Source organism: Bidens hawaiensis, unplaced genomic scaffold (genome assembly GCF_021521415.1).
Source record: "Bidens hawaiensis isolate Kalapana, Puna unplaced genomic scaffold, B.hawaiensis_p1.1 tig00031503_1, whole genome shotgun sequence".
NCBI lineage: Eukaryota > Viridiplantae > Streptophyta > Magnoliopsida > Asterales > Asteraceae > Bidens > Bidens hawaiensis.
Window position 1 is genome coordinate 1 of NW_027495321.1, and position 55389 is coordinate 55389.

Here is a 55389-nt window from a genome sequence, read left to right on the forward strand (position 1 = left end):
GTAAAATCTTGTTAATCCAGTGTTTTGTAATTCGGTTAAAACTGACAATTATACGGTTATCAGATTGAAGGGTTCAAGATGAATCTAATCTATTATGATCTCTACCAAGCGACACGTTTAGAGAAGTTTGTTACAGGCATGACTCACTCCATTTTGTACATTTTTTTAACATAAAGTTAGTTATTTAAATGTAATCATATATGAACTGATATGCAATATGCAATTTGCAGCTTATGGTCAATTCTTGAAAGCCAATGGAGAACAACCTGTTACCTGGAGACGAGCATCATCGATGGATGAAGTTCTTCAAGTGGCCGATGTGGTAAGAATTTGTTATATGTGTTTCCGTTATCCTTTTGGTTTTGTTATAATATATTGTTTATTTATTTATTTATTTTATTATTATGGTAACTTAGATAAGTCTGCATCCAATATTGGACAAAACAACTTATCATCTCATCAACAAAGAAAGGCTTTCTAAGATGAAGAAGGTATAAGTTTATGTTTTCAAATGTTTAAATCCATTGAAGTGCAATAAGGGTAAACAAGAGTTGAACTTAATCGTATAGGAAGCGATCCTTATAAACTGCAGCAGAGGACCAGTGGTTGATGAAGAAGCTCTTTTGGAGCATTTGAAACACAATCCTATGTTCCGAGTTGGTCTTGATGTTTTTGAGGATGAGCCATACATGAAACCAGGCTTAGCCGACATGAAAAATGCCATTGTTGTCCCTCATATTGCTTCTGCATCAAAGGTACAGTGTTTTCAATAAAAGTTATACTGTTTTTAGCTGCTAATGAATGCCAAAGACGATTATATTATGTCTAGAGTTAACTTTTCTAAATCCTAGTTTTCGGTTTATGCAGTGGACTCGTGAGGGAATGGCCACACTTGCTGCATTAAACGTAGTGGTATGCAACTTCTTAATACGCTGCATAATTACGTATAAATCATTTTGGTGATCCTTCTAGTAATGATATTTATTTAGTTTATTAACGTTTCCTCCGATCATAATGCATGTTGTACCTACTTAATTCTCACCAAAAACTAATAGTTTTTTTACTCTGTTCAAAACCTGTTCCAATTGATAGTGCATACTCAAATGAATAATACATGTTTCTTTTTTGTCTTTATTTTGAAAATTAGGGAAAAATAAAAGGGTATCCAACTTGGTCAAACCCGAATGCAGTTGACCCGTTTTTGGATGAGAACTCGTCGCCCCCAGCAGCATGCCCGAGCATTGTCAATGCTAAAGCAATAGGTAAGTCGCTTGAAATGCTACTCTTCGTTGTCTTAAAATGATGTTCAAAAATCAAAACACAAAACGTGCGGGGACAAATAAAGAAACCGCCACACTAAGCATCATTTGAGTTGTTTTTTTACTCGGTTTGCATGGCTGATAACCTGCAACTACTAATTGTTACCGTTAAATACAGGACTGCCCGTTTCAAAGCTCTAAAGATGGTCTATTCTTCTCTTGGATAACGTTAATAACCTTCGATTGTCTACGCGTATATTGTTTATCATATTGTTTATCGTCACGTGACTACTTTGTGTGTACAATGTACAAGCGAAACTGTATTTGATTTATGGTTAAAGTGAAAACTATAAACAGGAAGATGATATCAATCTGCTGTTTTGTCTACCGAAAAAAAACATATTTCTATTTCTTGACGTGTGGAGTTTGTAGCATATTGGTATTTGATAAATCATAATAATCATGTCACAACTTATACTGAAACATGTAAATTTAGTTTAATCATAGTTATGTGGTTTAAAACTTTCAAAAACACTCATTTAGATGTGTAAATAATAATAATAATAATAATAATAAGAAACAAAATCAGATACATTTTATTCTTAACATGAAAACGGTGAGAACCACTTTGCTGTTATTATAAGGTTTATTTTTATAGATATTTGCTGTTATTTTTTGTTCGTGTTTGCTAATTTTCAATTATGAGACATTATAAGTATTTGTTGATTTATATTTTGTTGTTATTATTAGATTCTTTCTTTTGTTGCTATAAGTATTTGATGGTATTTGCTGTTATTATTTTGTTCTTAATTTTGGTTCTTTTGTTGTAATTTTTAGATTTTTTTCCTTTGTTATTATAAATCACTGTTTATGTAGATTGGTATTGTAGTTGGTCTTGTTTCTTACATTCTCATTTTTTCATAAATTGGTAGTATTTCTTACGTTAGCATGTTAAGATTAAAATATACATGCATCTTTTTCATAATAATAATAATAATTTCCCAGTATATGTTATATTCCGGAGTTCCATTTTTTATGTTCTAATATAATAAAAAAGAGTATGATGCAATTTTTAAGCAGTTGTATGACTGTACCATTAATAGGTTATAATGATATTTAGTGTTTAGAAAAAGGGAAAATTTCTAAAATAGTCCTATTTAGAGAGAGAGTCCTCAAAATAGTCATTTTTTTAAAAAAAAAATTTAGAATTTGGACTTTCCAAACGCATTGAGAAAAGATAATAATGTTGGGGTAGCATACAAAATTTTTAAAGAAAGTCAGGGAGAATATCAGATTTAGGAAAATAATAAATGAAAAGTTCAAATTATTTTGAAATCTTGAAATAAAAGTTCAGATTTTTACTGAACTTTTTTTCTCAAAAAAGCGTCTTGAGAAACTGTTTTTTTATGTTTCCTACCTTTTCCGTCCATATTTTCAAATTATAGGAAAAAAAGATTGTTCAAATCTCGTCTTGAGAGACGAGATTCTACCACCACCACCACCCACCGTTCGCCTTCTACCACCACTACTACTGCCACCATCCACCACCCACCCATTTCCTGCCACCATCCGGTGGCTCCATCACCACCGTCGCCGTCGCCACCACCGTCTCCGGCGACCTTCTCGCCATCAAATCCACCGACCTCTCAACCTCTCAAGTCTTATACATGGGTTTTGATATTAATTATTATAACACACATCCATGGAAGCTGTGGAGCTCGCCGTCAAATACCCCATGGAAGCTGTCAAATACCCCATGGAAGCTGTGGAGCTCGTCGTAGGTGTGGGAGGCCGTACGGAGGATGTTTTTGTTGGAGATGAGAGGTAGCTTTTGCTGTTGTTGTTCCATGATCAAGGGAGTTAGTTGTGGAGTTCTGGAGTTTGCGTGGCCAACTGGGTATTATCCAACTCATCTTCTTCCGGTGGCTCCACCACCACCGTCGCCGTCACCACCACCGTCTCCGGCGACCTTCTTGCTGTCAAATCCACCGACCTCTCAACCTCTCAAGTCTTATACATGGGTTTTGATATTAATTATTATAACAATAAACCCATATATAAGACTTGAGAGGTTGAGAGGTCGGTGGATTTGACGGTGAGAAGGTCGCCGGAGACGGTGGCGGTGGAGCCACCGGATGGTGGCAGGAAATGGGTGGGTGGTGGTGGTGGTGGATAGTGGCGGTGGTGGTGGTGGATAGTGGCGGTGGTGGTGGTGGTGGTAGAATCTCGTCCCTCTAGATAAGATTTGAAAATCTTTTTTTCCTATAATTTGAAAACATGGACGAAAAATATAGGAAACATAACAAAACACAGTCTCAAGACGGTTTTTTAAGAAAAAAAGTTTAGTAAAAATCTGAATTTTTACTCCAAGATTTCAAAATAATTTGGACTTTTCCTTCATTGTTTTCTCAAATCTGATCTCCTTCCTAACTTTCTTTATAAATTTGTACTGCTACCCCAACATTATTATCTTTTCCCAATGCGTCTAGAAAGTTTAAATTCTAAAAACTTTGAGGAAAAATAGCTATTTTAAGGACTCTCTCTCTAAAATGAACTATTTTGGGAATTTTCTCTTAGAAAAACCTAAGATCAAAAGATATCTTATGTTACATTATTTTAAGGAAAATTGGATTTGAATAATCCAAACTATTAACTATCGATCAATAATAATCTAAACTATTATTTCGACCAGTTGCAATCTCAACTTTCAATTTTGTTACCACTAGGAATCCCGGTAAAAAAAAATAGTTAACCTCATTAATTTTTTATGACGTGACATCTTACATGGCATTCACTTATAATTTTTCATCTTATTTGGAGGAGAAATTTACTGAATTGCCCTTATTATTAAAAATAAATAACTAACTAAAATGAGAAAAAGACCAGCCATCCACTGGCTTCTTCGGTTCTTCCCGTCTCTGCATCTCCTATCCCAGTCTCAATCTGTCTTCCTTAGAACACACCCACCACTACCGCCTGGCAACCGACCACCGAAAACGTAGCCCTCCCAACTTATTCTTCTTTTGACAACGCCTAGGAACTCCACCATTTCGGGCGTTCGTCGGTTCAATTCACCCTTTCGCCCGCCAAAATATCCAATAACCTGAAACCATCAGTCCTTCACCGGCGCCGACAACCGCGAACGCCCCAAATTCTCATATCCACGAATTTGTCAAACTTAAATCCAATTCAATTACGAGATCTCGGCAATACCTACAACCATTGGTTCCACCGTTTCCCCAATATCCTTCCCTTCCCGATCAGTGTTTTGAAACCTGGCCCGACCGGTCGGACTGGGACCAGGTCCCTATATCGGGTCAGGGTATTTTTGGGTCATTTTCTAAAAATCCGAGCGGGTTTTGCGGGTGATGGTTGGCCCAGACCCGGTGACCTAACGGGTGAACCGGTAAAACCCATTTTTTCATTAAATCCAAAATGAAATGTGCATGCCGGGATTCGAACATGGGTCATTTCCAAAATAGAATGTTTAATAATTACCCCATGAGTCAACCAACCAAGCTTCAATGATATCTTTATTAATCAAACATAAATCATATATATTTAAAAAACAATATATAAAACATAAACAAAAATTAAAGTTTGAAGTTTGTTATTATTGTGATTTTTAGTTATTATTTTTTTTTATGTATATGAATTATATATGTATATATATATATAAAATTAGATTCATTTCAGAAGTGTTTCTTATTGTGAGAAGTGATTCTAACCAATCACATAATTTCTTTTTAATGTCTTATTATTTAAATACAATGGTACACTAGTAAAATATAAATTGTTTTGTTTTGTAACTCATACTTATTAATGGTTTAGTTAATGATAAATTACTAACTAATGGTGTAAGACCCCGAATTCCGGGAATCCTACAGTTGGTAAGCATATCAAAGACTTATAAAAATTTAACCAAGAAAGACTTCGTTTTATTTAAACCGATTCAGAGTAAATAACAACGGAATAATGAGTGTCTAGATTCCCAAAAACTTAACAAAATTTTTTTAAACACAAGGCAATCCATTTCATGTAAAAAATAAAATAAAATATAAAAAAAAAAACTAGTTCAGAGTATACAATCAGCCGAAATCATAAGTGTCAAAAACAAAATCCTAAAAACCGGAAAATATGCCCAAAACTGAATTTAAATGCATTAAATAGTAATTAAAAATAACAGTTTTCATTATTAATTTCCCGACTAGCTATGCCTTCAACCGACCGAATAATCTCGAGCACGTCCATAGCGGTAAGCATCATCCCCTTAACCTGAAACTCACACTAACATACACACAAAATCAGCTTGAGCTGAGTGAGTTCAAGTTTTAATAAACGACATTTATATAAATAATTCCAAGAGTTTAGATATAATACGGGATATGAACTATTAGGCCATAATAAACGATAAGTATTCATACTTACATATCTATATAATTATATCCCTATGCATAACATCCAAGTAATAACATAAGGGTCGAGCACACGTACAACCCAAACACGTGACATTCCATCCACTGTATGCAAACACAAAGTAGGCATATGCAACATCCTTAGTCGATAACGACTAATTAACATCGCCAATCATTGACCATAAAGTAACACATGTATAAACATACGTATATATATTATTCCAAGATATACCATACTACAAGTCAACCTATGGGCCATAAGGTATCACATGTGTATACATACTTAAATATCATTACAAAATATACCATAGTACAAGTAAACTTATGCAAAATCATTTAAACGGTTTGTCAAGTAAAATCAGTTCGGTGTGTATGCTAGCCAAAAACTTGAAAAGAGTGAAATAGGACATCATGAATTCACCTGACACGAGGCACAAGGTCACCACGACCTAGAAGGCCCCTAAGTAATCCCACAACTCACACGCCTACCGGATTATACACAATAATCACTAACGATACTGAAAGGACTCATTTATCATACGAGGCGTTCTAATATGATTCGAGTTACCTAAATCCCCGACCTCACCAAGTTCAATTATAACATCCCCCGAGGCTTTATATTTACCAACACGATACTCTCGGAAATAAAGAATTCCCAAATTACTCCCGGAAGTACTAGGTGAAATTAATATGCGCATTTAAGAGTTGTTTAGGCACTTAACATCCAACACAGCCCCGTGTGGACCCAAATTGATAAATTCATAGCCTAATAGCCCACACGACACTACACGAGTTGGATGGGTCGGTAATTCGCAAGCACGATGCACAAACTACCAATAAACGCGAATTTGCGCTGTACCGATCCATTTGAGTAACCGACAACCAATTCAGCCCCAATACTTAAAAAAATCAGTTTTTCACAGCCAAAAAATCATACCGAGTCTACAGCATTCGAATTGGTTGTCAATTCCCTCAAACAACGCGTTAAACACAACAATTCACAAACTAGACAACCGAATCCTTGTTTTCAAACTATCACTAATTGACCAATCGAACGAAAACCTTAGCTCACTATATTGAATTATGTTACACTAGACATACCTAGGAAGATGACGGAGCACGAACTTCGATTATAACAGCCCCGAAAGATGCGAGAAAGGGCAGCCACCGGTTAAGCCTAAAACGAACGTATCGATCAATAACGAGTATAACATGCAGATTTTAGCATGCAAAGATATATTTTATTACATAGGAAAACCGTATAAATGACTTATGAAATTTTTACCAAAGTTTAATAAATGTCTTAGGTTTATAAATATATTTTTATTATATTTTTTCTAGCGGACACAAAAATTATAAAAATTCCTCCAACACAAAAAGGTACGTGCAACTATTTCAGTGCACAACAAAATGGTTTTATTTTTATAAAAATCATTACCGAATCAAATTAAACGATTCCAATTGGGTTTGATTCCTAACTCAAAACCAGAAGTGGAACCAACTAATTTGGACTTGTTGAAAAAGAGTTATGATGTCGGGAAGACAGACCAGAATCCGTCATCCCGCATCAGCTTTGACACTCGATCTTATAAATTCATAAAAACCATTCAAATCCCGTCCAAAAATTACATATTATACATTTCTGGAAACTAGACTCAAAGTAGAACATCATGGAAACAATAACCCATCAAAACAATAAATTTTTATCGAGTTAAAGACCAAACAATAAACAAGTACGAATATGTCAGAAACTGTTATAATCAAAACTCAACCCTAACGTGTTCAACAAAGGGTTTAATGGTGAAAGCAAAGTTCTTTGACATGTTACTAACATTTAATTGGATGGAGATGGCTTGGTAATGGCTGGAAAATAAAAAAAATTCGTCATGGGGGCTGCCCTTTAGGTGCCGATCGGACCAGCAACAAGAGGAAGAAAGATTAGGGTTTTTGATATAATAAATTTACACTCTGGCCCCCAAACTTGTAATATGATGTCTTGAGCCGAAAGTTTAATAACATGACTTACAAGAATGACAAATAGGTCCTTTAAGAATGCCAAATCGGGTCTCGGTTAAAAATATAAACTCTACAAGACATAAACCTTTTTAACGAAAATTTGCGGGAGTTAAAAATGGTAGTTACAAATTATTATTATTATTAGTATTACTACTACTACTACTACTACTACTACTACTACTACTACTACTCCTCCTCCTCCTACTACTCCTCCTACTACTCCTACTACTGCTACTACTGCTGCTGCTGCTGCTGCTGCTGCTGCTACTACATAGAAATCAACATAGGTGTACATGTGTATTTGATCAAACAAAAGGCTGAATTTATATTATAATAGTAATAATAATAATAATAATAATAATAATAATAATAATAATAATAATAATAGGAAGGCAACGGCTAGATTAATATTTTTACATAATTCATACCTTACGTTTTTAGGTGTAATAATCCGTAGCACATACACTTTATTTTGTAAAAAATAAAAAGGAATGGAAAAAAAAGAGAAAACCTTTTTATTATTATGCATTCGATCTAAAATCATTTTATTCTAAAATATGGTTAATTATTATTATTATTATTATTTTTCTATTTGATCTCAATGTAAAGTTTTTTTTTCCTCTATATTAATCAACTAATGTAGTGTTGGTGTTATGTAATGTAGATATAGCTACGTAATATAGTGTAAGCATATTTTCAAATGTTGTGTATCTGTGTGGTCATAACTAATGTAGTGTAGGTACACTTTCAAATGTGGTGTTGGCATAACTAATGTTGTGTAGACATATCTAATGTAATGTAACTTTCAAATATTGTGTAGACTTAACAAATATAGTGTAAGCACACTTTCAAATATTGTGTAGTCATAACAAATATAATGTACACGATTATTAAATTACACGCCCCTACACAACCATCAAATCCTTACACAACCAACATGCTTGAAAAAAGATTAAATGAAAAATTACTACACAACCAACATATATCTATATATTACTTTTTAACAGCCTACACAATGTTTTTTTTTCTTTTAATTAATTAATGTAGTGTAGGATTATCTTAGTAACGCAACTACGTAATGTTGTGTAGAGATACTTGCAAATGTTGTGTGGTCATAACTAATGTAGGGGGCATACATATCTAATTTAGTGTAGGAACATTTTTAAATGTTGTGTAGTCATAACTAATATAGTATAGGCAAAACTACTGTAGTGTAGACACACTTTCAAATATTGTGTAGTTATAAATAATATAGTTTATAAATATCTAATGTGGTGTAGATAAAACTAATGTAGTGCATGCACACTTTCAAATATTGTGTAGTCATAACTAAAACTAATGTCGTGTAGGAATCAGTTTACTTATACAATATAGTGTATGCAAAACAAATGAAATGTAGCATTAACTAAATATATTGTATATAACTATATGAAAAAGTATTAAATCCATAATATACATAATTTTAATTAAAAAAAATAAAATCATATTAACTATCTAACGAGCATTGATTACTCATTTAAAGTAACAGCTGAACACATTAAAGTCTAGTTTAATGAGGCCTACACCACAATGGACATATCTACCATTTTTAATTAAATATATGTCATAAATATATATTTTTAATTACGAATTTGTCATTTTCATTGTAGGCCATTGATCAAAAGCAATCAATGGTTTAGATTCATTTCTCGCACTTCTCGTTATAATATCACCTCTCGTAAGATCCATCCCCTATATATATATATACAGGGTTGGGTTATTGTACAATAATATCTTATCGTACATTACGTACGCGACCTTCCAGAGCGTTGGATTAAAAAATGCACGGTGGCAGGTTCGTAAATAACCCAAACTAGTTCATGATCAGAGTCGTCGATTACAAATCCATTCTGATCATAATTCTGAACTTATCGCTCTATCTCATCCAATTATAAACCCTAATCAGAGCTTAAAGTATGAAATCTCTAAAGTCAAAAACCAAAATAAAAATGAAACGTCGTTGAACATCAAGAATCTTCATAATTGATCAAAAAATGATGATGTAATCAATCAAATTGATGTGTAGAAGGATTTAGATTCATCAATCGATTATGAAATTGCAGAATACTGTACTCAATTGAACTCCGATTACGGTTCAAAATATCACGTTTAAACGTTCTGAACAAAACTGAAGACACTAAAACGTTCTGAAAAAAAACGAACACCTTTAAACGTTCAAGTTTAAAAGTTCAGAATAAAAAAGTTTAGAAGTTTTGTTTAAAAGTTCTTAACAAAAAAGTTTAGAAGTTATGTTTAGAAGTTCAGAACCATAACCAGAGCTCATATATGAAATTAAACGTTCTAGACAAACCTTTAAACGTTCAAAAGCTCAGTTATGAAAGTAAACTATCTGTAACATGAAATTGAACGCTAAAATCACTTCATATAATCTCGTAATCATCAAGAATCATCAATCGACCATCGATTGCATCATATGAACAAATCTGGAACGTATTTAGACTTATATCAGTTGAAATCAATTTTCAAATTTTCAGTTCAATTGAAGTGAAGATTGCAATGGAATCAGTAACGATGTTTGAATGATCGTAACTGTTAATTGGGATGGAAACGAATTGAAAGAATTTACAATGTTGCCATCGCGTGTTTTTTGAAATCAAGAGGGTAAGGGTGTCGCGTACGACTATGTAATGTACAATAAGAGATTATTGTATTGGATCTTTTATCTGTATATATATATATATATATATATATGTATATATATAGTTTTTTATGACGTCATCCGGGTCAAACGCCGGTCCGCCCTCCCGGGTCGGTCCGACTTTTGACCCGGTAAGGCTTCCAAGTCGACGTCCGGGCCGGGTATGAAAACATTGTTTCCGATGTCGATAAACTCCTAACCGATCTCGCACAAAGCTCCTTCATTGTTTCCTTATTCGCCAAACCAAAGCTCGTCAATTTGTTGCCAGAATCGGTTACCCGCGCCGGATTCGATAGTTGTGTCTAATTAGCTAGCAACGATTTAGGAAGTTATCTAAAAACCTTAAAATTGATATGACCAGTTCATTCAATTTTGGCAAAATTGAATTCAAAGACTTGTTATTTGGTTGGGTCTAGACGAAAAAGACGATTGTGACTTGAGGTCATGATTTTTGGGCGGGCTCTGTGGTGAGGAGATAGAGGGTTTAATTGGGGTCACCGAAAGTGGTGGTGGTGGTTAGCAGCAGGAGATGGTCGGTAGTAATGGTGGTGGTTGTTTTAGTTGCGCGAGGAGATGAAGTGAGGGGAGGATAATGGTTGGCCTCCTTTTCTTTAAATATCATTTTAAACCTAATTTTATTTTTTAACGTTTTTATTAACAAGCGTATTATAGTAACTTTCTCTAAAAATAATAACCGGAAGAAAATAATAACCTGAAAAATTCTAATTTAGTGCCATGTCATACGCCACGTCAAAAAAAAAATTTAACGAAGTTAACTCTTTTTTACAGGGATTGTCAATGGTAACAAAATTAAAAGTTAGGATTGTCACTGGTCAAAGTGATAGTTGGGATTAGTATTGCCATATGGTTAATAGTTTGGATTATTGATGGTTGGGTAAAAGTTAGCTAGTTTTATATATTAATTAGTTATATTTAGTTAAATAATCGAATGAACATTGGTACTTCAAGCATTGTTTACGTGTTTTCAAGATACTGGAAGCTATGGAGCTTAACGAGGATATTTACGGGCTTGGAACGAAGATCTAGAAGTGAGAGATTGGACGTACACGCATCACGAGGCATTCAAGAAAAGAAAAAATGAAAATTTGAAGTTTTACATCTTCGCGATATGCGAAGATGCAACAAAGGGCAACTTCACGATACGCAAGTTGCAGGATGTCGGCCGCGACTATTTTGTCCTTCGCTATACGCGAAGAAGCATGCTGGGACATCTTCGCGATACGCGAAGATGCTTAAGTTGGCCAAAAATTTAGGTTTCCCTATTTAAACCCCTTAACCTCCCCATTCGGCTAATAACGACTTCCAGAAGCAAAAGAGGCTGCTTAGGACGATCTTCCACCATTCCAAGGCTTCCGGTTCATCTCGGGTTTGCATGTTCATCAAGATAAGTGATATAATCAATATGCCGATGCTTGGCTAGGTTTCTTGTTCATTCTAGGCTAGTTTTTTGTGTACTTTAACTTCTGACCATATTCGTATGCTTAATGTTTATGAGCTTGATTGAGTTATTGCCTTAGTCTTGCTTAATTTTTGACTGATTATTTAAACAATTTGTGTTTGGGATTATTAATTAATGCATTATTTGTTTGGTTGGTTTCATCAACATTTAGTGTTTAAGTTCTTGTGTCATTGATTAGTTATCATCAAATATTATCTCTTAATTGGTTTTAACAAACATAAGTTGGTGATTAGGTAAACCGAGTTTCATTGTGTCATCAATTCGGTTAGGGTATCGTTTGACATCACAATCCAACTACTTGGTTTAGTAATAACTGCGTAATCAATATAATCGAATCTGGGATTAAGTTGAATGTCACATTAACCGAACCTAGAATGAATGCTTTTATTAATATTATTTACAAATCGTTTTTAAGTAATAATTAGTTTTAAATCTTTTTCTAAAAACCGCTTGACATCGTCTGTCCGCCTTAGTTAATTAATTAATTTAGTTATATTAAATTAGCACTTTCCTTGAGTCCTTGTGGAGACGACCTTACCTACCTGTACTAGTTATATGTATTTAAGTCCTTAATTAATTGTTTTTGAGTAGACCACGACAGCCTACGTCAATTATTCAAATCCAATTTTTCTTATTTTAATAATATAAAATTTAACAAAAACATGTATAACTATTTTTTATATTACTAGCTTTTTCCATAAGAAATACTCCTAAATACTCATCCTTTTTAAATAATCTCTTATTTGTCACATGTATCTATTTATAATCTTGGGAAAACTTAAAATACACCAGAAGACAAAAATGAGAAGTGTGAGAGGGATTTGCGACCACTAAAAAAACCTCTAAAATAGTTTTAGAAAAAACTAGGTTAAACACGGGTTGGGTAAACTATATTAACAAAAGATAAAAACAATGTGAAATACTTGTAAAATTTGGTATTAGATGAATGAATATGAATATGTATTGCAACGTTGAATACAATAAAATTTTCATAAAATAAAAAAAACAAAGAAAATTATATGGTAATTTTTCATTAATCTCTAAATATTTCTTCATATCCAAAATTTGTAGTTACCCTCTTCATTGAATATTAGAATATTGACTCCATATCTAATTTTAATCTAAAAAGTGCGACATAAATCTCTAAAAACTTTCTTTGTATGTATAATGCTTAAAGTTTATTTAATTAATTTTTCTTACTAATAACACACGATTGTTACTAAAAACATAAATCATTTAGTATTAATATTAATTTGATATAGAGATTTATATTTTTAAAAAGAATAGTGTTTAAAAATAAGATTAATACAACTCATACAAATACTTAAATAAACAATACACAAAGTTTAAATAAATATATTATATTATAAAGCAATATAATTAGTATTTGTGTTTAACATTCAAATATATATATATATATATATATATAAGCAAAACACAGATATTAAGAGTTTAAAACAATGCTAGTTCATAAAAACTGAATAAGTATTTTAAAACATAAAAAACATTATCTTATATATAAAAAGCAGCTTCATTTTTTCAAAGCAACAAAACATCCCAAACAATATGAAACCATTATAGGTTTGGGATAGCAGCAACCGTTAGATATTTTGATCATATTTATATGTATTTTTCCTTAAAGGTATTTATCTAGATTTGATGCATATGAGCATGTAACACCGCATGACCAACAATGAAAATTACTGTTGTTAACATTTGTTTTTTTATGTGAAATAAACCAATTTTAATAAAAAAATAGGATAGTAAGATTATATAAAAATTAGTTTCTAAACTTTTGAGCATGTTATTATTATTATTACTATTATTTTTGGAATATAATAGAAGTTATAATTATAGTCGGAAAGTGAAAGATTTTAAAAATCACGAATGGTTTTCAAAATTAAAGTTTTAAGTGTAGATTATAGTTTAAATTAAAAATTAGATTAAGTATAAAATTTAAAACATTTACTTTTTAATCTGAAATTATTAAGGCTATTATTCTGTATAAGTCATTAAATTGTAAGAAACAATAGAGTGCCATATTAAAATTTTAAAATAAATATTGTAAAAGAATATCATTAAGAAATATTTCTTTTTGTTAAAATTAAATATTATGAGGAAAAACATGTTAGAATTTTGGTGCTTTGATGTGATAAATGGATAAGTTAAAGAAGGTTTTAAATGATTTATTTTAATAAAATAATTAAGAATTAAAGATGAAAAGATAGGGGTGACACTTGGCAAAATATTAGACCAATTAATGGATATGTAGTCGAACCATCATTTTTGTTTATTATAATAGTAGATAATGAAAAAAATCATAACTCAAAATATAAATAAAAAACGAAAAAACTTATAAAGCCAAATGCTTCCCCTGTCATTCCCATTAAAAAAAACGCCGAAATAACACAATATCGAGAAAAAAGACACAATGCCGAAAATGAACAAACAAGACAATGATAAATAATAAAAGACACAATATATCGCAAATTATAACACAATGTCAAAAAAATATAAAACAATGCTGAGTAATATAACACAATATCAAGAAAAAAAGACACAATCAGTGACGAAATTAAACAAAAAACACAATGATAAATAAAAAATCATAATGACTTTTTTTTCCTCAACATTGTGTCCTTTTTTTTTCTTTTTTTGTTGTGAAAGAGGAAGACGGTGGAAACATTTTTCGTTTTTTTTATTAAATTTTAAGTTATGAATTTTTTTATATTAATTTTTCATTATTTTTTTTAGGGTATTTTTTTTTTTGATTCAAATTCTTCTTATTTTTGTCCCTGTTTTATAGAATAATCTGACCTTATAATCTTATATTCATTTTTATTTCTAAATATATAAGTCAGAGATGTGAAAAGTTTGATTAAGAATTACAAATATTTTAAAACCCGAAGAACCAATTTTAAAGGTTAAAATATTTCTTTAAAGTAGCGTGTGCCTCTAAATCTACTCTTAAAATCATCTCAATTTATTGAATCGAATGAGAATAAACATCCGTGCCACTAGGTTAAGAGCCATTGACAGTTAAATCACATGATAGTGTGAAAAAATTGTATTTTAAGGAGGTTTAAACAGGATGAGTGTCTTGGTTCAGGTATCACTAAAGAGTTTTCTCCTTTATAATGGCCAATGAGTTTCTTTCATATTGTAGAATGAAGATAATTTAAAAACAAATTATCTTGTAACTGTTAAAAAAAAGAGATTTAAAAACAAACTAAAAGTGTTATCTGGTTCATAATGTTTTACGAATTTGGTTGTTTAATACAAATTACAAATTTTGTTATTGCTATTTGTCAAAACATAACACATTTAATTCTTGTAACTGATCAATTATATATTAAATATGACAATAATAGCATAATTTCTTTTGAATTTTTGAATTGTAAGAACTTGTCTAACTAATATTAAATGTAATTACCTTTTAGTTTAATAATTGCTTAGCTGTTTGAAGTTCTACTATAAAAGACAATGCTAAAGGGTGTTGCTAAACGTAATCCATCAACTTCTTTTTTACTAAATGTACCCCCTCCCCATAACTTATATATTAATATGATGCAACTCTTTTAATTTTTCTTCTCCGTTATTCTATCTTTGATTATCATTAGTATTTTTCAAAAACGTTTTTATTCAATTTTTTTAAAAGTTCTGACTACTATTTTTTTCTTTTTATATCTATTATTAAATATTTTTTAATCAACCAAATACGCTATTTATTCATTTAAAAAAATGTCTTTCCTAGTGTTTTAATTTATTTGAAGAGTGTTTTTTAAAGTTGATTTTTAGAGATAATTACATTTAAAAAAATCGTATTGTTTTTTAATAAATAAAAAGGATTAAATAGCATATGCCTTAATTAACAAGTTTGGTTATTTTTTTTAGGTGACATAAACTTTATGCATCCGAATCTAAAAAGTAATCATTTTTAAGAAGACTTAATATCATTAATTTTTTTTAAATAAATTTTATAAAAAATGAAACTACTAGCTAGAGAAATAAAATTTTAAAATGATTCTAAAATTTTTTAAAGAAAGCATTTTAAGTTATTTGTAAATTAAAAACATTTGTTATTTAGTTTAGTAAAAATTTTATTTTTTTTAAATGAAGTGTTTTTAAACATTTTTTTTGTTTCGGAAAAAGAAAAAAATATAAAAAAACTTCAAAAGGAGGAATATGACAAATTTTGGTTTTGTTTTATAGGGGCGGGGTATATGACAAGTAGAAAATGATATACGTTTAGCCTAACCCAATATAAAAATGTAACCCAATGTAAAAATGAATGAGATATCAATTATTGAATTTGAAGTTTACTCATTGCGATTATTTACTCATCATTCATACCAGAAGTTTACTCGTTGTAATTATTGGGATTACTTTACCTATTTATCTTTAATATTTTCAAATAAATAAATACACATACACTATGACATAGTAGTAGTGTAGGACATCTTTCAATAAAACAAGGGTCCTGTTAGGGACACCCCCATACCTCTTTAATACGTTGCGTATGGGGTTATACGTGGCGTATAGTGTACGATCTGACATCCTAGCCTGTACTCCAGTTATAGGGTTGTCGTATCGTACCATATACGCCGTGTATAGGTCTATACGTGACGTATTGGGTTTTGTATATTATTGGAGCCCGGCTCACTCCCCTCCCTCTCCATCCTTTCTCTGTTTTTTTTTATGTTTTTACCTCACCCTCACCCTCTTCATTCAACCAACACCAACAACCATATATTTCCGGAGTCGGACGAGGAGATGCCGGACGAAGCTAACGGTCAGTCGAAGTTAAACCAGATTTCGTTTTATCTTTATTTAGTACATGTTAGGACAGAGATTTGGTGAATGGTTTTACTTTTGAAATTTGTCTAGGCACCGACCGTTATACTACACCATGCCTACTATATAGACACCACCTATATGAGCCTGAACTGTTTTACGGTAACCCTAGTTCGCCGGGCCTCCCAAACTTAACATAGATTTCTCGTACTGTTACCGTTATTGTTAGATGTTTTATTATATTATTACTATTAAAATATTAATATTATTATTAAGATATTGTTGTTATGAAAATATTATTGTTAATAAAATAAAATACTATTATTGTATTTATTAAAATAGTATTATTATTATTATTAAAATAATAATATTAAAAATATTAATTATTATATTATTATTAGTACTAAAATATTATTATTATTAGGTACCTGATGTACACCAGAGATTCAGATGCCGGTGTTAGGCGCCGACGCAAGACGTTCGGAGGTACGTTCGTAGAGCGTATAATATAATATAATATAATAATATTGTGTTATTATTATATTATATTACGTTATATTATATTATGCTATATTGTATTATGTTATATTGTATTATATCAAGCGGGTGCTGGTTATGTTAGTGAGTTTTTCTAGAAAAGTCCACCAGTGTTGTCTTATAATGATTTTTCTTTCTTTCTTTTCTTTTCTTTTCTTTTGTTATTATTAATGTTATTTATGATTATTATTAATATTGATATTATTTACTTATCAATAACATATTATTATTCGAAATTCGACAAAGGGCGTTTAGTAGCAGGACTTATTTGGGAAAATTGACAGTGCGAAACGAACTTTTAATTTATTAGCTGGTTTCGTTATGGGCATTTTGAATCAGTTACAGTGGCTTACTTGGGAAAACTGGCATTTCCAAACGAACTTTCAATTTCTTGGCTGATTTCGTTATCGACATCTCAAATCTGGCTCTTCGATTTCTTCAAACTCCAACTGTCTTGACCGTCGGTCACTACCGGCAACTGTAGTTGTGTTCACTCAAACACATATCAGTTGTCACTAAGCTTAAGCTTAGGCTTGTTATTAGTTTTATTTTTAGTTGGGGGTATTCTAAGTTGATCATCTTGCGTATATTAAAGAATTATCGGGCTATATATATACGTATATATATATAGTAGATGTGCGGTATAAGAATTCATTGCGCCGACATAACCAGCACGAGATCGAGATACTAGTTTGATGAGTTTGAATCTCTCGGATCCGCGGTATCCGCTAACGGCAGCGAGAACGTGAGCCTATACTTTGGAGAGATAGGTGGAAATTTGGTCATTGCTCCAACATAACGAGCACAAGAGTGAGATATTAGTTCGGACTTAGCTGAACCGGTTGACACGTATACAGATGTGGATTTAGGGTCGGTGTTGACGCTGATATTAACACGTTTGTTTACAGCTTTTGTTATCACCGGCATAATACACAATGAAAGCACAAACTCAAACAACAATCCATACAATAACAATTCTCTTCATTATTTTTCTGTTCTACAGCGAGAACGTGAGCCCATACTTTGGATAGATAGGTGGAAATTCGGTCATTGCTCCAGCTTAACGGGTACCAGACTGAGATATTAGCCCGGACTTACCTGAACCGGTTGACACGTATGCTGACGTGGATTTAGGCTCGGTTGACGCTGATATTAACACGTTTGCTTAAACCTTTCGTTAATACCAGCATAATACACAGTGAAAGCACAAACTTAAACAACAATCCATACAATAACAATTCTCTTCATTATTTTTCTGTTCTTCTTGTTTGAGTGGTCGTTGAAGAGAATTGCTATTGTATGGATTGTTGTTTGAGTTTTTGCTTTCACTGTGTATTATGCTGGTATTAACGAAAGGTTTAAGCAAATGTGTTAATATCAGCGTCAACCGAGCCTAAATCCACGTCAGCATACGTGTCAACCGGTTCAGGTAAGTCCGGGCTAATATCTCAGTCTGGTACTCGTTAAGCTGGAGCAATGACCGAATTTCCACCTATCTATCCAAAGTATGGGCTCACGTTCTCGCTGTCGTTAGCGGATTCTGCGGATCCAAGAGATTCAAACTCATCAAACTAGTATCTCGATCTCGTGCTGGTTATGTAGGCGCAATGAATTCTAATACCGCACATATACTATATATATATATACGTATATATAAGCCGATAATTCTTTAATATACGCAAAATGATCAACTTAGAATACCCACAACTAAAAATAAAACTAATAACAAGCCTAAGCCTAAGCTTAGTGACGATTGATATGTGTTTGAGTGAACACAACTACGGTTGCCGGTGGTGGCCGAATGTCAAGACAGTTGGAGTCTGAAGATATCGAAGAGGCGGATTTGAGATGCCGATAGCGAAAGCAGCCAAGAAAGGGTTCGTTTGGCACTGTCAGTTTTTTCCAAGGTAATCACTGTAACTGATTCAAGATGTCCATAACAACAACAACCAATAAATTGAAAGGTCGTTTCGCAATGTCAATTTTCCCATATAAGCCCTGCTACTGAACGCCCTTTGCCGAATTGTGAATTATAATATGTTATTCATAAATAAAATAATATTAATAATAATAATCATAAATAACAAAAAAGAAAAGAAAAGAAAAAAAAACAAAAAACAAACTGGTAGGGGATTTCCCAATGCCTACGCCGAACCGCAATTCAGAAAGAAGCGCCGTACCGGTGGCACTCGAATGGAAAACACTGTACGGACAACGTTTGAAGGAGTACGAACAGATACGCGAGGATTGGCAAAGGGAACCATCTAACGCAGATCTAGACAGCTTATAGAAAAAAATGTATCAATGGATGTATATAGACACAAACACACACATATACATACATAAATAATAATGAATAAATAAATAATACTAATATTAATAACTAATAATAATAAATAAAAATAATAATGATAATAATAATAATAATTAAATTAGTTATTAATATTAATATTAATAACTAATAATAATAACAAATACTAAATAAATAATGAATAATAAATAATGAATACTAATAAATAAAAATAATAATAACTAATAATAATAAATAATAAATAATAATAATTAAGTAACAAATTAATATTAATATTAATAACTAATAATAACAATAGTAAATACTAATAAATAATTAATAATAAATACTAATAAATAAATAACAAACAAATAATAATATTAAATAATAAAAATAGGCATAATACGCCGCGTATAGATCTATACGCAGCGTATTTGTGTCCATTTGTGCCCCTTATATGGAGCCAGCTACTCAGCTGCTCCTTTATTATTTAAAATTTCAAACTCTCTCCCGAGCATCCAAACACGAGTCTATATTGGACCGACAACGACCGGATTACGACACGAGCCGAGGAGATTTGACATGACATCGACACGACATGGAGGTAATTTTTTAATATTATGTTGATGATGATGCCGGAGGATGACCTGCGGGTATGGTGGAGGGCCATCAACGATCAGGACTTCGGGGATAAGCCCTTGGACACCAAGTCCAAGGTCTCGGCTATTAGGGACCCGCTGCACAGGTACGTTCTTAAAATGTATTGTATTGTTTAATATAACGTAACTAGATTTAGAACCCGTGTATTACACGGGATTGGAAAAATTATTAAAAAAGGAAACTATTTCGTTTATATTGTTTATATGCTTTAAATATATGGGTTAAGTTATTCTACAAACGGGGACAAAAATGATAAGTATGAGAAGAATTTATAGTCATACAAAAAAACCCATAAAAGTTAATTTAAAAAATCATAACTCAAAATTTAATAAAAAAATGACAAAAGTAAAAACACAAAAATGTATTCACAATCTTCCTCGCTAAAAAGAAAAAGAAAAAAAGACAATAATGAGAGAAAAATATCATTGTGTCTTTTTTTTATTTTCGTCATTGGTTGTTTATTTTTTTTCCTTGCCATTGTCTTTTTTTGTTGATATTGTGTTATATTACTTAACATTGTTTTATATTTTACGATTTATTGTGTCTTTTTTAGTTATCATTATGTTTTTGTTTATTTTAGTCATTGTGTCTTTTTTTGAGCATTGTGTATTCTCAACGTTCTTTTTTTTTTGAATGGGAATGACCAAGGAAACGTATTAGTTTTTTTTTTATTTTTTCTTTTTTTATTTAAATTTTGATTTATGATTTTTTTAGAGATTTTGTGTGTGGTCACAAATCCTTCTCAAACTTCTTATTTTTATCCTTTACCCTTAAATATATATTTATATAAACATGTCGTCATACAAAATCTAAATCAGATTGCTAAAAAGAAAAATAAACTTGCAATAAGGCCACTACAGAATTCTCTATTTGATTTTGCTAACGATAAGAGGCAACATATTGACTGTCCAAGTGACTTCTTCTACGATCTCGATGTACTTATGTTCACAATATATATTCAGCAAATATAAACCTATGCTCCACATATATGAACTGCCTCGGTCTCGTATAACCCGTATGAAATCCGTAATCAATTGAAACTGTCCAAGATTGTTTGAACCCATATGCAAACATGTTAAAACCCTAGAAGAGAATGTAATATCAGTTATTGATTTTAAAAATCAATCATTACAAACCCTACGATCAAATAGAGAAGATGGTTCAATCGAATATATTCATTACCTGACGAGTGACGACCACTTTCATTATCAATATCAGGATCAGTAGATTTAGAGATGCTTGTAGGAGCACGAAAGGAAAGCTATTATGCTTCTTCTTCCCACGATTTTTAACAGAAATTGCCCTCAAAACATCTTCATTTTTTCTTCTTATTGGTATGGTGTCTTCAAGGCACACGCCATTCACGTGCCATGGTTGGTGGATGCTTTCTCTTTGTTTGGATTCAGTGCTCATCTTGTGTTCATCATAAAGACCTACTAGATGATAATTAAGCCTCATCTAAATAAACAAAAAAAAATGTTTTTTAATAAAAATTATAAATTGGTAAGAAAATATAATCTTGAATCTTGAAGGTGTTAAAGAAGCCTGGATTTTATGGTCTTTGAGAAATGGGTGATCAAAAGTAGGTTAGTGAGAGATGTGTACACACTACACCATCAATAATATCCGTATCTGCCCTCTGTTCAAATCATGCAAATAATCATTAAATTTCATTTCTTGTTAGCACAAATTGCAAATTATAGCTCTAAAATTAACATAATTTGCATCATGATTCATCAAAACCCATGCCAAATTAAATATTTCAAAAGCTACAATCTAAAACCGACTAAAGAGAACACAATCATTTGAATACCTCAATGGATTTGACATGGAGTTTGTGGAGGCGTTACAAGTGTTTATGAACTTGAAGCATCTGCTTGGAAGCTTGTGATTGCCTACACAAGATAGCAAGGCCAAATCCAGGAAGACATGTTACTCTTCTTTGCCTTCTTTCTTTTTTCCATCCATTTGATTCCAATAACAAAAAAAATTGATTCTGAATTACCCGGAACAGATAAAATGAACTCTCTCCTTTGCAGGCTGACCAGTACTCGGATTAGTCATTCAGAGTAAGAAATCCCTCAATAATCTTCTACTCTTCCTTTTGCAGATGCAAGCTCCTCCTTAAAGTTTGCATAATCACATACAATATTGTTAACTTGTAGGTTCTATTAACTGTAAGAACACTCAAACGCCAACAGATCGATGCCCTAATTAGGATATTGAGCAATCAAACAAAAATTATAAATCCTAACAGATTAAAACCTTCAAGATTATAAACGATTAAGGGAAAAAGGATATGAAAACATACCAGACCAATATCGTAAAAGGTAGAATTAAAAGATTTGGTCTGAAACCCTAACACGAGACGGAGAAGTATTCAAGGAGGGAAGGAGGAGAGAAGAGAGAGAACGTATAAAATAAGATCCATTTTAAGAATATGGATCAGACCCGTTTCTAAGGAATGACCCGGTTCAAATTGGCGGGATGTTGTAGCTGAGAGGCATTCTCCGGCCGTCACGTGTCCCAAACATTTTATTTTATTAGAATAGGTAGATATATATTAATAATATTATATTATATTATATTACACAAGTACCTACACAGGCTGATTGTGACGTCCATCGCGGGTCGCAATCAGGGCGCGGAGCACTGCAGCCCGCGCGACCTGTTTTTTAGGTGTCTGCTGACTCACACGCACTACAACCTCGCTAGGGGGTTTGCAGACTATTTTGTCACCTACCAGTTCAGGCAGGCACGAGGGTCCTTGATGGGTGGCGGGTACGTCACCCAGCTTGCGATATCTCTGGGCCATGGAGCCCTGGTGGACGGCCTGCGTATCGATCCGACCCCTCCGAGCGCGATGGACCGCAGCCTTTGCGGCGGCTTGCACATTGTGTGTTCGTTCCCCGGGCCCAACGGCCCGTACGACCGACTGGTGGCGGGGGCGGGGGCACGTGTGCCTTACGTCCTGGTGCCTTTAATCGAGCCTCCCCCGGTCGTGGCACCGGAGGTGGAGCTTGTCCATGAGCCTGTCGACGCGGGGGAAGGGGCATCTCAGGCCGGCGGGGATTCAGACGACGGTGGTGACGGACGTGAGGATCCGGGCGCATCTCAGGTACGTTTTAATATATTATCGTTTTATCGTTTCTTTTAATTCGTCTTCGTATTAAACATATTTTTGTTGTTTTGTTGTTAGGGGCCGACGCAGCACGTTCCACGCACATATCGCGCGGTGCGTCTGGGTCCTGCCACCGACGCTAGGTTGGAGGCCCTTGAGTTGGGGATGAGGCAGATGCCGCGCCACATCGACTGGCGGATGAGCCAGATGTCGCGCCAGATCGATTGGCTTGTTAACAGTCGGGTAGCGGAGCTGTCTGGACAGCAGTACACCGTGCCACCAACACCCCCTAGTTTTGACCATGAGGCGAGCACGTCTGGCGTGAGACACGGATGGGGCGACGACGTGGATGCCGCGGACGGTTTGGGGCCTAGGTGCAGGGGAGAGGACGACGCCGACGTTGTCGCGGCGTTTGGGGGCCACGACAACGGCTTGGGCATGAACATGGACGACTTCCTATCGTAGATTTTTATGTTCTAGTTGTCGTATTTTCTTTTATTTGTACAGTATATCAATATAAGTTTTTGGTATATATATGTGTTAATTGTTTTCACCGAAATAATATTAAATATTGAATAAATAATTAATATATAATGATAATAATGATAAATAACAATAACAATAATAACAAAATAAAAAACAAAAAAAAATAAAAAAACATAATAAGACAAAATTGGTGGTGTTTTCTAGAAACACCGCTTAATACGCCGCGTATAGAGCTATACACGGCGTATTGAGCGGTATTTTAGCAATTGGTGGGGCGTCCCTAGAAAATCCATAAAAACAAAGGTGATGCTTCACATAGTAGTGTGTACATCCATGTGTGTTTAATGCACTAGCGCTTGTATTATATGTTTCACAAAGATAGAATTTTTTTACCATAAAGAATGCCATAAATTAGGATAAATTAGGTAAAATGTATAAGAAAAAAATGTCGTTAGGAATTGATTATATTTCACTCAACATCATATTTTTGCTCATGCTTTTCTCCACCCCACCCACCACAAACACTATGGTGTAACATGTGATGTCTAGTATCATGTTATTAGTCACTTTTGAACCCTTGCATCTCCTGTATATATAAAAAGACTTGAATCTTAATTGATGGACATACAAACACCAAACACAATACCAATGATGGATCCAAGAGCATATCTTAATGTTATGGGAGAAGTCGTTGGATATTTTGTGGACACATTTGAACCTATGACCAGTATGATCGTGTACCATGGTAACCATATGTTGATCACTTGTAGTGAAATTAGTTTGAAAACAACTCAAACTACCACAATGGTTCACATAGGTGGGGAGCATGATACCTTGTACACATTGGTAATGGGCAACCCTGACCCACCCAACCCAAATGAACCATCAATGCGTGAATCCGTATCATGGTTCGCCTCTCACTCTAGTTTTTTTTTTCTTTTTTTTAAGTGAAGTCATATTTTATTTGTGTTTCAGGATTGTGACGAACATAATAGGCGGGACGTCATCTGCTCAAGGTAAACAAGTTGTTTCTAAACGATTTTAAACATCTTTACAAGTATTTTTGTGTATTGCATGTACAAAATTTTTGACATATGAAGTTGCTAACCCTCAAGTCGGAATCCATCGTTTACTTCAAAAACAATGACTATGCAAGGATGCACAACTCTTGAAAGCCATTTAGGATCACATATTTCACTATGTGTGAAGACAAACCACAAGGAATGCCTAATCATGATTCATTTGTCATGGTTCAAACCATTCTTGTTCTGTTTGTAAAGTGTTATTATTGTATGGCGGTTAATAATAATGAGAAATTTTCTTTTACCATTGTTTTTATCATTTAACACAAAATAATTCTCTTTTTCTATAATAAAATGCAACGAAATAACATGGTTAGGGGTGCTAAAAAATGTAACAACTCGGATTTTTCGTATTTGTTTTCATTTATGTTTAACCCGACTCGAGAATATAATTCGGATCTTTCGTATTGATAAAATCTTGTATTAATTAGTATTTAACCTTGTCTAAACTTAATTTATATCCTCATAACTTTCAAACTTGTCAAACAACTCTTAGAAACCCTTAAAATCGCTTATTTGGGCTTAAAACACATTTTTAGAAGTACATGGGCGGAAATCGTCAAAAAACAAGCTTTGGTCAGATACCTCCTCCCCAAGCCGCGCGTAGGAAACACCCCTGCTCCCTCGCGCCGCGCGGGGGACTCATCTGATACAACCAAAAACCCGATTTTTGACTCGTTTACTCGTTTTCGTTAATTTTGGAAGCCGATTTCGTGTATATTTCTTATAAATCAACTAGAATATGCTTTGGCATCATACCAAAGCATATTCCACTGAATTTCGTAGAGTAGGGAACAAGTAATTGGTCTAATTTCGTTAGTTATGTTAAATTCCTTATGTTTTGATATTCTTGCAACTAATAACAAATTCTTGTGTAATAAGTGAATCCCTCTTACTTAAACCATCCCTAAACCCCTGTAAACCTTTGCCCTAAATCAATTAAGCCGCCACTCTTTGATTACGGTGTTAATTCCTCAAGAAACTCTTTCGGTTTGACTTTGGTGCTTCAATAATCTTTGACCTGTCTTTCTCATCTTTTCCTTTAACATTCCGTGTAGGTTATCTTCATGAAAAACATTGGTTGTTATCTAAATAAATAAAGCCCTCGATCAATTTTACCGATTGATGGAGTTTTGTTGGTCAATTTGATTCCGACCCGTTTAGGGCATAAAAGTCAATTTTAATGGTTTTTCAATTACTACTACTTTTGGTCAAAACTAGCTTTCGAGCCAGAAGACTTTTTTGTTTATCATGAGATTTTTAGTGTACTGGTCAGAACCCTAATCCATATTTGAATTTTAGATTCTGAATAGTATCAGCTCAGTTAAATATTAAAAGCTTCATATCTTGAGTTTTACACGTCCGTTTAATCTGATTCCAGCGGCATTACTCTTGGCTTTAATTCTACTTTACTATGTCAAAGTTTCATGTTCATCCGTGTCGGATCAATCAATACGTTAAGGACTTGAGCTTCGTTTAATTCTTGTTTTATTATTTAAACTCAACTATTCATTAAGGAGAGTAATCACTCCCCTTATTTTAACTGTTTTAAACAATCTTGTGGGGGACTTTATGCATACTTATTCATATTTTCATGCTACATATTATTCATAACTAGCAAATCATGATTGTTGTGTGTTGATCAATTGAATGATTATATGCTGCATGCTTACTTGCTTATTTGTTTATTTTATCACACTTGGAGATGTCTGTCATTAAAGTCTTTCATTTGAGGTCTGTCATACGCCGTCTTAGTAGCCAAAACCTAATTCACAAGGCAAAATGGTCAAATGACACCAATTATTTGCTCTTTGTTTAATTGTTGATATTCACAATATTGGTTTGCTTATTTCTTATATATTATATTATTACAACAAAATTTGGTGATTACTTACTCAACTTTATACAATTTATGTATAACGGGTAGTCAAGACACTGGGTTTTAGACATAGCATGATTAGGGAATTAATCATGAATGGTGTGATATCTATACAATTTGTTAAATCAGAATTAATATGGCTGATCATCTAACCAAAGAATTAACCTAAGATCTCGTGAAAAAGTCAGCCATAGGGATGGGTTTAAAGTCCATTTAAAATTAAATTGTCCTATGACAAGACACCCAATTCCCATCTAATACAATGTTAGATGTTGAATTCAATGTGGAAAGGTTGTTGTAAAGACATTGGAACACATTGTTTAATCATCCCAAGGTATGTGTTCAGACTGCAAGAGTAGGTTGAAGTTTTGCTTCTTAATAGTTCTTTGAAAAATTGCATTTGCAGGTGCAAGAATCCAGAGAACTACCCATATGAGTATGAGGTTTGGCTGCTTCAAGAAGCCGTGAACTTGGCTTTGATATACTCATTGAAGGATTAGGACACAAGTTAGTAAAATATAGTGTCAAGGAAGAACAATGAATTTGTAAACTTATGTGTATATTACCTTCAGGTATTCAATAGAATAGCAATGATTTAATCCTTGTGACACCTTTGATATTCGAATATTTGAATCGTGTGATATACTAATTTGAAAATTCAATCCATAGGACATTTCCATTCATGCATAAGTTTGTCTTGTGTGAGAGTTAATTTGAGTTAATCATTGATATTACTAAAAGGGGGAGGAATGTTGATAATTTTATTAATCATCACCGAGTACATATCATTAGTTGTTAACGAGTTTGGAGATGCAGACGAACTCATTTAAGCTGATGATTGTCAACGTTTTTACTTAACAAATTAATAGTTCTAAGTATTATAATAAAGTTTTGGGCTTTGACAATGAATTAACATAATGGGCTGATGTATTCTCTTTGCAACACATATTACTTGAGCCCAATGTATAAGGCTGATACATGACCCGAATGGAAGTTATAAGCAGTTTCAAAATTCTGATTTTGGGATAAGATACTCGTTCTATGTACAGGTCTAGGGCACTCATACTCTCTCACAATCAAAATTCTGTTCATGTCAATTCTAAGTTTCATTCGATAAAACTTTTTGTGTCTCAAATCGATTTTATCTGAGAGTGATTTCTATCATGACTCTAAGGAAATCCAAGTGGCAATTTAATTTCATTCAAAGAAGTGTTGTTCTTCTCTTAGGTTTACAACACTTTACTTGGGCAAACTTTTAATATTTTTATTAAGAATCAACTTGTTCCTCGCTTTCCACGTACACCATAAAGTAGCAAGACAAAGCAATGAAATGCTTTGGTTGTTTGGGTCTGAAAAGAAGAGGAATTAGGATAGAAAAGAAATGAAAGAAAAGAAAATGATATCATGTTCCCGAATTTAATGAAAAGAAGAGAAAAGGAAAGGATATTAAATATTTTATGTGTTACCGAGTAGAGAGGAATAGAAAAGAAAGTTACAATTTTACTATTATACCCTTTTACTTGAATTAAATAATAATTACAAATAACTACATTCCTGATCTAGAGTTTGAAATAAACCTAACTATTTAATCTTCAACTATGACTTAACTTGAAAACCATATCACACAACAACAAACTAAAAGTATTGCAGTAGCAATTTTTTTAATGTTGCTTGTTGACAAAACAAATTCCAAAATTTGTAATTCTCACATCATATAATCATGGCATAATGAGTGGTACATAACAAGAAGCATAAAATATGATGTGTACATGAAGCTAATCAATCCACTTGCATTCAAATTTCACAACTGCGACTCACTGACTCACAAAATCTGATTTTGCACCCCAACTATAAACTGGACAAAAAAAAAAAACCCAATAAAAAATTACAAGCAGATCCAATAGTTTATATGAAAGCTTTGATGAAAGCATATTTTTATGCATATGGCATCAGCAGGTACTGCATGACATTTATTTCAAACCATGGCATCTGCCACACTAGCCTTGCTCCTTCAACCAGCCATCACCATATGTTCCTCCACCGTCGGCCACAAATAATAACCCTAAGAAAAAACATGATTAGTAGGTGCTGCAACTTTGTTAACTGCCAAAGTTCCAAAACTACCCCCAGTAAAAAAACGTGGAAAGTTGAACATGCAACTGACTTGTATACGCTTTTTCAGCCACAAAATTGACCCGGCTCAAGTTCATTTATTCCGTAGATGGGCCTAAGAAGACCTGCGATTAACTACAAAAAACACAATATACATTATAGTTTTGTGTCAAAAGCTGTTTTGGACAAATCTCTATTTTTTTTCATTTTATTGTTAAATTACCTATTTTTTTTCGTTTTATTGTTAAATTACCTATTTTTTTTCGGTTCAATAATGCTGGAAGCAGATGCACTTGAGAGATAATAAAGATGGTTAACAGGAGTTGAAATATGGCGGGTTATAGGAGATAATCCCGCCATATTGTTGACGGGTAAAATTGGAATTGAGATAAGAACCTGGCCTTCATCTATTCTCTTCTCTTCATATCTTTCCAATTTGGAAAGAAATATAAATACACTAAAAATCTCTTCTTATTTCTCTTCTTTCCTCTTCTTTTCATTAAAAAAACTCTGGAACACCAATTTTGTTTATTTCTCTCCAAATCCTTTCTCTTCTCTCATTAAATTAAACTCAGGAACACAGTGTTAGTTCATTAAAATTAGGTTCATGGGGCCAACGGAACATGGTTTTTAATCATCCTGGGTAAAATGGTCTTTTAAATGGGTTTATAAGATTTCTAAAAAATCAAGACAGACAAGCACACAAGCACATTTTAAGTTTTGGCAAATAAGAAATTCATAATTCAAGAAATAAAATCCATATAATATACACGACAGAAGGAATGTTGGTGGAATTAACTCTCAAATTGGTAAATACTACATGAATACATATGCTTTTATTTTCGCTTAATATGTTTTTGAGATATAAAACTTCTTACGACACTGATAATAGTCGCTTTTGGGGTGATTTTAAGCTCACATGGACGTGAAGGTTTTCTGAGACATTTTTGGCTATGACAAAAGGAAAGCTAGAACAAGGTTGACATGAAACTAGGGGCGTGCATAAGTCAACTCAGTTTTGTTTTGAGCTAAAACTGAACCAAAAACAAAATGTCAAAATTTGAAAACCATTAGGTTTTGTGTAGAGGTTCATATTTGTCATTTGCACTAGAAAATTTTCGGCAAAAAAAAAAGAGCGAAAAGTAATAAATTTGGACCTAAACTTTTTTATTAGTTAATAAATTATTGATTATTATGCATTCGAGCTAAAATATTTTGGTTAAACAATGTATTAACCCGTTATAGTTACTTAAAATTTAAAATAAAAAATCTATAGGTTCGGTTCGGCTCAGTTTATACGAAGACATAAAACCAAACCGTCAATCTTATCTCAATTCAACTGTTTCGGTTTCAGATCATGTTTTGATTTCATACACACACCTGCACGAAGCCGGTTTTGAAGCTCGTGGCGTAAAGCCGTAAACGCTTTTATCAACATAAAGTTAAGGGACTAAATACAGCAAACGTGTTAAATAAAAACACTTAGAAACAAAATTTACTCTAACCAAGCCTAAAAAGTAGGGCTGTAAACGAATCGAACGAACACGAACAAGGCCTTGTTCATATTCGTTCGTTAAGAAAATAATGTGTTCACGAACACTTACCGAACAAGATTTTATGTTCGTGTTCGTTCATTAAGGAAATTTATGTGTTCACGAACACAAACGAAATCGGCATAGCCTAGAGATTGAGACCGATGTATTCATGAATGTAAATAATGAAAGTCTGCAAACGAATCGAATGAATACGAACAAGGGCATGTTCGTGTTCGTTCATTTAACTTTAAAATAACACGAACACTTAATCAAACAAATATTTATGTTCATGTTCGTTTATTTAAAAATGGACATTTGTGTTCGTTTGTTTGAAATCTAAACGAACATTGAACAAAAATAAGCGAGCATGTATGAACAAATGTAAATGAACACAAATATAAATGAACTTAAATGAACACAAATTAACAAATATAAAACTATTAAGCAAATGACCTATCCATATAATATTTAATTATTTTCTAATTAATACATAAACGAACACAGATAAACAGACATAAACGAACATAAACAAACGTTCATGAACAAAATTGAACGAACAGAACATGTGTTCATGTTCGTTCGTTTAATTAAACGAACACAAAGTTTTTGTTCATGTTCGTTTATTTATTAAATAAACGAACATAAACGAACTTCCCGCCGAATGGTTCGCGAATAGTTCACGAACGTTCGGTTTGTTTACAGGCCTACTAAAAAGCCCACCTCCATAAATTGGATGTGGCTCAATGGTAGAGCACTCACTTTACTAGTGAGAAGTAGGGGGTTCAAACCTCACTATCACCAATTTATATGAGAGATATTGCCAGGGTTCGAGTCCTGATCTCACCCGGTTTTACCGGCTCCTCACTGTCGTGCTGTTTGGCGGGCGTGGAGGTCGGGTTTTATTCGAGGAATCCCTCAATAGGTGAACCGCTGGGGGCTCCGTTCGTCCGAACTCGTGGCTGGCTCGGGCTAACTTTAGCCAATAAAGACCGCGTACGAAGTACCTAACGCTACTTAGTTGGTCGTTCCAAAAAAAAAAGGAAAAAGAAAAACAAGCCCATCTCCAACTATAAATAACCAAACCCAAACAACGTCCTCTCCCGTAACAAAAAAACTCTCCCCAATTTATTATTGTTATTATTATTATTCCAATTAGGGTTTCCGAAATTCCGATCATGTCGTCATCAAAAACCATCGTTCTTCGCAGCTCCGACGGCGAGACGTTCGAGGTGGATGAAATCGTGGCCGTGGAGTCCCAAACGATCAAGCACATGATCGAAGACGGGTGTGCTGACACCAGCATCCCTCTGCCCAACGTCACCAGCAAGATTCTGTCGAAGGTGATTGAGTACTGTAAGAAGCATGTGGACACCACCACGGGTGCCGATGACAAGGTCGCTGAAGAGGACCTTAAAGCGTTTGATGCCGATTTTGTGAATGTTGATCAGAATACTCTGTTTGAACTTATTCTGGTACGGCTTTTGTCTATTTGTTTCTATTATTAAGCTGATTAATATTATCTTTTGTTGATGGCTGGTTATGCTTGTTTTTGTGACCTATTTTTGTCTATGGGGTTTCATTTTGGGGATAATTGATTTTTCTAGGGTTTGGTTATTTAATATTCAATTTTGTCATTCTTGTAATATGTACTCCTTTAAGTTTTCTGAAAGATCTGGTAGCTACTCGTGATCAGATTAATAAAAAGCTCGAAATGTAACTTTTTTGAGCCGAGCCTGAGCCTCAAATAAAGCCTGTTCAGTTATCTAGCCCAAACTCGAGCCTTGTATGGGAAGCTTGTTTAGGCTTGTCGAGCCTTGTGTATTTTTAAGCTTTTGTCTCTTTTGGACTTCTATGTATTAACTTGCTGAGCTGAGCTTGGGCCAAGTTTTGGCTCGTTTAAGGTACCACACGAGCTCGAGCAAAGTTCTTACTAAAATATATAAAAATAAATGAGCCGAGCTTGAGTTCGATCACAAGGCTAACTCGAGTGTTGGAAAATAGCTTCCAAAACAAGCTGAGCTTGAGTATTCGTAAGTCAAAACAAGCCTAGTCGATGTTGGGCACGGGCTCGGCTTGTTTACCCCCCTGCATGTAGGTGCATTTGTTTGCTGTGTTTCTAATATTTTAACTAAACAACATCAATCAATTAATTTATCTAGAAAAGAAGTCTTGACTTGAAAATCCAATCATCTCTTGCTAATGATTTGTACCTTAATTTTTCAACTAAACATCATCAATTAGTTGATGTAAAAGAATTTTTTTACTATAACCTGAACAGACTAATCTGTTTTGGTTTGGTTTACACTTATCAGTTCATGCAGTTTGCATAAGATCTCTCCACCATTTTGTTTTCTTGAGATTGCAATAGTTAATATGTTTGTTGAAGAATGAAGATAGTGTATGAACATATTAAAGTGGATTTGTTTTATGTTTCAGGCCGCTAACTATTTGAATATCAAGGGGCTGCTTGATCTGACCTGTCAGACAGTTTCTGACATGATCAAAGGGAAGACCTCAGAAGAAATCCGCAAGACCTTCAACATCAAGAATGATTTCACTCCAGAGGAGGAAGAGGAAGTGTGCAGGGAGAACGCATGGGCTTTTGAGTAAATCATCAGTTGTGTTTCTGTCTGTTTATATTCAGTAGTGTTTTGGATTATGGGTGTCTTATGCTTATATTCTATATAATGATGAACATCCTTTATGTGTTTGGTTACATTTACTTGCTTTTTTGTTTGACTATCCATTTTGTGTTCTGGTTATATGGAAGCTACAAACAAGTGTCATTCTTTGAATCTTGATAGTGGGTAGAGATGACATGTTAAAGAGGTCTTTTGGGTTTAATTTCAGCTTTTAATGATTTTCTGGCTTTAACATGTTTGATTGCTACTTGCATGGTGCAAATTTTGTTTTTATTGTTGTAGTCTGATGGGTTTCACTGGTGAAGGGAAAAACCAGCAAGCTACAGTACAGCTTGAAAGTTTACTTTCTTCTCTTCGGAAGAAATGGTTCTTTTTGTTTAAGGTCGAAGCTTGGTCACTCCATTAAGCTTTCCTAGCAAGTTTATTGAATGGGGAATTAGGGGGGCGGCCGTTCAGTCGCCTATGATACTAAGACCAATAGGTCAAATATGGGTCTGTGCTGCAGGGAGAACAAGCCTATGATACTAGGACCAATAGGTCAAATATGGGTTTGTGCTGCAGGTGTGGTTCTCAGAGTTAAAAAATGGTTATAGTATGACATTGGTTTATAGGGAAACAATCTATGAAGTCGCCTATGATACCAGGACCAATATGACAAATATGGGTTTGTGCCTCGGGTGTGGTTCTCAGAGTTATAAAAATGGTTATCGTATGACATTGGTTTATAGGGAAACAATCTATGAAGTTTAATGATATGGTTAGGTATGTGGTTGTATTAGATAAATCTATTTACGGAGAAAGAACCTATGAAATTTATTAATATGATAGGAGTGTGAATGTAGCAAATAATTTTGTTTACTGAGAAAAGAAGAAATTTATTAATATGGTTAGGAGTATGAATGTAGTAAACAATTTTGTTTAATGAGAAACAAGCTAACATCCCATGATGATTATAGGCTTATAGCAGTGGCGTCGGTGGTGGTGGTGGTGGTGGAATGAAAGGTAGCTATACTGATATTTGCGTTGATCATATATATAAAAAGCCAGTTTACAGAAACCTTAAGGTATTCATGCTTTTGCCGGGCCATAATTTACCCGTCTCTTCAAATTTAATATTGTAATCAACAATCAATACCATATGGAAACAAACTGTTAAATGATAAATCATCACCTAATAGATGTATAATTATTATCATTTGCTTGCTTTTTCTCGGCAGCAGTAGCAAGAATTACATTTTGGGCATTATACCTTCTAATATGAAGTATAAACTATGAACTAGCTGTTTTCTCTTCTCTTATGAGACCGATATGCTGGACTGTGTCACATATTTTACAAAAATAGACATTTTAAGTCTTTCTTCCCTATGTAGTAAACACCATTGTTGTGAAATAGTCTTCATGAACGACACTTAGATCATGGAAATTGTACCATCAAATTCTTTTGTGATCGCTTAAGAGAGAACGTGGTAAAGAAGTTGTGTATTGTTGTTATCATTTTGTTCGTTGGATCATAGAGTAAAACAAGATGTCAAGAAATCAAATAATATTCATGTCTCTTTTTAATGTCCGCCTTTCAAACATAACATGGAGATTATTTGAGTGGAGAGCAAAGGCATACATGAACTCGTTCAACGCGTCAAATGTACTTCAAGTTTGACAACAAAAACATAATGACATGACATGCGCAATATAACCCCGTATTAAACAAACTATTAACATTTGAGTTGGTATTTTAGTTCCTGATTTTGGCAAACATCGATGGAGGAAGTGTGTTCTCTAGGAATATACGATAAGCGTTTAGACACGAAGAAATCGTCTAATTCCAACAATCACATAAAAACTGAGTAGACAATGAGATTGCGTATGCCACATAATCATCGGTCTTATAAGGTGTTCACATGTAAATAAATTAGTTTTCTTTTTCTAAACTCATCACTACATCATAATTACCTTTGTCTACTCCGTGGATTCATCTTCTTCAGGATTGGTGAGATGCAATTCGAAGCTAAATTTTATAAAAATATGAAAAGAAAAATTGAATTCATATCTCATAAATTATTAGAAGAATTCAAACATGAATATAAATATTAAAACATATTCAAATCCTTAAACCAAACCAAATAAAACAATAGTGTTTATAAATATATATAAGAGGTAAATATTATTAAAAAAAGGAAAAAAAAATTATGTATCTTTTTATATTTGTATAAGAAAAGTCCCGGGCCTAATTTTCATATATTAAAGTCCTTCAACTTCTCCTCAAAAGGCTCGAACTAACTTTTGTATATTATAAACTTTTAATTGTTGTAAATAACAAGTTGTAAACTCTCAAAATAAGTCAGAATAAAATCTATAACCATTTTATTTTTTTACAAAATTTAAGAGTTAGTAGCATACCATTTATAAAAAAGATGGAAATACTTGCATTTAAAGAAACCTCCCACTATACGAACTTTCTCCAGCTCAGAGAAAGGTGGACAAAATGAATGGTCAGCAATCTCAAACCAAAAGTAACAACAAAAAAAAGAAAAATAAAAAATGGTCACTAGAAGTCTAAAAGTTTTAGACTAAAACACAAACCCCCAACATGTGGTTGCATTATTGGACCAATGAACCATGGCCAAAATGTAGCAGAAAAGAAGAATAAACAGCGCTCGTCAGTAGAGGAAAAAAAACAAAAACCAGCAGAAAACAAAAAAATGGTGGTGTAACAGTGGTTGTGCGATGGTGCAGCATCTTTCGATATCGGGCCATCTCAAGATCCCTAAAAATTGTAAGGCCCGGGCAAATGAAAATTGGGCCCTAAATTGTGAACTCATTAACTCGTATATGATTTATATAATGATGATCTAATTTAAATACTTAAACAAATCGTTAGCATTTTTGAAAACAAAGCTCTCAAGATCCACAATCTCTAATATATCGTACACATTAATAATAATAATAATAATAATTTAAATGGGCTAATAGTAATTGTAAAATTGTCATTTACACGGGCTAATGGTAATGGGTATATAAACTATATATGCAGGGTTGTTCACGAGCCGAGCCGAACCGAGCGAATGCTTGCTCGTTGCTTGGCTCGTTTACAACCGAACCGAACCGAACAGTTGAATTAGAACCGAGCGAAAAACGAAACGAGCAAAAATCGAACCGAGCATTTTTCGATCGAACATCGAGCGATTCCGAGCATTTTTTATTTCTTTTTCACTTTTAAATTTTCAATAAGAAACAAGTTTGAAGGCCGTAAATATTTTGTAAACAAGTTAGGAGTTTTTAGACAAGCGCATTGTCACACCCGCCTTCGGGCCTAGATGTGTGACTCACAGTTGGTACCACTTTTGTCAATTTATCAAAGTTTGCAGCGGAAAATGTTATTTTAAAATATTTACTTTCATAACTTAGGGAATTAAATACCCTTGTTTGTTTTACAAAATTACTTGTTTAAAAAAAACAAGTTTAATATATATATATGCCTCAATACAAAATTAGCTGAGCCACCAGCTGTAAACTATGCTTAGTGTTCTTCTATCTCCACTGGCATATCCATCACTATTCCTTACTCTTGGTTACCTGAAAACATTTTCAAAATACGTTAGCTATATGCTGGTGAATACGCTGACTCAATAAAACATTTTCACAATTCGTAATGACACAACACCAATAGTGTTCAACGATTCAGTGGATCTCAATCCGATCTCTTCGGAACCAACATACGCACAAACCACATAATCGGACTTCACTCGTCTTAGAGGCAGTCACTTGCCTCATGGTCAGTATGTCTGTAGTGTGCCCACTACAGTACATATATGTAAGGATCCAGACATATGTGTATTTAGCCTGAGTGTTTAGTACTACCTTGTACCAAAACGTTTTAGAGGATTTGAACCAACCCTCATGCAAATATTTCCATAAATCTTTTACATATGGATAACAATCCATAGTTTTAAAGAGTAAATATCTTTTCAAAATATACAGTACATAGACGTATTCATGTCATAAAACATTTCACACTATAAAAAGGTTGAACGTATTCACCTTTTGTTGATTTCAAGATTTCTCACCAACAGATGTCTGATCTTTATCTCGGATCTATAGTACGAGAATAACATTCTATGAATAACTAGATCTATGATCTAGTTTTAGACCTTAAGTCTATTTACATAACCTTTACCTTGATATTAATTTCATTTTATAAAACAATTATATACTACGTTTCTTTATCATGAAGAAACGTATATATATTTTCTTTCTTCATCCATAAGATATATCTTTATAATAAAGAATAATATTTTATTCATAATCTTATCTTATGAAAGCTAAATTTCACTTATTATTTAATCAGGTATAGACTATACCCCCGACTAGGGTCTAAGCCATATATAAAAAACAATTGAGCAGAACCCCTACCTTGTATAGCTTATCTGAAATGCTTAAACTTCACGTGGGCAGCGCTCCTACTTGCACATACTTCTATACAACGAGCGTATCGGGAATGACTGGATTTTGGCATGAAAACCGAGGTAAAGTGTGTGTGATGTGATGGGGACTTCATCCCATGGCCGGCTATTTATAGGCAAAAATCTGTGCATCTTCGCGTATCGCGAAGGACAAATGTAGCCGCAATTATTATTATATTCCTTCACGTATCGCGAAGGATTCTTCGCATATCACGAAGTTGCTCAATAGCTTTGCTGAGTCAACCACTAGACCTGCCACGTGTCAGAACCAGATGAGGTTACTTCTGCATCTTCGCGTATCGCGAAGGTGCTAAATTTTCATTTTCAGTCCCTGGTCTTTGGTAGCTTGTCTTTGGTGCAAAGTGCGCCATCAAAACACCACATTACACCTATCGTCCGAGTCCGTGTCCGTGAGCGTTGGGTGCTTCGTACCCTCCGCTAGGACTAGTGAGAGTGGTTAGCCACATAAGAACATTACCATGGAAAACTCCTTTTTAAAGTGTTTTCATTTCTTTCCCACTTTCCATGTGGGATGGAATTTCCTTACTTATTCCTTTAACATATGATGTTTTCTTTTCTTTCTCTCATTTCTTCTTATTACTTATCTCATAATTATTTTTAATCATTTATCTTTATAAACTTGTCAAATTTAGATCAAAATTTTGTGGGTGTTACACGCATAATAGGCTGTAAATTTTTATGAGAAAGAAGTTTGAAGTGAGATATAATGAACATGTAAACAAGCTTTTAGTATTCTGAAAACTTTAATCGAACTAATAAAACTATAAAATTGACGGAATAGGAAAAATTTAAAAGGGTTTACAAAATTGTATACTTATATTTTATGCGTCCTATCTATATATTTATATATTTGTTCATATATAATTATACATAAAATAAATAAAAAATATTCGAGCCGAACCGAACCGAACCGAGTAGACCTTTGCTCGTTGCTTGGCTCGTTTACAAACCGAACCAAGCAGAGCAGCTCGTTTACAATCAAGCGAAAAAACAAGCAAGCATTTTCCGAGCGAGTGACGAGCGAGTTCGAGCATCGAGCGGTTCAGCCCTATATATGAGTACTTGGGTAAATAGCCTAATGGATTAATTGAAAGTTGGTTTAATGTGCCTAACTAAATTAAATGTTAATTGGGTATTGGGTTTAACAAAATTGGTTTTTAAAATTAATCATAGGCTTTTATTTACATCAGCGTATAAAATAACAAATTATGAGACTCCCGAAAGATTAGACCCTGAGCATTCGCCCATGTCGCCCCTCTCCCTTGGGCCAGCCATGTCGAAATGCAGATGAAGAAAGAAACGTCATAGAGATTAGAGACTGAATCTGATTAAAATACTTTTGAACTGGATTCATTTCGGCCAGATTTGAGAAAGTTTATGTTTCTTGTCCAAAAATTCGTTTCCCATTCAAGCATCATATATTTTGTTAATTTCATATTTCATTCTTAAAATTATTTATCAAACTTATTTGGTTTTTGAAGTAGGTTCTAACAATGAGCCGGTAAAGCCAAATTATTTATTATACATGCAACTGAATAATAAATTTAAATTTATTGGAACATCATTAAAAATTATTTATTATACAATGTATCATGAATTTTTTCTTATTTAGGCTGAGGGGTGTGGGGCTTCAACGGGGGCGCTAGAGCCCCTCCGCTCGCGCCCCCAGGCGCTAACACCACACCACCGGGGCGCTAACGGGGCGCTAACGCGAAAAACAATGCAGGCGTGAGCTGGTTAGCGGGAGAAGAGAGAGAGGAGCACACCTTTTGAGGTATTTTGGACCGTTGGGAGTCGAAAAAAAACAAAAAAAAAATATATTTTCTATATAGGTTTACGGAAAAGAGCCGTTGAGCTCATATTAAATTAAAAAAAAATATTTTCTTAAACTATAAATATATACCTTTATAAAATATACTTCATTTCACAATTATACACCTTTCCTCCTAAAATCCTCTCAAAACTAACACAAAAAAATGTCGTTGTTTGAATATATTTATAAAAAAATAAAAAAAAAAATTTTCGCTGGAGCCCCTCCACACCAGGGGCCAGGGCTCCAACGGGGGCTCCAACAACCCCCTTATCCAGTTTCTCTCTCTGCCACACGTCATAATATTATTGGTTGGAGCCCCCACTAAAGCCCCCCACACCCCTTAGCCTTGTAAATTTAACATATTCAATAATACCAATCAGTTATTTTAATGAAATTGATATTGATTTTCACAATTTTGTGTGATTGGGAATGTTTTGAATATGAAATTATGAATGAATATGATATGAAGTAAATGAAGGTGGGTTGAAGTGGAGTCCCTATCCAGTGGGTGTTGTCAGGAGTTGGGACCCACGTTCCTTAGCCAAGAACATATGGTCCCTAAAATCATGATAAGCATCGAGAAAATAATACGACGTCGTTTGTTTTAGTTACTAAGTTATTTTCATTCAATAAAAATAGAATTAGAGTAAACTATCTAGTATGTCGAAGTTTCATTTTTCGTTCTTACTTGGAGCAAACGGCAAACCAGGTAACCATCCTCACCGGAATTGTCAGCTAACCACATTTTCTCCGACCAACTTAGTACTCTGAATCAACCTCAACTATGAGCACACTCGTGGCCATCTCTATCCTCGCCCAAAATTGCCTTCACATTTCAACTCCCCCGAATAAACGAGGCTGGGGCCACCTTTTAACAACCAAAAGTAAATGTTGTATTGTTAAACATTTAATTTTATATGCAAACTGGCTGTTGAACACGTGCATTACACGGAATTTGTCAAATGATCGAAATTTAGGTGTTTAATCATACGTAATTAAGGATTTTCTTTTGAATTTATAGATTAATTTTAACATTATCACACACACTTCAAATGCTATATATTTAAATTTACATTTTCTTAAGATTGAAATAATGATTTAAAATGACATAAATCAAATATTGGTGATTACCTAAACATATTATAGATGTTTTATATAAATAATATGAATGCAAGTTAAATAGTGTTTTACAAATTGTAAAATTGTAAATATTGTATTTATTCAACGAAATTTAAAGTACATACATAATTAAATATCTAGTATAAACAAAGGTCACTTATTAGTATACGATAATGGTTCGTAAACCGTTATTTAACTAATTTAATAATTCGTTGTTCGATTTTAAACTTATTATAGATATTCAATAGTTTATATATTTTTTAAAAATCATGGTTCAAACTTTCTATTCTAATAATAAAATTAGATATAACAATTAGTAAAAGTTAGTGTGATTTAAATTACATTAAATATCATTTTTTTTCATATGTGTTACAACTAATGAGTCATACCAATTAAGCTCATAACCCATAGATAGCATGGATTAAGGAGAATATAGATTAAAAAATATGAGGAAAATTAAAGTTAAGATTGAATATGGTTATGACGCATCATCCTTAATATTTTTGTTTATTACTATAGGCAGATTTTTTTAATATTGTGACGTTTAAGTTGAAACCAACAGAAGGTTATTTCAAATCCTTTATATTTTATGAAACTATCTCAAATCGGAACGATACGTCCGCCATTTTACATTATCTTGAGATACTCTATTCACTCCTTGTTTTGATGAGCCAGCTTCATTTGATTTTCATAATCTACTCTAAGGAAGCTATATCCACATTCCTCTTTATTTCAGCTCATTTGAGTTATCATAATCTACTCTTAAGGAAACTATATCCACATCACATTCCTCTTTATTTCAATCCTTCCTTCGTTTTAGTTTTTGCCTTTTTATATGAAAATTTTTTTTTGTTATGTTAGCTTCTAATCTTCTATCTCAACTTTCTGTATGAGGTTATTCATTAGCAACTATTTTTAAGCCAACATAGCAAACACTCATTAGTCATTAGCTAAAAGCCAAATGGCCGTTGAAAAGAAAAAAGAAAAAAAGCTAAAAGGCAAAAGAAAGCCACGTCCTTCAACCGAAAAGCCTGATTATTATTATGATTATTTTCTAGAAAACTTAAAAAGCTTCAAGGAAATTTTGAAAACATTCAAAGTCACAGAAAATTGGACGCAATTCATTATTTATGTACTTTCAGGATTGTTCATAGGCTGGCAATTTTTTATAACATGATTGTTCAATGCTCAATGTTTTCAAAAGAAAAACTAACAAGTTTATAGTACAGTTTATTAAAATCATCACTTGAACCTTGTTTTTCATTTGTTATTTTAATCTTGCGTAATATGAGGTTTTTACTTGGTTAGAAAGAAGGTTATACTTGATAGTGTGATTTCTTTTCTTTTTTAAATTCTTAATGTTGATGTGTAATATGTCTATGGTGTGAAACTAAAATTAAAACTAGCTGATTGAAAACGAATAAAATGTCTGGTTTTAAAAGTAAAGTTAACCTCATCAAGAATTTAAATTATCAAGAAAACATTTCGTCAAAGTTGAGTTGAAATGAATTAAAAATTTGGTTTTTTTCACTAAATCACACATGTGAAAGCCACTCGCGACCAATTTGAATTATTTCACAATTACAAGCTCAAAGAAATATGACAGGTGACGAACTCATTCATAGCAGTTCATTAGAATTAATCTCCTAGCATCTCCTGAACCGATTTCAACCCATTTAATTGAATGATTCGAACAAGTTTAATGAAAACAAAGCATGTGTGCTAAATGTCATTGTAAAAGTTGGTTGAGTAATAATAATTGCATACATGGCTTTTACTCCAAAGCATTCATATTTCTTAACCAAGTATGCAACTTTCATATTTCTTACCATTTACGATACGGATTACTCTATAAAATAGTAACTATTTTTGAAATTGTTTTATTTAGGTCACTGGTAAAATGTTTTTTTAATCAGGTCACATAAAGTTTCATTTGTGTTGCAATCCTAAATATTTTACTTGGATAGCAGATTATCAAGGGTTTTTTTTTATTTTTAAATGGTTTGGCATTGCATAATATTTTTTTTTTAAATTGAGAAAATCTGTAAAAATTGAGAAAAAATAATTTTTAAATTGCGAAAAACTGGAAAAAAAATTACAAAAATTTAAAATATGATTAATGTGTTCATATATCTTTTTTGTATGAAAGCAACTAATAATTCTACTATTAAATATTTTAGTATCACCTAACTATTTTATTATATTTTTCTAAAAATATGGTGGTTTCTTATTAAAAAAAACTTTAACTTAAAAAAGGGTGATTTATTACTACCTTTCTTTCTTTCTTTATTTATTTATTTTTGTTTTTTTCAATTTTTCAGATTTTTGTTTTGTTTTTTTTATCCGATTTTTCGCAATCTAAAAATTATTTTTCTCAATTTTTACTAATTTTTTCAATTTAAAAAAAAATTGCAATGTCAAACTATTTAAAAACAAAAATAACCTAGATAACCTGTTATACAAGTAAAATAATTTAGGATTGGAATACAAAGAAATCTTTAGTGACCTTATTGAAACAAAATATTTTATGAGTTACCTGATTGAAACAATTTCAAAACTTAGTTAATATTCTATAGGGTAATCCCTTTACGAAACACCAAACCTTGCATATCAATATCAGTATCCTTTATTACAATATTATTCTTTTGGAAAAAAATAAATATAACAAGCAGCCTCTTGGCTTGAAACTACACCATAAATCCATGAAACACTACATCCTCTTGACCTAAAACATGAAGCTTGAAACTGTGAAAACACACATGATAAAACTTGAACTCCTGAAGGCGGCACCTAACAAAACTTGCCTGAACCAACAAGTCAACATCCAAACTCCTTTTGTATCTTGCATTTTCTAAGAACCAACTAAACCTAATTGATAAGAATTAAGAAGGGGTTTGATTACATTGAAGAGCTACACATGATCTTGTAACCCTCTAAACTTAAATAACACCGAACAGACCCCTCATCGGTTTCATGTCTTTAGAGCGGATTTCTGAAGTATGACAATAATGCATTTGCTCTATGATGATTATGCTACTGGAATTTCTGTTGGCAGCAAAAACGAAAATTATCGTTGATCAAAGTATAAGTATAAATTATTATCAGCAAACAAGTCATAGTTAGGATTATTAATACCAAGTTTCTTATTTTATTATATTTGATTTTCTCGTAAGCGTATTGTAAACTTATACTATATTATTTAGTAAATAGATGATGTAACTTACATTCATGTGAAAAGGTAACAAAAACACAAGACAACATATCCGAACTCATCTTTTGGCAAAGTTTGGTATCTTGTCTTTGTTTTATATGATTGTTTTTCTTAATAAAATAGTCTTAATGCAACATATAATATTGCTATTGAAACAACTTTATTGATTTTTTATTTTTATACCAAATTTAACACAAAAGCAAGTTTTAAAGTATAGAAGTAAAGCGTTAAATAATCTTTTGGGTCCTACCAAACTTCCCATGGGCCAGGTGAGTCACATGTTCCACCAAGTTCCAGAAAAAGTAAAGGGTCCAGTTTGACATAAAACAAAAGTTGAAGGACCTGAGATGACATATTAAAAACGGAAAACTACAAGGGCCAAAAGGATAGGTCATAGTCTTGCATTTAGCCGTTGGAACACTGTCACGTATGATTGGCTGTCAAAGAAGTGCCCACAGGTGATTAGGCCCCCCACCCCAAAGCACCATTGGTTATCTCTTCACATGCTCTTCGCTGTACTCCTGGGCCCACTTTTCCACTACGTTTATTATGTTTCTAAAGTTGTCTTACATAATCATTATATTACACTTGACCCCCTCTAACAAATATATCATTCGAATAACACAAAAAACAAGTTAACGTAGTGTACGCATTAGTAAAACGCATGCCATTACGAGTTAGCTCGGGTGGTTAGAGGGGCTTTTCATAAGGTTTCCTCCTAAGGAGGTCTTGGGTTTAATTCTCACAATTGTATGCCACTTACTAGGGAGAACAACACGATAAAAGGATTTGAACTCAGGTAATGAGTTATTGATGCAGAAGCTTTCATTTGAAGATTTGTCAGCTAGACTAACGTCATTCGAAAGAAAATAAAGCACATTATTGCTATCACGGAATTCAAAACGGATCTTGTTTATCAGTCATGCTATATCTAGCATTATCGTGTTTTTAGTCCAAATTTGAGCTACATCATATATAGAACTGGGTATTAAGGGCGATACAATATCATTTCGAAACAAACATTCGACCATCACCTCATTATTGTATGAACCATGAAGAATGACCTTCCGAATATTCAATACGTACATAAGATATGATTGTATTTATAACAAGTAGATGAATGCTATAGAAATAAAACAAGGATGATAAGTTTGTCATATAAAAACCGGGGGGGGGGGGGGGGGTCGTATTGAAGGCATGTTAGGCCCATAACCAGACCATTAGGTTTAAGTTAAGACTTTCATCATTACATGTAACATAAAATGTTATACTATATGACTTGAACAAGAAAGAAACAACATAAATAGTTAAAAATAATAATTCGCTAATCATACACGGTGTGACATTCATCATGCAAGATGTGTCATTCATGTATCATAACTTCACAACAATAAAACATATACAAACATTTCAAAAGTCCATAGAAAATGTAGCAGTTTAATTGTCTTATTATGCGGCAAATGAGACATAAACTTCCATTTGCATATAACTAGAGCATCACATGCTTGCTAACAAAACACACAAACTACAAGGACTACCATGCAAACTTCCCAAATTCAAAAAAATCCCCAAAACACCCTTACACTTATCCAAACCTCAATCATTATTCAATTCAATTCCTCTTTAAAAAGAGACACACCCACACCCACCACCTTTGCAAAACACACAAAAAACTCCGAGATGTCTAAAGAAGTAAGTGAGGTCGGAGAAACCGCGAGGAGAGACTATGTGGACCCGCCGCCGGCTCCGCTACTTGACTTGGGTGAGCTGAAGCTCTGGTCGTTTTACCGAGCCCTTATAGCCGAGTTTGTCGCCACCTTGCTCTTCCTTTACGTCACTGTGGCTACCGTCATTGGCTACAAGAAAGAAACGGACCCTTGTGGTGGCGTTGGTATTCTTGGTATCGCCTGGGCCTTTGGTGGCATGATTTTCATCCTTGTTTACTGCACCGCCGGTATTTCTGGTAAGCTCTCAAGCATGTGATGCTAATTTAATATAATAAAAATTCATCAAAATAAATATTTGGCTGGTTAAATGTTTATTTTGTTAACCAAAAATAGGGGTGTTAAACGAGTTGTGTTTATGGTCCAACCTGAAAATTTGACATGAACCCAGACACGACCCTAACCCAAAACTCGTGCTAGACACGTGAACAAAAACACAGCATATATATTTGCGGGATAACTCGAAGACCGGAACTTTTTTTTTTACTTTCTATATTTTTTCCAAATATTAATACTTAAATTTACAATTTTACAACCAAAAATACAAATTTATGTTACCAGTTTAATTTTATTTTTTAAATTATAATACTAGATATTCAACCAATTTAATGTATTACATGAAACATTTTGAATAATAAAATAAAAATAAATGTCTAACACAAACACGGTCCATTTAGCTAGATGGGTTTGGAGGTTCAACCCGAAACAGTTTATGCTAAACCCAAATCTGCGAATTTCGTGTTAGGTTCGTCTTGATTTTTCGAGTTGTGTCATAAATTCACATCCCTAACCAACAACACCAGTCAACTATTTATTTAATTTGGTTGATTTTTTCTTTAATACTTAGCCTTGATGATGTGGTTTTATAAATAGGTGGTCACATTAACCCTGCGGTTACATTCGGGCTATTCTTGGCAAGAAAGGTGTCTTTAATAAGGGCACTCGGGTACATGGTTGCACAAAGTCTTGGTGCGATAAGTGGTGTGGGTCTGGTGAAGGCCTTCATGAAGTCCTATTACAACTCACTAGGTGGTGGTGCAAACTCGGTTGCACACGGGTACAACAAGGGTACCGCACTTGGAGCCGAGATTATTGGCACATTTGTACTTGTGTACACCGTCTTCTCTGCTACCGACCCCAAGAGAAGCGCACGTGACTCTCACGTTCCTGTATGTGTTCCCGTGCAATTTCAATTCCTTGTTTGTTATAGTTGTACATTGTGCGTTAATACGTGTACTTGTAGGTTTTGGCTCCACTACCAATCGGGTTTGCCGTGTTCATGGTGCATTTGGCCACTATTCCGATTACTGGAACCGGTATCAACCCGGCTAGAAGCTTTGGTGCTGCGGTAATTTACAACGAAGAAAAAGTTTGGGATGACCATGTAAGTAATCACAGCTATTAATTATTTCGACTCTAGTGGCTTGTTACATGTTTTTATATAACATCCGTCGTTTATAAAAAATAATATAGTTTTCACTTATCTTATTAATGTACCATCCTTTATGCATAGAGTACACCTCCATACGCATGACATAGACCTCTTACTTGTGGAGTTGTACAGTATGCAAAAGTAGCGTACAGTGTGCAATGATGTTGCTGTAAACTGTCTCATGAAAGTATTGTTGTACATTGTACAATAGATAGGGTTGTACATTATTTAAATATAAATAGTTGTACACGTTGCATTAAAAGTTGTATAATGATAATAAATGGGGTGGTGTTGGTGCAGTGGATCTTTTGGGTTGGACCATTTGTGGGAGCTTTGGCAGCAGTAGCGTACCATCAATATATACTGAGGGCTGCAGCCATCAAGGCCTTGGGTTCTTTCAGGAGCAACCCTACAAACTAAGAAATGAGGGGCATATGTGTCTTTTCTCCATGATTATTTCTTCATTTTTCAACTTTATTTATTGTGTTTGTGAATTAATGGGATGTTGCTTGAACTTTCTTTTTTATTTAATTTGTTTTTAAGATTTCAGATTTGGTTGTGTATTTATCTGATCTTGATTCTTGATTAGTGAAATGAAGTTGTTTATCATAATATTTGAATGCTTTGTTTGCTTATATTTGAATGCTTTTATTCCCGAAAACGAGGTTAAAAATCATAAAATCGTACGAAATATAACTTGCTGCTCATCTATCTATTTTGTTTTTTCTAAAAAAATTTGTTTTTTTTCTAAAAAAATTGATAATTATAAGTATTTAGTAGTGGTTCATAAAAGACATTGAATTCCCATGTTTTAAAACAGTAAGTGTATGTGATTTTGATTGGTTTTATAATTTTGAATGCTTTAACAATGACACCTAGTTCTATATGGTCCTCGAAAATAACTTAAAACAATCCTAACATGACGTTGTTATAGGTGAGAAAATTGCATGTATTTTTTATAACTTTATAATATGTTGAGAGATGATATATCAAGCATTGTATAACATGTTTATTTCCATCATAAACTTACATCTATGACTTTTACTGACCTTCTCTTAACAGTAACATGGAACAAAAATAATAATTATGAACAGGGACAGCAAGGATCTATAATAGAAGTAGCGATAATGGACTGCATTCTAATTGAATCTTCCAATTACAATGAGGGGGTCCCTCGCTGTATACAAGAAACCAGAAACAAAATCCTAATGAAACCCAACTTGGGTCTATGAGCTAAAATTAAAGCCTAAAACTAATAGTTGAATAGAATATATTTTACCAGTCGCGCAGGTATACAAAAGATGGCCTCCATATATAACTTGAATAAAGAAAAAGATGGTATATGATCAATGCCGATAAGTCAATCAAAAACAAGTATTCATATTACTTAAATACCTATAACTAGTGCGAGTAAGTAATGTCGTCTTCATAGGGAATTGGTGGAAAATGCAAGTCAAAAACATATTTTTTTTTATTTTTATTTAATTATTAAGTTAGACAAACGATGTCAAGCAGATTTAAAGTGATTTTAATTTTAATTATAAAAACGCAACACAAATTGAGTTGTAAAAGATTATGACAAAAGAGTGACTCGCTTCAGGTTCAAGTAATGTGATAGCAAGCTAATAACGAATTCTATTAAATTAATTGCGCAGTAATTATTAAACCTCGTAGTTTGGTTGTGATGACAAACAGAACCTAATCCGAGTGATTGACACAACTGCTATCAAATGAATTATTATGCAATGACTAACGGCTATCAGATCAATGGCTATAAGAACTTAATCCTAAATGCTGGTTAACACAACCGAATAGTTTATACAAAATATGACAACCAGATTACAAATTGTTTTAACTAATCAAAACAAATACAAAGCAAGAAAGATAAGACAATCAATCGAGCTTCGAAACAATTAAGTACATAGAATTCGATCATAACAAGTTTACACAAAACCCTACACCTAAAGTGATCACAAAGTGTTTAGCCTAACATGGACTGGTTTGACGAACCGGAAGCTCCGATATGATGTAAAATCGCCCTCTAGGTCGCCTGGCTGCTGGAAGAGAAGATATGTCGAATGGGGGCTAAAAAGTGTTTTAATATAATTTAGGTTAAGTTTTGCCGTCTTTATAATCTTTCGTGTATCGCGAAAGTCCTCAACACCAGTCCTTCACATAGCACGAAGGACAAAATAGTCGGGTTCCATATCTGGCTCCTTCTGTAGTGTGGATGAGTTCTCTTCAGCCCGTCGCGTAGCGCGACGGGACCTCTTGGCAGGGAATTTTAGCCTTTAACTTGTTTTATGCATCGAAACGCGTGCTGACCAATTCCGTTCCTTTTAAACATCAACCCAAGCTCGTATATAGCGTCCTTAGCCTCCAACGACCTGAAACACATAAACATGCTTGAAGTACCAAAGTTCACACAATAATTTAACTAAAACTGATTATTAAATACGCTAAAGTATACGAAATATACCCGACCATCAGTATACAACCGATGTGGTTAACCTTTATGCTTTTGAAACAAATGACCATTTTCCAAACATATATAATATATTGCATACTGTGGCTAGACACATGATGTTTTGCCAATTGGGTCTCGTTTTGCCATTGTTCATATTTTTCAGGTCGATCGTTGTTTGGATCGGGTCGAGGCAAGAAACATAATAAAAAACAATATCATAGTAAAACATATAAATACAATGTCAAATCTTCCAATAATTTTAAAAAATTCCAAAAAATGTCCTTTATAAATAGAACTTTCAGACTAATCATGACCACCAAAAGCTTTAACACCATTCAGAAAGCTTTAGCAAGAATAAATGATGTGCTCAATCGGATTTTATTGTTTTTTTACTTAACTTTTGAAAGGCAAGCCCTATAGATTGTTTTGGTTTAAGCAAGTTCGCATGTTCTGCCTTGCATCTTTCTTTTCTACCAACCGAACGAACTTTCATCATCATATGAGAATGGTGCAAACGTTTAATACAATAATAAAAGTACCCCCCCCCCCCCAACACCCCCACACACATATGTGATATGTGAGTTCGTCATACAAATAAAGTGTCATCTAACTAAATGCCTAAACAATTCATGGATATGGTCTCTTAGTTGACTTCCCCATCTTGAGTCACATGCTTCTTAGACCTTCTTTAATGTTAAGTGCTCTTTAGGCGCCGTTAACTGCCACGTCATATGCTACTTATGTGGTGTAGTGTTTTTACTTAAATATTAATACAATTATATGTGTTTTCTTAGATGTTATGACCGGAAATAAAACGCCAAAAGGATCTACCGTTGATGGTGATGAAGATGAGAGTAAACTTTGAAGATGAATAATGAAAATTAGAACTGAACTTTTAATGTTTTTTGATTAAGAACTTTGTTGAATTTTAAACTCTAGTACTCTTGCAAGTTTGTATTCGTTTGGTCCACGTAACAAATGCCTATTTTTGTTTTTTGGATCTAATATGCATTTTCATTTTTTTTAGAATTTTTTTGCAATGTCAACACATTATACACACAAAAAAACCGATTATAACAGAACCGAAACCGAAAAACCAAAAAACCGAAAACCGATCGGTTTTTGTATTTGAAAAACCGACTTTTCTGTTTCGGTTTCGGTTTCGGCTTTATCTAAAAACCGAACCGAACCGTACTCAGCCCTATTTTTGCAACACATCAATACTCCACTTGTTTATTTTTTTTAGTCGATCTTCCACATTTGCTCATCATTATCACCTTAGAATTTTGTGTTGATAAGTCTTCAATCTCCCATAGTGCTCTTCACCTTGGCTTGCATATGAACTTTGAATGTTGGCTGCGATAGTGAAGTTTAAAATACTAACCAATATTGAGCAAGATTTAAAAAACAAAAAAAATAAGGGGTCTTGTAAGACTTAAAACACATGAATACTCAAATCTAATATATATATATATATATATATATATATATAAACGAAACTCCTAAAATCCTACGTGTCGCGATGTGGTCGGTCTCCCCTTTTATGGAAGCCATCAGATTGCTTGATTTTTAAATAGTGGTCTCTCATCGATTTAACCGAAATTCATGGGTATGGGTCTTAGCAAAACCAGATAGCTCTTAAACGGGTTATAACATCTCATTAAATTAAAAATTAATCTTACCAATTATTTGATATGAAAATCCTATAAAATAGGGATATACTAAAATTTAATATTCAATTTAAAAAGAAAAATATATTATTTATAATTAATAAACAGTTTTATAGTAAAAAACATAAGCGGGTCATGGATCACCAAATCCACATAGCTTTTAAACGGGTTATAACATTTCATTTATTTATGAAACCCTTTCATCATCAAACCCTAAATATATTATTAACTTTCTTACAATAAAGAAAATTAAAATCCAAAAAATAAATATTAAAAAATAAAAAATGTAAAACAAACATTCTCTCAAGCCATCAGATTACTTTATTTGCAAATGAAGGTTTTTCACATATTTGACCCGAATTCACGGGTAAAGGTCTCACCAAACCCAGATATACTAAAAATTAATATCCTATTTTATTTAAGAAAAAGATATTATTTATAATTAAGAAACAGTTTTATAATAAAGAAAATAAACGGATAATGGGTATCACCAAATTCAGATAGCTTTTAAATTGGATTATAACATATCATTTATTTGTGAAACCATTTTATCATCAAACCTTAAATATATTGTAGATTAACGTTCTTACAATAAATAAAATCAAAATCCAAATACACATATATAAATATTAAAAACGAATAATGTAAAATAACTCCCGTAATACGGGGGATAAAATCTAGTATAAAATAAAAGGATTTACCAGTATACCACATACGTATTAATGTTCCATCTGCTAATTTTTATGGGGTCCCAAGAAATTTAATATACCGTCTCTAATAATTTTTTTAATACACTGGATTCCGAGACCCCAATCCACATTTTGTGGGTCCACCCCTGATTGCGTCCTACTAGTCGTGACCTTTAGATTATGCATTGTAGTTCACATCTTGGTTTTAAATAAGTGAAAAGTACACCAAGACGACAAGGTCTAAAACCTAGGTCCAAATTTTAGTTGTAAATAAACTATATATGATTTAACATGCAAATGGCATATATGCACACCTTAAAAATTAGTTTTTACATCCTGATGCATTAAAATCTGAATGTATAAGAAGTCGCACCTCAAGTCATTTTCGGCTGCGCGTTTTATACAACTCGTACCTCTCAAAGTAAAAAAACGTGAACCCACACCTTACGCTAGGGTGCGCTTTTGAATACCAAGGTTTAAAATTGGGATGACAATAAAACCCGAACCTGATGGGAAAACCCTAAACCTGACACAATTGGGACGAGTAATACCCGACCCATAGGGTTTGGGACGGGTTTGGGATTATGTTTGAAATTTATGGGTTTGGGATGGGGGTTGGGATTTGTAATATACCCGATTACCTGATAACATTGACTTATTTACCCGATTATATACCTTATACACCCAACATAGCTTTGTATATTTTTATATTAATATATATATATTAATATAAAATATTATATTTGTATATATGATTAAGATAATAGAGTCCCTTAAAGTTTTCAAATTCTAAATGCCTTTATTCTCTTCGTCTCGGTTCACAGCACATTCCATTAATTATTCTAATTTCCATTTAATAGTTCACAATCTTTTTGGTTAAACACAGTTTGCTTCTTTCTTGTTTCTTCTAAGAATTCTTTTGTGGTTACTTATTTTCATTTTTGTTACGAAAATTCGAAGAAATACTATTTACTGAAACTTATTTATAGCACTTATTTGAGACATTTATTTTTGTGGTAATCGATTAGTTATATTTTGTCAAAATCCGATAGAAACCCGATGGGTTTTTTTTGTCAAAACCCGAAAAGAACCCGAAATCTGATGGGTATCCCCGATACCCGATAAATACCCGACGGGTTTGAGATGGGGTTTTATAATTGGGTCTGGATCTGGGAATACCTAGACCCGTCCCAAACCCGTCCATTTTCATCCCTAAATGTAACTATCTAACTCTATTATTAAAACAAGATAATTTTTTCACATGTCATCATTCTAGATCCTTCAAATAGGATGCTACGTATATTTCATGTGAGCAGTTTCCTATTTTATCAAGCCAATCAATTATGTTATATTTGGAAATCCCAATAAATAAGTTGTATAAATATTCTAGATGAATGAATATATATACAATTTAGTTCAATAATCCTATCAGTATGTTATAAGTTAACCTTTGAATATGTTTAAATCTCATGATCTTAACATTTCTGCTAATCACACGGGTCACTATCCAATATTATGTGTTATTATGTATATTATTAAATTAAAATTTTTTTGTTGTATTTTTTAACCACCTGTATATCATACGGGCAGTAAACATGTAAATCAACTTGAAGAAGTAAATAATCACATAACTTTGGCCAAAAGCAAGGGACAGAATATGCATTTTCTTAAAACCTAGAGGGTAAAGATGAAATATCGATACATATAGAATGAGAGTGAATGGGATAACTTGGGGCAAAAGCAGCCCTAAACTTAAACTCCTCTGCTGATTTCTCCAAACCTTTACAATCAACCGATCGATACAGATCTTGTTTCCGGTAATCCTAGCGTTTCAATCGAGCTTCAAAATTATAATATTCGTAATTCAATTCCATTATTTGATAACTCGTCTGCAATCATTTTACAGAAACAATGACTCAGGATGTTGAGATGAAAGAGCAGCAGCAGGTCGCAGTAGCTCCGGCGAATTCCACGTCATCCGCCACTCCTGTTTTACAGCGTAAGAGTCATTCATGCTTTGTTTATTGAATTGATTTGAATTGAATAGTTAGGGTTTAGTGTGTGAATTTGATGTTTAGATTTGAAAGAGATTGCGCAATTGATTGAGACCGGAGCTTATGCTCGTGAAGTTCTTCGGATTTTGAGGGCTGTTAGGTTAACGATTGCGCTGAGGAGGAAGCTGAAGGCGTCTGTGGTTTCGTCGTTTCTCGGTTTCGCTCTTGCTCCTAGATCGGAAGCACACTCGCGGTTATATGCCTATCTGCCAAAGGTTAGTTTCTTTTGTTTAGATTGAGTAGATGTACCTAGTCTAATTGGACTACTGATGTGTGTCTGTTTGAGTTAGTAGTTAAGTTTGTCGGTTTGGACCGATTAGAGTTAGTTAGTGATAGTCAGGTTGGTTAGCGAGTCGGTAGTTCTTGTTAACTTTGTCTGTGAGGTTAGCAATGGTGAAGAACCGTTTTCCATTCTGGTTCTTCAAGTTGTTTAGTCTGTGTTTGAGCACTGAATCTTCAGTCTTAAACACCTGTCTAATTGCTATAAGTGAACTCAGCTTCTTAGAAAATGTGGTCTGGATCAATCTTGAATTCTTGATAGGGCTTAGGAAGGTAGTCTGCTGATGACTAGGTAAAATGTCCAATTGGTCGGTTATAGAGTACCAGTAGTGACAACTTTGGTCGTTACTAATGCCCACGATGATGAAAACTATAATTTTTGGGTTGGACACAACATGATTACATGGTTTGAAATTTTTTGGACATACTTAGTGTTATGCACTGTGGTAGATCTTCTTGTAAATCTTCACACCAGTGAATGGAAACAGGGTTAGAAAAAGTAGATGAAAATTGATTATATGCACTAGAATCTGAGTTCTCTGTTGTTCCTTTTCCTTTTTCTACAGCTAGCATGAAAACCTTCCATAAAACCCTTGTTTAGTTGAAAATGAATACTCCTAACAACAAGGGTTTTAAAAGCAATATTTGTTTATTTTATTTTATTTTTATTTATTTATTTATTTTTTGTGGCTGATAACAATTGAGCACAGCTGAGTAGATTTTGGAAATTAAATTGTGTACAATCAGAGAACTGAGATTCAGGTCTGAATCTGCTTCTGTCTGTGTAATGTTACTTTTATATTGTAAAATTGCTGATATAGATGAAATGCGGTGGTTGAATTCTGATCTGGATATAACTACTGTTGATTTAAAGAAATCTTTTTGGTTTTGCTTTTGTTTTCTACATCAAAGGGAGGTGTGATCAATTTGGATAAAACATCAAAGGAGAGTGCAGTTCTAGTTAAGAGTGAAGTCTATTGTTTGCAATCAACCCAACCCTCAAACCAAACAATAGGGTTTAAACTGACACTACCTCCACCCTGTGGTTAAACCCATCTATTGCTATAGTCATTTTAAAGCTTGCTTGCAAAGCAATCCAAAGCTTGAAGCTTGTGAACTTTAGGGCTCATAAATATCATAAATCATGAATGATGCATATCATGTTTTCTCATCAATTTTTTTTGGTCATAAACACTATGTTTCTAAAACTTCAATTGTTTGTTTACAAACTAGGATATGAGGATGAACATTCAGTAACCTTTTTGTAAAGTTTGGATTATGATATCTTTTATGTGAAGTATATAATATTGATTAAAGTTTTTTAATGCCGTGTGAAGGATGATGAAAATGATATGGAAGTGGATACTGCAGCATCTGCTACTCAAAGTACCGTGAAGCATTCCTCAGAGCTTGAGATCTATTGCTACTTGCTTGTGCTCATATT

The 55389-nt window shown here is 33.3% G+C and overlaps 4 protein-coding genes across 4 annotated transcripts; all 4 read left to right on the top strand.

Annotated features, from left to right (window-relative positions):
- Positions 1 to 63: 63 nt before the first annotated feature.
- Positions 64 to 1589, top strand: LOC143582227 (glycerate dehydrogenase HPR, peroxisomal-like; the record flags this gene model as incomplete). The annotated part of the gene is made up of 7 exons (XM_077064841.1): positions 64 to 136; positions 231 to 322; positions 417 to 491; positions 570 to 755; positions 868 to 912; positions 1148 to 1262; positions 1438 to 1589. Coding segments are annotated over 7 exons (609 nt in total), but the record flags the coding sequence as incomplete, so codon positions are not given.
- A 22818-nt stretch (positions 1590 to 24407) lies between these two features.
- LOC143582229 (protein MOTHER of FT and TFL1-like) lies at positions 24408 to 27217 on the top strand. Its single transcript, XM_077064843.1, has 4 exons — positions 24408 to 24664; positions 24732 to 24772; positions 27009 to 27051; positions 27124 to 27217. Exons 1-4 carry the CDS (start codon positions 24408 to 24410, stop codon positions 27215 to 27217), a joined length of 435 nt encoding a protein of 144 aa, XP_076920958.1.
- Positions 27218 to 31529: 4312 nt separating this feature from the next.
- On the top strand, positions 31530 to 33053 carry LOC143582230 (SKP1-like protein 1A). The gene is made up of 2 exons (XM_077064844.1): positions 31530 to 31836; positions 32801 to 33053. Exons 1-2 carry the CDS (start codon positions 31540 to 31542, stop codon positions 32972 to 32974), a joined length of 471 nt encoding a protein of 156 aa, XP_076920959.1. The 5' UTR covers positions 31530 to 31539; the 3' UTR covers positions 32975 to 33053.
- Positions 33054 to 45293: 12240 nt separating this feature from the next.
- On the top strand, positions 45294 to 47335 carry LOC143582228 (aquaporin PIP2-7). Its single transcript, XM_077064842.1, has 4 exons — positions 45294 to 45593; positions 46228 to 46523; positions 46598 to 46738; positions 47087 to 47335. Exons 1-4 carry the CDS (start codon positions 45311 to 45313, stop codon positions 47204 to 47206), a joined length of 840 nt encoding a protein of 279 aa, XP_076920957.1. The 5' UTR covers positions 45294 to 45310; the 3' UTR covers positions 47207 to 47335.
- Positions 47336 to 55389: the final 8054 nt, after the last annotated feature.

Bases quoted from the DNA above. Each gene is read 5' to 3' on its own strand.
- LOC143582229 (XM_077064843.1), top strand. From the start codon at position 24,408: ATGGATCCAAGAGCATATCTTAATGTTATGGGAGAAGTCGTTGGATAT. The intron at 24,665-24,731 runs GTTCGCCTCTCA...TTTGTGTTTCAG, and splicing joins ATGCGTGAATCCGTATCATG to GATTGTGACGAACATAATAG. The intron at 27,052-27,123 runs GTATGTGTTCAG...TTGCATTTGCAG, and splicing joins CATTGTTTAATCATCCCAAG to GTGCAAGAATCCAGAGAACT.
- LOC143582230 (XM_077064844.1), top strand. From the start codon at position 31,540: ATGTCGTCATCAAAAACCATCGTTCTTCGCAGCTCCGACGGCGAGACG. The intron at 31,837-32,800 runs GTACGGCTTTTG...TTTATGTTTCAG, and splicing joins CTCTGTTTGAACTTATTCTG to GCCGCTAACTATTTGAATAT.
- LOC143582228 (XM_077064842.1), top strand. From the start codon at position 45,311: ATGTCTAAAGAAGTAAGTGAGGTCGGAGAAACCGCGAGGAGAGACTAT. The intron at 45,594-46,227 runs GTAAGCTCTCAA...TTTTATAAATAG, and splicing joins CTGCACCGCCGGTATTTCTG to GTGGTCACATTAACCCTGCG. The intron at 46,739-47,086 runs GTAAGTAATCAC...GTGTTGGTGCAG, and splicing joins AAAAAGTTTGGGATGACCAT to TGGATCTTTTGGGTTGGACC.